The sequence below is a fragment of the Dermacentor variabilis genome, unplaced genomic scaffold (genome assembly GCF_050947875.1).
Source record: "Dermacentor variabilis isolate Ectoservices unplaced genomic scaffold, ASM5094787v1 scaffold_16, whole genome shotgun sequence".
NCBI lineage: Eukaryota > Metazoa > Arthropoda > Arachnida > Ixodida > Ixodidae > Dermacentor > Dermacentor variabilis.
The window spans coordinates 9,287,722-9,359,810 of NW_027460324.1; the positions used below are offsets into that span (position 1 = coordinate 9,287,722).

General features: G+C 50.3%; 1 protein-coding gene, 1 long non-coding RNA gene and 1 other non-coding gene across 3 annotated transcripts; 2 read left to right on the forward strand and 1 right to left on the reverse strand.

The window, feature by feature from the left end:
* The first annotated feature begins 12,045 nt into the window (after positions 1-12,045).
* Positions 12,046-15,770, forward strand: LOC142568077 (uncharacterized). The gene is made up of 3 exons (XR_012825361.1): positions 12,046-12,587; positions 14,974-15,137; positions 15,668-15,770. It is a non-coding gene; the product is annotated as an uncharacterized LOC142568077 (long non-coding RNA).
* An 11,310-nt stretch (positions 15,771-27,080) lies between these two features.
* On the reverse strand, positions 27,081-28,746 carry LOC142568046 (uncharacterized). The gene is made up of 2 exons (XM_075678123.1): positions 28,579-28,746; positions 27,081-27,489 (listed from the first exon to the last, which is right to left on the reverse strand). Exons 1-2 carry the CDS (start codon positions 28,698-28,700, stop codon positions 27,090-27,092), a joined length of 522 nt encoding a protein of 173 aa, XP_075534238.1. The 5' UTR covers positions 28,701-28,746; the 3' UTR covers positions 27,081-27,089.
* Positions 28,747-44,825: 16,079 nt separating this feature from the next.
* On the forward strand, positions 44,826-44,898 carry TRNAS-CGA (transfer RNA serine (anticodon CGA)). The gene has a single exon. It is a non-coding gene; the product is annotated as a tRNA-Ser (tRNA).
* The last annotated feature ends 27,191 nt before the right edge of the window (positions 44,899-72,089 follow it).

Sequence of the window (72,089 nt, forward strand, 5' to 3'; positions counted from 1 at the left end):
CATTGGCGCACGGAAGACAACCGTCCAATTTGTTTTTATTGTGGCCGTGCTGGACACGTGGCACGTCACTGTCGCCTGCTTACACCGAACGTCCCGAACAATATGCGTCCGTATGCGCCACGTTTTCAACAACGCCGCAACTTTTCGGACGCCTTTGAATCTCCTTCTGCCGTCGACACCGCATTCTCCGCCGCTCGCTTTCCCCTATACACCGGCGGCGGAGCCCTTTGCGCCAGGAAAACTAAATATCGCAGTTCAGGAGGCGAGAACTGCGGTGCCAGCGAAATGTATAAGGCCTCACATTTCCCCGAAGAACGTTATTGAAGTCGCAATAGAAGGAACATTGACGCTAGCACTTGTCGACACCGGCGCTGCACTTTCAGCGATGGATGCCCGTATTTGCCGCAATATAGGAAAAATGACGGCGACGCTTTCTGGACTGTCTCTACGAACTGCCAGCGCACAGCACGTCGAGCCATCCGGCGCCTGCACTGCTCGTGTCGTAATTCAGGAGGCCCTCTATATCATAGAATTCGTCGTGTTGCCATCATGTTCACATGACGTCATATTAGCTTGTGACTTTCTCTAACCACATCATGCGATCATTGACTGCGCCCGGGCTGAAATCGAGCTGTTTCAGTTTTCGACCGATATTATCGCTGACCATAAGGACCATTGTCGCAAAATCGCTGTTTCAGAAGATACCGTTATACCTGCCTGGTCTTCCACTCCTGTCAGTATCTGTTGCGAATCTGTAGATGACGGCACAGTACTCTTCGCTCCGTCCCAACTCTTAGTTCACCGCCGTTCACTACCACTGCCGTTCGCCATCCTCGAGTTCAAAGCTGGCGCCTCTCTCATGTTCGTCTCAAACCCATCGGCTGAACCGATTACTTTACGCCGCCGTGAAAGCCTTGGCAGAGCAGAGCCACTGACCTCATCTTCAATATTTGACACGATGGACGACTCCACTTATCTTGCAGCTCTCGAGGCATCGCCTCCTCAGTCACTGCCGCGTTTTATTACGCCAGCTATTGCCAGTGACCTTACGACGATGCAGCGCGACGAACTTCTTCGCTTGCTCCAAGGCTTCTCTTCGTCTTTTGACTGCCAAGCAACATCACTCGGCCGCACAACGACTGTTTCGCACACTATCGACACTGAGAGCCATGCACCAATTCGACAGCGTCCCTACCGAGTTTTGGCGACTGAAAGACGCGTTATCAATGGCCAGGTGAACGATATGCTCAATCGCGGTGTCATCCAGCCTTCTAGTAGTCCTTGGGCATCACCAGTCGTCCTAGTTAAAACGAAAGACGGCACCATACGATTTTGCGTCGATTATCGAAGGCTTAACAAGATTACCCGAAAGGATATATACCCGTTGCCACGTATTGACGACGCACTTGACTGTTTGCAAGGAGCGGAGTTTTTTTCCTTCTTAGATCTCCGCTCTAGCTACTGGCAAGTGCCCATGGCTGACGCTGACTGTTCGAAAACCGCGTTTTTAACACCAGACGGCTTGTATGAATTCCCTCTAATGCCGTTCGGTCTGTGCAATGCGCCCGCCACCTTCGAACGCATGATGGACGGCATCCTACGCGGCCTGATGTGGCATACTTGCCTCTGCTACCTCGACGACGTTGTCGTCTTTTCTCCTGATTTTCCGACCCATCTTCGGCGTTTACATCAAGTTTTATCCTGTCTCCGGAATGCTGGTCTCCAGCTTAACTTAAGACAGTGCCGATTTGCAGCTCGAAAACTGACTATATTAGGCAACGTTGTCTCCAAAGAAGGCATTCTTCCTGATCCTGCTAAACTTCGCGCCGTATCCGAATTTCCGAAGCCCGCTAACTTGAAAGCACTACGCAGCTTCACTGGCCTATGCTCTTATTTTCGACGTTTCGTTCGCAATTTCGCTACTGTGATCGCACCACTAAACCAACTTCTCCAAGGCGACAATGAACTTTCTGCTTGGCCGGAAGCCTCTGATGATGCCTTTACGACTCTTCGTCACCTACTCACGTCTCCGCCAATCTTGCGCAATTTTGATCCAAGCGCACCTACAGAGTTTCACACTGACGCCAGTGGTGTCGGCCTTGGTGCCGTGCTCGCACAACGCAAGAACACCAATGCCGAATACGTAGTCGCCTATGCCAGTCATGCCGTCACGAAACCTGAGGCCAATTACTTAGTAAAGAAAAAGAGTGCCTGGCTATCGTATGGGCTCTTCAAAAATTTCGTCCATATCTCTACCGTCGACGCTTTGACGTGGTGACGGATCATCACGCTCTTTGCTGGTTGTCCAATCTAAAAGACCCGTCGGGCCGCCTCGCCCGGTGGGCCCTCCGAATCCAGGAATATGATATCCGTGTCGTCTATCGCTCTGAACGCAAACACGCTGACGCCGATGGCCTTTCGCGCTCCCCAGTTACTTCAGACAGCAGCACTTCTACCGACAGACATGACATCGCACCACTTGACATCCTGGACATGGCATCGGAGCAACGAAAAGACCCATGGATCGTCATGATATTCGACTTTTTGTCCAATCCTCCGGCAACTTCGGCACCTCGAGCGTTACGCCGAGAGGCGCAGCATTTCACAATCCGGGACGGACTTTTATACCGCCGCAACTACCACAATGACGGCCGCAAATGGCTCTTAGTAGTGCCTCGCCACCTACGACAACAGTTCTGCTCCGCTTTTCATTCGGACCCGCAGTGTGGTCACGGCGGAGTGTCAAGAACTTACATACGGCTTCGCCTACAATATTATTGGCGAGGGATGTACACCTTCGTCCACAAATACGTACGCTCCTGCATTGCCTGCCAGCGACGCAAATGTGGCCCGCATCTCTCCACCGCACCTCTCCAACCGCTTCCCTGCCCAGCTCAGCCATTTGACCGTGTCGGCATTGATATATACGGGCCTCTTCCATCTACTGGCGCTGGCAACCGATGGATTGTTGTCGCCGTAGATCATTTGACACGGTATGCTGAAACTGCCGCCTTGCCTGCCGCATCAGCAAAAGACATCGCCTCGTTCATTCTAAACAACTTCGTTCTCCGCCATGGCGCACCTCGTGAACTGTTGAGCGATCGGGGCCGCGTATTCCTCCCGGATGTCCTGCAGTCACTCCTATCTGAATGCCAAATTATTCACCGCACTACTACTGCTTATCATCCACAGACCAATGGCTTAACAGAACGATTCAACAGAACTCTTGGTGACATGCTATCAATGTATGTTGCATCTGACCACTCCAACTGGGACCTTGTGCTTCCGTTCGTCACTTACGCATATAACACTGCCTCTCAAGCCACTACCGGATTCTCCCCATTATTTCTGCTTTACGGCCGCCATCCCTCCAGCACCATTGATACGGTTCTCCCGTACCGGCCGGACCCTGCTGAATGCTCACCTGTTTCTGCGGTTGCTCAGCACGCCGAGAAATGCCGACAACTGGCCCGTTCTTTGACATCTGCTCAACAGTGCCGCCAAAAAGAACGCCATGACCTCAATCCTCCCCCTCAACCCTTCCCCGTCGACTCACTCGTGTGGCTTTGGGTCCCGCCTGTTGCTGCTCCTGGCCTTTCGTCCAAGCTCCTGCCGAAGTACCACGGGCCCTACCGCGTGGTTGCACGAACATCACCAGTGAACTACGTGATCGAACCCGTATCGCCATCTTCCGATCTGCGTCATCGGGGGCTAGAGACTGTGCACATTGACCGGCTGAAGCAGTATTATAATCCGCCCACCTCTTCCTAGGTCGCCAGGATGGCTACTCTTCAATTCCGGGGTTGATTGTGACGAAGAAGATCGGCAGGATGAAAATCCCCGTTGCCATCGCGTGGCACGTACCCAGTTCGTTCGCTGGCTGCGCCCTACCTCCTCGTGCTGAGTTTGTCTCTGCTGCTCTACGAGCCGGATAAACACCCCTTTACAGGTAAATTGCTTCTCCTTACTAATTGAATTAAACAAATGATAAATTAATGGCAATGAAAGTGGATGAAAAAAACAACTTTCCGCAGGTGGGAAACGATCCCACGTCTTTGCATCGCACGCGTAATGCGAATGCGTGGATCGAAGCCCCTCGGTTGACCCCTTCTCGTTCTTACGGCACATAGAGTAGTTTATGAATCGTAGCCGGAGGTTTCGCAAAGCGTTTCCACTAGAAACTAAATTACAGAATGAACCAGTTTGGATATATGTGCCATCAAGCTCGCCGTAAAAATCCACTGTTGTTACACTTACATTTTTACCAAAACGTATTTTATGAATTGAAGCACGAAACTAAAATAACTGGAATGCGCCTGAATTTCGCTGCCATTTATACTTCGTGGATAAATTGATTGGTCCGTGCGGTGGCCGGTGCCTCCACAGTTGAGGCACGTCGCGTCCGTCTTGGGATATATTTAGCAACGCTTCTCGAGCCATTCGTAGCCGACCATATAGAGAACTCGAGGGCCAGCAAAGAATTTTATGGCTGAGTTAGGCTTACCGAGGCGGTGAGCGCCAGTGATCGTGTAGCCAGGGGCCAAGAGTTCACATTCAATTTCTGAGACTGTTGCAGAAGGCGCCACTCCATGTATTACCCCTCGACTAGCATCCTCTTGCAGGGCCGAGTACGCATTGCCGTACAGTTCGTATTGTCGATGCGCTGGTGTCTGATTTTTAGCAAAGCCGTTGCGTCCCCATAGCTGTTACAGCAGAGAACGATGTTCTGGTCGCCATGCACACGTACGACGGGGCTCTTCCGCAACAGAGGGGCACATTCCGCACTCACGCTGAGGGCCGCCTCTCCCTTCCGCTCTCGGAGGAGCATACACTCGCGATGCTTGAGGATTATACGGTACTCGAAAGCACGTAGACTCGGTAGACGTTTTTTCGGGTGAGCTTGTCTGGCCGTTGGGCGGTGGTGCCTGTGGGGATGTGGCCGCTGTTAGCTGGGCTTGGCGTTTGATGAGCCTCATGTTCCTGTCATCTGCTTCATGCTCGTTCTTACGTTCCAGCGACTCTTGGGATTGTGAATTCACAAGTGGTGTTAGAGCTCCCGTGACTTGTAAGTCCGTGGTCGAGGCGTCGTAACCGCGTAGAACGAATGTGTCCGTCGTCGTCTGTCGTCTGTTGTGCGCGTCAGTGGCCGGCATGGCGGCGAGGCGTTTCACTAGGCCTACGCGTGGGCCCGGCGTCCGGCGCGAAAGCAGGCGTTCGGGTAGTTAGTCCAAATTCATCGGGTGGTAGAAGCGGGGCTCGAGCGAAACTTCTTACCCTATGTCGCCAGAAAGTTCACCGGCCGGTCGTATGAACAGAAAAAAACTGAGGAAAAGAAAACAGAAAACGGAAAGAACCGATTGAAGATCCGCTGAATTTCGCTGTGAAATGTGTGTGTGTGTGCGTGTGTGTGTGTGTGTGTATGTATGTATGTATGTATGTATGTATGTATGTATGTATGTATGTATGTATGTATGTATGTATGTATGTATGTATGTATGTATGTATGTAACTATTGAACCCCTGCTTGGGCCACTGGGTAGTCCGTGGTCGAAAGGGCAGCACATCGGACTGCTGTGCAGAGGGAAGAGTGTTCAAAATCAACCGTCGGGCTGCCGAGCAACCGTCGGCGTCACTGAGCATGTGGCAATGCGTACATGCGTGTCGCTCTTCAACGAACCTCCTTCTCGCCGACTTGGGTCACTGTAGACAGCGGACTGGGTATAGGCACCGCTGTTGGAAGAAACTCTTTTACGCCGAGTTAGAGCACTGGGTATGCGCCACTGGGTACGTGCTGTTCTTCAATGAAGATATTTTTGGTCACTGCGTTGTGTTGAGTTACAGTTGAGTGTCGTTCTTCAACGAACGTTCTTGTTTTTATTCCCTAGTGAAACGGTGCCACCCACTCTGTGGCATCGGTCATGAATCGGGAGGTGTCAGTGGCGAAGGCAGACCATTGGTTGCCGGATATGGATGTAGGGAAAGGTGTGAGCAAGCCAAGCCCGACGCGAAAGAAGGGCTTCGGTGGAATGTCGACAGGTTGAAGCAGGTCGGCCTGTGGAAGAGCAGGACGTTTGCGCCGTTGACAGCGCTCGCAGGCAAGAACGTATCGGCGCAGAGAACGGTACAAGCCAGGTCAAAAGAACCACTGTCGCACGCGGTCGTAGGTTCGTGAGACGCCGAGGTGTCCCGCAGTTGGAGCATCGTGTAGATGTTGGAGAGTGCTGGTACGCAGCTGTCGGGGAATAACTAGCCAAAATTCTGTTTCCTGTACGTATTCCATGACTTACGAGAGACGTTTGAGCCAGAGGGCGGTCACCGAAGTCGAAGATATCTCTCTAAGTCGCTAAGAGGTGATGGAGTGCCGCGGCTTGACAGGTCGGAAGGTCTGGGGCAATTATCTTGGTAATTTCGTCGGGGACTGGACTCGCCGAGCCGCTTGTTGGATGTGCCGTGCTGTCGAATGCATCAAGGGACGCTGACACGTTGGTCACTGAGATGCCTTGCGAGAAAGCTTCGGCCGAGTTGCTGAAGTTGAGGCGCCGAATGTGGACGCGGTTGTCGACAACCTTCACGAGGGCGTGCGGCATAGCAATACTTTGGGTCAACAGCACGTCAACTGGAGGAGATACTACGTTGTCGCCGTCAAAAATGGTGATGCCGTCGTCAAGGCAACACACGTGGCGGCGTGCAGTGACAACCGAACGTAATTGACAGAGCATAAGCGGTGTGACGGTGAAAGTGGAACATCAGCTCGTTGAGGAAGTTCAAGTTGAAGGACACCGGTTTCACAGGAACCGGTTGCACCATTTGCACAGGCTTACAAGAAATGGAGTCCGAGAATAACATCGTTGTGGCGTTCCTCGATGACAGTAAACAAAACAGAAATAAGGTGACCGGCGATGGTGATAGAGCTGTGCACATTGCGATCACCACGGGACTTCGCACATCAGTGACGCGAATAATACCAGTAGCGGCGGTGGTAAGTACCTTCTGGAGGCGGCGACGAAGTTGATTACTCATCACTGAGGTTCGTGCCCCAGTATCGACGAGTGCGGGAACAGTTGTGGTGTCACCGTCAACGTCGATCAAGTTTCGTCGTGTTGGCAATACGAGGAGAGGAATTGAGGTGGAAGTCGAAGATGCAGCGCCACCTCTAAGAGCTGCATCCCTTATTTTCCCTGTCGGAGGTTGAGCAGCGATACGGACGTCGTCGTAGAAGCGAAGGAGTCGACGGACAACCTGCTGATGGGGAACGGGACTAGGGACCTCGGGGCGACGAGGAGCGGCTGTGCGGCGTAGGGGTGACAGCGGCGATAGCTATTAGGGTTGCATGACTGAGTGGCGTGAAAACGGTGGTAGCTGTCAGTGCAGCAGCGTCATCCTGGGCGATCGGTTACAGCCAACGGTTGTTGCAATGACGTGAGACGTGACCGATACGGCGGCAGTTAAAACAAATCGGCCGATCATTCGCCGCCCGCCATTCAGCTGGATTCTGAGAGCGAGGACAGAACTGTTGTTCCTGTGACGGCGATCTTGGGCGAGGCGGCGACCTAGGGCAAAAGTCAGGTGTCCGAGAACGAGTCACAGTGCAGACGGCGAAACCCAAGTTGCTCAGTTCCTCCCGCACAATGGACTGGACCAGGAAAACGGCCGGCACGTGAAAATCGCAGTGGCCGGTGTTGGGAAGAGCAGGAGCAATTGCTTCGATTTCCTGACGGACGATTCGTGTAAGTTCCGACGGTGGTGACGACTGCAGATGAGGGTGCTGTCCGTCTTCGCATAATGACGCTGGAGCGGTGAACGGCAGCCGAGCGAATGTCCTCGCAACACGCCAGCTCTTGGCCTGCTCAAAACTCCGGCATTCTCCAATGATTTCGTCGACGGTGGCACAGTTCTGGCACAGTAATAGGTTGAACGCATCGTCTGCGATTCCCTTCAGCACGGGACGAACCTTGTCCGACTCCGTCACTGTAGATTTTATGGCAAAGAGCCAAGACGTCAGGAATGTAGGATATCTCTAGTTCAGTGGACGTTTGAGCGCGGACGAATAGCTGTTCCATTGCGGCTGCCTTTCGACCCTTGGGCTTCCCAAATAAGGTCCAATGTTTTTTTCTTCGAAAGTGTCCCAACGTCCAATCTCCACCTCGCGGTTCTCGAAACATACCTTTGCCGTTCCTGTGAGATAAAACAGCACGTTCACCAGCATCAGCGTTGGGCCCCAACGATTGATCTCACAGATCCGTTCATAATCAGCAATTCCCTCTTCAACTTCATGCGTAAGCACGATCGTTGACGTTGTCTTCACAGCTAGTGCAGGCGTTGTACTGGCCGGCGCAGGCGTGGTCTCGTCAGTAATTACGACGACCCCGACTCGCCGACCACTGCAGAGCTCCGTTGTAGAGCGCTTCTAGTCCCCCGCACCTCCACCAGATGGTCACGGCGATTCACGAGTACACGGGGAAGAGACGAAATCGTATATTAGAATATTTACAGGCTGCTGCTTCTGAAGAATGGCTGACAGCATCTCTTACGGTATGCGCCGTCGTCTTTCTTTTCACGGACCGAAGCTGTCCTTTAACGGCATGCTCATACGCGATGCCTCGTGAGAATATATATAGCTCTAGGGTTCTTTTTTAAATCTCGGTCAGAGTTAACTGGGACACCCCATATATATATATATATATATATATATACATATATATATTGTCACGTGGTCGTGACGTCAAAGAACAAAGTAGCAATACTGTGAACGACAAAACTAACTTTTATTGGGCGAACCTGTGCCCACAAAACAGGCTACGCTTATAGCACAACGATAGCGGCGAACACGCTCGGCGATCGTCGAAAATCTGATCAGCGGGTCAAGCGCGTCGGCTTTTATACAGTAGTCATCGAATTTTCCAGACTAATCGTCGGGACCCGCATGCCTTTTACAAAGTTCTACACCATTCGCGTCAGGTGATGAAATCAGATAACATAAGGTTCGGTGACAACAGACAGCGAATAGAAGCATCGATAACTTTCCAGAAACTTCGGATACATGCAGGCGCGTCCCGCGCTGTGAGATAACATTTGTTAGGCGGCGATACGTGGTCGCCCGATAAAGATAAGTACACGTGTCAATACCCCCCTCTTAAAAAGCATCGACCCGATGCTACATACAAACGAAAGAAAAACACCCGTGGCAAAGAAAACAACAAAAATAAGGAATTTCGTCAGCGTCCGTAAAAAGGTTTAAGGCGCACCACGTGGACCACTTCAGATCGTGCGCGGCGCCGCTGTGAATGCGAAATGCCGTCTGGCACGACCTCATAGTCCAGAGCGCCAATACGTCGGATGACCTTGTAGGGTCCGAAATAGCGTCGGAGTAGGTTCTCACTGAGTCCTCGTCGGCGTATCGGGGTCCATACCCAAACACGGTCGCCGGGCTGGTACTCGACGAAGCGTCGTCCCAGGTTGTAGTGTCGGCTGTCGGACCTCTGCTGGTTCTTGATCCGCAGGCGGGCGAGCTGTCGGGCTTCTTCGGCGCGCTGGAGATAGGTAGCGACGTCAAGGTTCTCCTCGTCAGTGGCGTGCGGCAGCATGGCGTCGAGCGTCGTCGTCGGGTTCCTGCCGTAAACCAGCTTGAACGGTGGGATCTGTGTTGTTTCTTGCACCGGCGTGTTGTAAGCGAATGTTACGTACGGCAGGACGGCATCCAAGGTCTTGTGTTCGACGTCGACGTACATCGCTAGCATGTCGGCGAGGGTCTTATTCAGCCGCTCCGTAAGCCCATTCGTCTGCGGGTGGTAGGCCGTTGTCCTCCTGTGCCTTGTCTGACTGTAGTTCAGAATGGCTTGAGTGAGCTCCGCTGTAAAGGCCGTTCCTCTGTCGCTGATGAGGACTTCTGGGGCGCCATGTCGCAGCAGAATGTTTTCGACAAAGAATTTCGCCACTTCGGCTGCGCTACCTTTCGGCAGTGCTTTAGTTTCAGCGAAGCGGGTGAGGTAGTCCGTCGCCACGACGATCCACTTATTTCCGGTTGTTGACGTCGGAAAGGGTTCCAATAAGTCCATCCCGATCTGCTGGAATGGTCGGCAAGGAGGCTCGATTGGCTGTAGTAATCCGGCTGGCCTTGTCGGCGGTGTCTTGCGTCGCTGACAGTCTCGGCATGTTCTGACATACCAGGCGACGTCGGCGGTCAGGCGCGGCCAATAATACTTTTCTTGTATCCTCGATAGTGTCCGGGAAAATCCGAGGTGTCCAGTGGTCGGATCGTCATGTAGGGCGTGCAATACTTCTGGACGAAGTCCTGACGGGACAACAAGAAGGTAGTTGGCGCGGACTGGTGAGAAGTTCTTCTTCACGAGTAGATTGTTTTGAAGCGTGAAGGAAGATAACCCGTGCTTAAATGCCCTGGGGACAACGTCGGTGTGCCCTTCCAAATATTCGACGAGGCCTTTTAGCTCCGGGTCTGCCCGTTGCTGTTCAGCGAAGTCTTCCGCGCTTATCATTCCAAGGAAAGCGTCGTCAGTCTCGTCGTCTTGCGGCGGCGGGTCAATGGGTGCGCGTGATAGGCAATCGGCATCGGAGTGTTTTCGTCCGGACTTGTAGGTTACAGTGATGTCGTATTCTTGTAATCTGATGCTCCACCGCACCAGTCGTCCTGAAGGATCCTTTATATTTGCTAGCCAACACAATGCATGATGGTCACTGACGACTTTGAATGGCCTGCCATAAAGATAAGGGCGAAATTTAGCTGTAGCCCAAGCGATGGCGAGGCATTCGTTTTCGGTGGTAGAATAGTTGCCTTCCGCTTTTGACAGCGACCGGCTAGCGTAAGCTATCACCTGTTCGACTCCGTTTCTCCTCTGGACTAGAACGGCACCGAGGCCTAGGCTACTGGCGTCAGTATGGATTTCTGTATCGGCGTACTCGTCGAATTGCGCAAGTACCGGCGGCGACTGCATGCGTCGTTTGAGTTCTTCAAATGCGGCGGCCTGCGGCGTTTCCCAGTTGAACTCAACATCACATTTCGTTAGACGCGTCAACGGCTCAGCGATGCGTGAAAAGTCCTTGACAAAGCGCCTGTAGTAGGCACACATGCCATGGAATCTACGCACTGCCTTCTTGTTGATGGGTTGCGGGAACTGTGCGATTGCAGCTGTCTTTAGCGGGTCTGGACGGACACCATATTTGCTGATTACGTGGCCTAGGAACAGAACCTCATCGTAAGTGAAGCGGCATTTTTCCGGCTTCAGAGTAAGCCCTGACGACTTGATGGCCTCTAGTACTGTCGCAAGTCGCTTGAGGTGATCGTCGAAATTTCCGGTGAAGACGACGACGTCATCCAAGTAAACGAGACAGGTCTGCCACTTCAATCCTGCTAACACCGTGTCCATGACGCGCTGGAACGTTGCAAGCGCCGAGCACAGTCCGAATGGCATAACCTTGAACTCGTAGAGGCCGTCTGGGGTGATGAAGGCCGTCTTTTCGTGATCTCTTTCGTCGACTTCTATTTGCCAATAGCCAGACTTGAGGTCCATCGACGAGAAGTACTTAGCGTTGCAGAGCCGATCCAATGCGTCGTCTATTCGTGGGAGGGGGTATACATCCTTCTTCGTGATCTTGTTCAGACGACGATAATCGACGCAGAAACGTAGGGTTCCGTCCTTTTTCTTTACCAGGACAACAGGGGATGCCCACGGGCTTTTCGACGGCTGGATGATGTCGTTGCGCAGCATTTCGTCGACTTGTTCTCTTATAGCTGCACGTTCTCGCGGCGAAACTCGGTAAGGGGTCTGGCGGAGTGGTCTAGCGCACTCCTCTGTGATTATGCGATGCTTGGCGACTGGTGTTTGTCGAATCCTCGATGACGTCGAAAAGCAGCCTTTGTATCGTCGGAGCAGACTTCTGAGCTGCTGTTGCTTAATCACGGGGAGACTTGGATTAATATCGTAGTCTGTTTCGGAAACCATCGTCGTCGGGGAAGATGCGGCGGAATCCGAGAGGACAAACGCATAAAGGCCGCCCCACATTCAGCGTTTCTACCGGCGTTTTTTGGCGTTGCGTCTCCCGGCGTTGTCGCGTGAACGGCGCCAGAGAGGGCGTCCAGCCACACGAGCGGCACGCGGACCAGCGCCAGCGCAGCGTCGCACAATGTGACCAGATTTATTTTACCAGATACCTCCTAAGCTAATTGTGTAATATCAATGAAAAGAGCTGTCATAAGTATTCTTCAATGCAATACTTATGCCTTTTGCATAGTTTTACGCTAAATAAAATATTCAGGGCTGTGTAGAAAAATTACACAAGGCTAAGCTTCAGAAAACTGGCAGCAATATCGGCGTGAACATCACGAGCGGTCGGCGCGTCGGCGTGCGAAGCTGAGCATCGAGGGTTACTTTATTCTATGATAGAGGTGCGATAGGTGCTTTTTATTGCTAGACGCCATACGCCACATAATGGAAAGAAGGCAGCAGCTTTTGCTGCTAAAAAAGAAGCTCCTGCTTCTCATTATTTTGAGGAGGCAAGAGCGACGACGCCGGCGCTGGTGGGTGCGACCTGTGTTCATGCACCGAAAGGAAGAAGGGCTTTATTACACGGCGGTGAGTCCCATTTGCTGTTTTTCTTCCCGTAATAATTGTCATAAAACGTGCTGCTACCGTGTCTTTCAACAACTCTATGGTTGTGCCAACTCCTGCGCACTTGTAAATACTGTTTGAGGTCTATTCGTCGGGCTCAATTTATCTTGTTTATGGCCCAGCTTTCGACACAAGAGTGTTCGAGTGAAATAGCTATATGAAGTGGCAAATGTATATTGTACAGAAGCGCATTGTTCGCGATGCCAAGTGCGGAAATGGACCGCTTGTTGTAGGTTAAGTAATTCTTTTTCTGGCTTTCTCCAAGATTCGTGCATTCATGTTCGCGACTTTGCGTATTTACTGTCACTGAGTGCCGCTAAAAGCATGTACGTGTTTGTGTACGCGCCTTCTAAAACAAAAAAAAAAAAATTCTGTGCTCGGTTTCTCATTATTTCGCAGGACATATTTGTGGATCTATATCTTCGCACTGAATCTTGTACCAGTGCATGTTGACCTGCAAAGTAGCGCCAGTGAGCAAACCACCGTTGTGTGTAGTAAACACTGTATCACAACATAATGCTTCTGCATTTAATATAGCCTCGAAAGCATCTGTAAAATACAGGCGTCCTATTGGAGCAATGCTTAACGCTGAACAACTTACTTGATTTTGACAATTTGGGTTACTCCATTCTTAAAAACTGTGCAAGTAGTTGCTCTGGTTTTTGTAGCATTGAATAGTGACCAAGGGGATAGTGTTCTGTGTTTTCAAAGACTAAGCAACTAGGCACAGTTGTACATAAAACATGCAAGTATAACGTCGGCTCATAGGTATTTTTAAAGTGCACAGATATCTTATCTCTTTCATTAGAGAGAAATCGATCAACTTGATTGACAGTTTTTCAGAATGCTGTTAAACATTGCCATTAGAAATGTTCCATGAGCAATGTCATGCAACGCATGAAGCGATGACTGCGCTTTAACTATTGATCAGATTTGACAGTGTTAAGTAGATTGAGGAGTCAGAAAAAAACTTCGACAGGGGGCATCGTAAAAACTAGCCTTTTACTGCTCCTAGCACTCCCACAAACAACCAACATCAAATTAGCGCTTTAATCGGCTATGCAACATAATTTTTTAATTACAGCAGCAGGGAACACACACAAGCTTCTGTCAGGCTGTCTAATTTTTCGGAGCAGATGTTTACGCAACTTTTAACAATGTCACAAACAGTACATGCTGAGCAGTACATTGTTTTGATTATTGTGTTAGCCTAATATGAAGTGCTATTTTATTTTTGCCCCTGTGGACTACTTTTAACCATCAACATTTCAACAGCATATGTTAAACTTAGTATGAGCAATCCTTCCCATTGTGTCAAGTATTTCGTCGCACAAGAGCACCGAGTCCATTTCAGATCGACCTTTGGCAGCTTTACTAGCCGTGTAATTTCTTACTTTCAGAAAATTAGCCGTGCAGATGCCCTAATTTATTACTGTACAGTACTGTGCAACCTTGTACATAACTGTACAGTGCAGTACTATTGCTGTACACAGAATGTGAAGGCTCCAGCACTAGTTCTTTGGGCATGATTAGACCAAGTTGTGCACAAAAAAGCTGATTGAACACGATAATCAAATACGAGGAGGCTTGTGCAAGCTCCCAAATCTGCGAACCATTGCTTCGAGAGACTAGGCAAATGCTCCCTGCACCAGAGGTGCTTGCCCCTTTTCATACCTGCAAAGAAACAGCTTTCCTGCAAAACATGCACTTTGTTCACTATGGTTGATATTCGCGCCACCTAATGCGACTTTCTTTCCCCCATGGTTCAACTTGCAAAAGTGGAGAACTAGGAGCAAGGCGCATATTTTGTGCATTTCAGATTTTTCAGATTTTTACTTTTTGTGCATATACTGAAAATATCAATTTATTACTTGCATTCACGTTTATTGAGGTGCTTCTTTGAAGTTTTATATAACAATTGTCAAAAAGTATCTGAGCAAATATTTCTGCTTTACTACGAATCAAAGCCTGAATGATCAGCATAAAATTTAATTTGACACTGTACGTTGCAAGTATATGTTTTGAAATAAAACTTCACAACACAGAAGCACCAGAATTGAGCACATTTCTAGCAAAACAGTTAGTTGCGCATGTTTTACATTGCCTGCTTTGCTTCTTTTATATTTAACCTACCCCATTCCTGTGCGACAGGGTATGTGCTTCACTTTTCGTAACCTCTCCCAACCATTTTTCCCTCAACAAACATCAAGCATTGTCTTTGTCCTCATTACATTTTTGTGTCAACGACTCGCATTGGGCATGTGCATGAACTACTTCTGGCAGTTTTCCATAGCTTGTAAACTTTCATTAATCACCATTGCATTAATCACCATATATTTTTTACTTCCAGATGCGTCGGATGAGAGAGGGGGACCATGAATTTTTTTTTAAGTTCTATAGAATGACCCCAGAAATGTTCGACACATTACTTTCATTTGTGGTCGAAGACCTCAAACGCAAGTATGTTGTGAGGGAGCCCCTTGAACCCGGTGAACGGCTTGCAATAACCTTAAGGTTGGTATAAGTTCAGTTTATTTGTATTTAATTTGGAACACTAGAATAATCAGTTAGAAGGAAGCTGGTGATAGGACGTGTAAGTCAGTTTTACAAGTACATTTTGCTGTACGTAAAGAGCCAAGCTACGTGTGTAGTTTGCACTGCTCTGGTAATTTGAGTGGCTCTTTCACTGCCTATAAATAACCTAGTGGTACAATTTGATTTCCTGTACAACAAGCCAAGGTGTTGCAAAAATCATTACCATCTTTCAGTAAGCTGTCAGATTTGCATTTGTTGATTGGTGGTTAACTGATGTCTGTGTACTATAACTTCCTATTTATGCAACAGCAATTAATGCAATGAAACATGCTTAGTATCTTATTCAAGATTATGAGTAATAAACAGGAACTCCCAAGCTGTCGGAGCATCTGTGTAACGAGTACTTCATCCCTGACATTATCATTACTGTCAAATAATGGTAATAGTATTGCTAATAAACCTGTAGTTAACCATGCATACATTTACTGGCCTTCCATCTTTTGTTTCAGCTACCTTGCATCTGGCCAGGAAATTAAGGATGTGGCACTGGCTTATAGAGTGGGCGTAGAGACGGCTAGGCTATGCATTCATTTATGCTGTCGAAGCATTTGGGCGAGACTAAAGGATCACTTCATGAAGGTAGGGAGCACATAATAACATTAAAGGATTTTCAGTTCATTTGCCAATCATTATTTGGCATTTACACATGCAGGATGGCTTTCAGCTGACCTTATTTGTGTGCCTATGTTATTATTATTACCTTATTTACCTTGATGTATGTACTGCATTAGTCCTTGCAGTTCCCTTTCTGAAAGTATCATTCTGCTGATGATTGTGTTAGTGTGGATGCACTTATTTTAATTCCATGCTGTTCGGCATATTTCACAATATGCTGACATACCTTTTTGCATGTTAAATGCAGGCATGCATTATGTAACTGCCTTTTACCACTGCTGGCACTTTTGTACTTGTTTCATTGAGCAGTGATGGCAGTGCGTAAAGGAGGCATGTGACATGTATTCATCTTGCTTGTTTGAAACAGCTGTTCTTCAGCAAGGGTGGCAGTAATGTGCATGAAATGTTAATTGTGATACATGCACTCATGTACACTTATTTTGAAACCATTAAGTGGTGTCCTGGCCAAACAGCCATTCTTTCATTTAAATCAGTGTGCAATTCTGAGTACAAAATGATTTGCAATATTGTCACCCTAGCTTAAGATTCTTTAGCACAGCCTAGCACACTGAACCCATTCTTTAACAATCTACACCAGTACACTTAGTGGATACTCCTATACTTCACCATAATATTATTAGTCTTGTCAGTGTTGATCATAGTATATACTGCATCAATAAAAACCATCTAGTAGTATTAAGCCCTGCACTGTAATCCTATGCACTGCCTGTGTAATGGCTTCTGAAAAACATTTTAATAAATTCAGGTGCCCTCTGAGACAGACTGGACAGAAATTGCCCAAGGTTTTGCCTCCCAGTGGCAGTTTCCCAACTGTTTGGGAGCTGTGGATGGAAAGCATGTCGCCATCACTGCACCTCCAAATTCCGGCAGCCTATATTTCAACTACAAGGTAAGCTTGCTCACTAGGCACATTTAAGCACACAATTTTTGCCATCTGTCACATATTAAAGAGTACATCAGTAAACCGTACATCTGATCAGTTACACAAGATGTGAAATTATTCCAGCAAATCACTTTCTTGGTTGTGGCATTCTTTTGTTGTATATGCATATTCACTATATTTTATGTTTCACTCAGTTTTATGTGCACATTAATGCTCTCTGTTTGTCAGCTATTGTCTTCTCCACTGCAGAGAATATCTGCTTATGTTGGCAATGTCTGCTTACCTTACCTTACTTTGGCAGTGTTATGTCCCCTTCGTATAATGAGTTGACATTAAGCCAGCAGACATCAAATAAACCTAGTGTTCTCTGCTCAGTGCAAAATTTCAAAATTGTAGACTCCAATATAAACATCGAATACAGCCGCAATGTTCTGCTAGTCGCAATACCAAATTCACCATGTGCACTTCTGATGTCGTCCATGAAATTCGTTGAAGCTGCAGAAATGTATACATTGTACAGAATGGGCAATGGTCTATGATAGAGCGAGAGAGCACTATAACAATGTTAAAGATTGGTATAGTAGCCATCTAGCTGCCAATAGTAAGAAACATGCATGCACTGCACTCTTTGGCAGTACCAGGTTCCTGAAATTTGCAAAGACAAATAGAATAAAAATTGTGAAGGTGTACTGCATAACAATAGCAAAAGTGTCTATCATTCGAAGAGACATTTCTTTGGCTAAATACCTGTATATGTGATGCCGCCCTCCCCCCTCTCCCGTGCGTGCTGTCAATCCGGGTGATTCTTGTTATTCTATAGATAATAAAAGGCTGGTGCTGCTTTGAATGAAGTTCAGGTGACAGTCAGCATCCTATTGCACTGCTTCAGCATACATTGAAGATAAACCAACTTGCCCAAATCAAATTGTTGCTCGCACAAGGTGGTGGATGTGCATGTGGTTTCTAGGTAAATGCAGATGATTGCTGCAAATTGCAATTGATTAATTACTACAGATGCTGGTTTTCACAAGTCGTGAGTGACTTGGAGCAGTCACAACTGTTTCATTTGAAATGTAGGTATTTCATGCTTGAATGTGAGGCATCTCACTACTCTGTAGAATTGATGCATTTGTTCTTAATGTATATTTCCAAGGTCATAAAGAATGTCATTTGAGTGCGGTTTTCATGTGTGCTATTACATCTACAAAGATGGTGTACCAATATGGTGACTGATAACCTATTTCAGAGCACCTTTTCCATTGTGCTGATGGCTGCCGTCGACAGCAATTATCAGTACACCATAATTGACGTTGGTGCTCAAGGTCGGCAGAGTGATGGAGGAATATTGAAAAGCTCGGAATTCGGGAAGGCACTGGCCAGTGGGACTCTCGGTACACCTTCTGCAAGCTGCCTGCCTGGTACAAGAACTGTAGCACCCTATGCCTTTGTTGGGGATGAGGCATTTCAATTACGCAAGGATTTCATGAGACCCTTCCCGGCAAAGCAGCTCACTGATGAAAGGAGGGTCTTCAATTACAGGCTGAGCAGAGCAAGGTAAAGCATGGGAAATACTTTCAGTATTGTGGGTCACTGCGATGATGTTGAAGAAGCCTGTACTGCATGTGTATGCACAGCATGTGGTATGTTACTTTTTCTACGTCCTTCATGTTTTTAGCACTCTGAGCTTTTATAAATTATTCAGAAGTGCAGAAGTATTAATTTATCTGATATTCTTGTTGCATGGATAGCAGATTATCTTTCTGGTTGCATGCAGCTTGTTTCAATTGATGGTAACAACTCTAGCTATCTCCCCATTACATCCGGTATGTGGCCATTGCTGTTTCTATTGTACATTAATGATATTGTACACCTGATGCAAAAATTCAACTCTTTGCAGATGCCTTCATTTTTTGTGAAATATCTTTCAGTGCATGAGCAAACTGAACTTGATTTAAACCTACAATATATAGTGTGATGAGTGGGGCACGGCTTTGAACAAAGGCAGAACGGTCCGTCGTTGCAAAACACATAAGAACCTGCTAAAATAAGAGTACACACTGGCCTCTGTCCCGCTAAAGGAAGTTAAAAACTACAAATACCTAGGTGTAACATTCACTAATACCCCTTCTTGGAAATCACATCTTAACAATATTTTCCCTTGTGTTTTTGAAAAACTTGTTTTAATGACACAAGCTCAGAAATTAACCTGCCAGTGTTAAATTACTTAGCAATGTTACTTTTATTAGACGCAAGCTAGAATATGCTATTATTATATGGGACCCGTACACTAAACATAACAGAAAAATTGAAAAAATGAAGAGAAAGGCTATTCATTTTATCTACTGCAAGTTTAAATGTACCGATGGTTAATGCACCGAGTGCTTTAACAATAATTTTTTATTTGCTGACAGTGTCCTGCATGTTTGCCTTGCAGAAGGTGTGCCGAGAATGCCTTTGGGATAACAGCAGCAAGGTGGAGAGTGCTCCTACGCACAATAAACCTCCACCCGACTAACGTCGATTATGTCGTCAAAGCAGCCTGCATCCTGCACAACTTCATAATGAAGTTAAATGCACAGAGGCACGGGTACGTGGACAGAGAAGATAGCTTTGGAAATGTGATTCCAGGCCACTGGCGGCAAAGTGTGGGAGGAGAAGCCCCGGATGGATCACAACCAAACTATTTTTCGCTTGCTCCTACACATGCTCGAAATTTCCACACACAGGCAGCAGATGCGCGAAACATCTTCACTGCCTACTTCTGCAGCACATTTGGGGAAGTTCCTTGGCAGTGGCAACAGCCGGGCGTGTCAAAAGATGCTGCTTTAAAGCATCTACAGGAGCAACAGCTTTTGCCACTTGCAAGGAAGTAAATTTCATTGAATGTTCATAGTACCTTGCTGGTGAAGCAGCGCACAAACACGGACACAGTGGAGACAAGTAGGAATAGACGACACTCGCTGCACTCGCAACTATTTTATTTCAGAACACATACTTCAAGTTTATATACCTGCGCACCCTCAGGCGTCAACGCAAATCATGGCAAGATTAGAGGCTTTTTTATATATATATATATATATCGTTTGCCCGCTCATACTCGGGCGTCAAAGGCATTGCACTTATCTATCATGGTGTGCAATCCTATCGTAATTTGTTGCAACCCTACCAACGATTTTTATTACACAATTGTGTAATAAAAATCGTTGGTAGGGTTGCAACAAATTACGATAGGATTGCACACCATGATAGATAAGTGCAATGCCTTTGACGCCCGAGTATGAGCGGGCAAACGATATATATATATATATAAAAAAGCCTCTAATTGTGTAATAAAAATCGTTGGTAGGGTTGCAAAAAATTACGATAGGATTGCACACCATGATAAGTGCAATGCCTTTGACGCCCGAGTATGAGCGGGCAAACGATATATATATATATATAAAAAAGCCTCTAATCTTGCCATGATTTGCGTTGACGCCTGAGGGTGCGCAGGTATATAAACTTGAAGTATGTGTTCTGAAATAAAATAGTTGCGAGTGCAGCGAGTGTCGTCTTTTCCTACTTGTCTCCACTGTGTCCGTGTTTGTGCGCTGCTTCACCAGCAAGGTACTATGATCACTCACCAACTAGCCCAACTTTCCACGTTACTGAACTTCATTGAATGTATTTATTCAAATATAGGTCACATGCCTTCCCATGAGTTTTCGATGTTCAAAATCTGTCGGGTAGCAGCAGGATTCCTCACCTTTGAGATGCTCTCTAATGAAGCTGATGTTCTCTATGTAGTATTGGTTGCTTTCATCTCAAACAGACACAACCACTTGTCCACAGAAGCATCATCTTTGGTGTACTTGGTCAGGTCGATCTTCTTAGATGTGCTCATGGTGCTGTTGAGGTAGATCCTATCGACTTATGCGATGAATCAGTCATGGCGTCAGTCAGAACACCAGTTTATTGACAATCGGCACCCATCCTCATCTTCATTCCCTATCCACCCGTGAACCGTCACATGCAAACATAAATCCTGGGGCAATTTCATATTGTAACGCACAGTTGAGTGACTGTACTTTAATCACTTTACCTTGGGCGAACTTGTGCCTGACAAACAGCGAAACGAGAGCCTCACTAGAACGTCCAGTCTTTTCACAAGAGACCCGCACCTCTTCTTCTCTTGTGCCACTATCTTTCGCAGGTAGCAGTAAACAACTGGACGGACGCAGGAGGCGGCTAGCGTGTGTAATTTGAAATCATCTTGTCATTGTCCCCCTTCCAAGAGTGCATCGTCCCGATGCTCATACAGAGGGCGGCGTTTTCTAGACTGTCATGAATTCGCAATGCTTGTAGGCGGAAGCAGTTATTGCCTGTCGTAGTACGGCTTCATTCAGACGACATGGACGATTTCTGTTCGATGCCGCTGTTGTGATGAGGTTACTTGACCTTCTGGAGCAACCTCGTAGTTCAAGGGACTAATTCGGCTAATTATCCTATACAGGCCAAAATAACGATGAAGAAGCTTCTCGGATAGGCCGCGCATCCGTACGGGAGTCCAGGTGCATACTTTACGTCTCTTCGTCGCAAGTTGTATCACTCCGCGTCAGTTTGCTGTTGCTGCTGAATGCGGTGTTGCGCCAGCTGCCATGCTTCTTCAGCTCTTTGTGTGAAGTCACTGACGTCATAGTCAATTTCGGAGGTCATATCTACTGGTAGCATTGCATCTAAGGTCGTGGTGACGGTCCGGCCAAAAACGAGTTGGAAAGGTGTCATTTGAGTCGTCTTTTGCACAGCGGTATTGTACGCGAACGTTGAGTATGGTAGTATCCTGTCCCATGTTCGGTGCTCCGTGTCCATGTATACTGACAACATATCAGTCAGCGCTCTGTTAAGTCGTTCAGTCAGTACATTTGTCTGGGGATGATATGAGGTGGTTTTTCGGTGACTGGTGTGCGTCAATTTCATAATGGACTGTGTCAAGTGGGCAGTAAATATGGTTCCTCGATCCATGATGAGAACTTTAGGAGCGCTATGCCGTAGTACTATGTTAGTGACAAAAAAAAATCGGCTACTTCACTGGCCGCTCCCTTGACAAGAGATCCTGTGTCGGCATATCGAGTTAGGTAGTCAGTTGCAACTACAATTCAACACTTTTCTGATGACGATGTGTGATAGGGGCCAAGTAAGTCCATTCCCTCTTGTGCGAATGGAGTTTTCGGTTGCTGTATCGGTTGTAGGAGACCTGCTGGCTTGAATGGTGGTATTTTACATCTTTGGCAGTCCCGGCAGGTTCTTACGTAGTGTTTCACAGAAGTCAATAACTTTGGCCAGTAATACTTCATGCGGATGTGTGCGAATGTTCTGCGTAAGTCCGGTTCAGATTGCTGATGCTGAGCCATTTGCGATGTTGTCACAGCTCCTAAGAACGGGCAATCCTGTCCATTTTCCCTAAGCGTAGATTCCGTGTATTCAATCGGTGCACGTGACAAGCAATCAGCATCACTGTGCTTGTGACCGGACTTGTATACGACCGTTATATCGTATTCCTGCAGCCATAAATTCCATCTTGCCAGCCGTCCAGATGGGTCTTTGAGATTCGCCAGCCAGCACAACGAATGATGGTCGCTGATGGCTCGGAATGGTCAGCCATATTAGTATGGTCTAAACTTGCTGATGGCCCATATCACCGCGAGGCATTCTTTTTCTGTTGCCGAGTAGTACCCCTCAGCCTTGGAAAGTGTTGGACTAGCATACGCAATGACTCGTTCCTCTTCGTTTTGCCACTGAATGAGGACGGCACCGAGGCCTAAATTGCTTGCGTCTGTGTGAATGTGAGTTTTGCCTTCCTCATGGAAATTAGCAAGCACCGGGTGGTTCTGAAGACTCTTTCGGAGCTCATTGAAAGCATTCATCTGCTCATTGAACCAGCCGAAAGGCATGTCTTCCTTTGTTAGCTGCGTTAGTGGTTCAGCGATCCTTGAAAAATTTTTGACGAAGCATCTGGAGTAGGTGCAAAAGTCCTAAGAATCGCCTGACAGCCTTTTTGTCGGTTGGTTTTGGAAATTTCTCCACTGCTGCAGTCTTCTCAGGGTCTGGGCGAATGCCTTCTGAACTGACGACATGGCCGAGGAAAAGGAGCTCGCGAAAGCTGAAATGATATTTCTGGGGTTTTATCGTCAGACCTGCTAATCTAATAGCTTTCATCACAGCCCGCAGTCGTTCTACATGCTGCTCACAAATAGCACTGAAAGTGAAAAAAATAATGGAAATTGTGCCATGCTGTGCCAAATCAGCTGTGGCTCCTCCAGGCATTGGCAAAAATTCGCCAGCGCAGTGTGGGCCGTAACTTTCATGTTCTGGCCACTAGTGGGTGTGAACAGGTGTACACACTCACTTAGTGTGAACTCCAGATGTTGCAGTGCCTCAATCGTGAGTCTAGTAAGAGGCAAAGCAAAGTCAGTCATGAGCAGAAGCGAGCTTTGAGCTAGTTGAAGTGTAACAGCCCAGAAATTTCATGGCACTAGCTAGACGTGGACAGGGAACACGTACAATATGGCGTCCATTCCTGTGTGTTCTCTGTTAACATCTATTTGCGCTGCAGAGCTTTTTGATTCAGTCATGTGAGTTAATACACCTGTGTGGTTTTATAGCTGTTCAGCTGTCGCATTGTTAGCACCGTCTCCATATAAGATGCATTTGTTGCCCACATAGGGCACCTCTCATGTAATCCTGCTAACAGTTTTGTTTTTCACTGATCATGCATATGGACCATCCTACAGTGACGGAGAACATGACAAAAAAGCTTATTGGTGTTATTCTAATGACGGCTTTAGTGTGCTATAAGTTGATGCAGATTGTACATGTTTGCTTATTGTGCTTTCTGCAAGCTGGACAAAGTGCAGTCAATAATTTTTTGGAGGACTTCTAGTTTGATATTAACTGAGCTGTTACTTTGTGTGCATGTTTTTTCCATGTTTTGTTCTGTTATGTGCATGCTGTTTTAATTGCACAGTGCACCTCATGGCTGTCTGCATGCATGCAGCAGTGACTATTATAGATTGTTTCACGAGGATAAATTTCACAGTTCCAACATCTGAGCTTGCGGGCTACACAGTCTCATTTCACATACACTGGTCGTGCTGGCTGATTTTTGCATATTACAAACAAATAAAGATATGGCCAAGTTCAGAGAGACCACCTACTTCTAGCAAAGGGAAACTTGAGCCTTGAGGTTGCAATTGGAAATGCAACTGCAATTCTTTCGAGACATGAAGAGACTGGTATCTAATCATAATAAAGTATTTGAGGTGCTTCTATGCCATGCTGTTGCATTACTTAAAAATGTCTATGGTGTTCGTTTTCTTTTTCACATCATTTGTTGAGAAGCACCTCTTGTCACTTCACCAGCACCTAATACAAAAATAGTATGAAAAATGTCTTTAGGCTGCTTAACACTTTTTTAACACGTTCACTGCGTAGCCCGTTATCATAGTTTTGATCTCTGTGCGTTGTGGCCCACTGGTGGGCCACCTGATGCTTTCCGCGGGTGCGGCGTGACACACTGGTGGGGCACACTTCTGAGGCTGTTTTTTCCGCCTGCTGAAAGATGGCTCTACTGGCATGTTCGGTTGCAGCTTGCGCAGGCTACTTCAATCATGCATGCTAGCGCAGAAAATCATCACGTGGTTCACTTGGCCCGTGCATTTACAGGAAGTTGCTTCCCCTGGGGCCGCATTTTATAAGAATCCATTGTCCATTTTCCGCTCCATTTCGCGTGACGTAAGCCTGACGGAATCATCAGACGAAAGCAGCAGTCGACCAATCACAGAAATGAAAAGCAGCAGACACCTGCGTTGACGATAGCATTCGCCATTCGTTGCGGGCTGTGGTTCGATATGGGCTGCAAGGTGCATCCAATAGTGAGGTCCGGTCGCCAATGAGCCATTCATTAGTCAGGTCACTTCCCACGGACGTTTGAACGGCATGGCTATGTCATCAAACAATAATGACCTGCCGTCAAGGACCAAACGGACCGTAAAAACAAAATGGACAATGGATTTTTGTAGCATACGGCATCTGGAGAACGGGCCGTTTATCCAACCACTGCAGCACCTTTACGCCGTTGTGGGATTCAAGACCAACGACTTCCCCCTTTTTTACTACTTCTTCGGCATGCCCCATGCCCGCTATGGCATTAGATTTTCCGGCATATATTTGCATTTTCAATGTGTAACCCTCCTTCGTGCAGGCCTTCTATAGATTGGCTCCATATTTGTGGGTTTTACCAGGGATGTATTGCCTAAAGGCGAGGTGCCCACGCCACGGAATCATCGTTTCGTCAATGACAATCTGTTTGCCTGGCTCCAACACTGAGCATAAATTGCGATTCATTTTTTCCATCAAGTGTCGAATACGATAGAGACGACCCTGCTGTGCGCTCGGTTCCTCGTTATCTGCGAAATGCCAGAACCTTAGCAGCAGAAACCGGTCGCGGGCCATGTTCTGGCGAATGCAGTTTACGCCGTACAGATCACTTCTTGCCCAATAGTGCTGCAGATTAGGAAGCCTTACTAGACCCATGCAGATCAGTAGACCAATGAACACTTTCATTATTTGCACGTTTGTCTCAGTCCATTTCATCACGCGCGATTTCTCTTGTAGGACGTTCGAGTCTATGTACTGCTTCCCATACCTATTTGTCTCTTGACGATCATGTCCCAAATGTCATCAGTCAAAAAAAGAGAAAACAAGCTGAGAGCATCGTTGCTAGTCGGGAGGCTGATCAGCACAGGAGGGCTCGAATACGACATCGCTCCAACTCTAGTCGTTATCGCATTCCAGCTTTCGGCAGGTAATGCAGCCTGAACATCACTACTTTCCGAATCCTCAGATACCGCTTCACCGCAAACACTTGACTCACCATCCCACAGTTCAGAATTTTCCAATAACTGCTCAAGGCTGTCATCGTCGCTGTTTGAACACTCAACGTTCGCTGGAGCAGAAGTTGTGTCGCACGAAGTGGATGGCTACGTATTTGGGCTACCGTGTGTCCCGGCAGATCCGCTTCCACCGCAGGGTCTTTTCTTCTGGTTTTCTGTACCTCCGTCGAATTTTTGACAGTCCACGATTTTTGAATGCTCGTAAAAAATGGAAAGCACAAGGATGTGGACCACTAGGCTTGGCACTGAGAGTAAGCCAAGTTATTGCGAAGAGGACGGACTAATTCTTCAGCTGAGCTCTTGAACACATTGTGAGCGCTTTTCAAAAGTACGTTACGCATATGGAAAGCGCCCGAACAAAAGGCTGGAGCGGATAGCTGGAACATTTTCTGCGCCGCTTCCTGATAGCCATCAGCTTTATCATCAGACACATTGCAAGCGCCAATGTCAATAAATATAGGCGCGCTTTATGTCTCTACCGCCATCTGTGATATCATAGTGAAAACGCATTTTCATGCATTTGTGGAAGCATATCATTGCCGCACTGCGATAAACGCCTCGTTGTTTGCGCCAGCATGGCTGGACTGCGTTGCGTGACCCACTGGTGGGCCAAGACGCAGTGAACGTGTTAATGCTGCAGGTGCAGAATGCAAGGTGTAGCAATTGTAACCCCACTTTGCAGACTTGCATAAACAAGACTGCTCCAGAATCATTTTTACCTGCTTGAAAAATCACTGCAGGATCACTTTTGACATTCCCAACCCCTGTATGTGCATCAACTGTACTGTTTCTGTCGAAATGGAGTGACAATAAAAAATTCAGTTGTGGTGAGAGTCTGGTTTGTTTTCGGGTCATCGGTGTAGCACATCTCAGTACAGCAGGTAATTTACATCGTCCACGTTACACACATGAACACTAATTTCATGAAATGTTAACCATGTATATACTGCTTTCTGTCACGATTTTGTTCAGAAGAGGGTGGCTGTATTCATCATTTTTACTAAGCTAACGTCAACAGGTGTTGCGAAACTTGTCATACTCAATGCCAGCAATAGTGGCACTGTGTGCACAGATGCTCTCTCTGCTCGCAGTTTACAAGTACAGCTGGTTATTTTACACATACATACACATAGGGGCTGCAGTATGTGTAAAATAAATAACCAGCTGTACTGGCCTTTGCGATAAAATAGAATTCTGCGACATTATCACATTACATCAGAAGGCCATGCAAGCATTACTGTCCTTGATTTTCATTGGCCTGAGTAAATGCCTTTTTCCACTACCTCCTAGTACAGGGCAGCAAAGTCAATCGATTAGGTGAATGGAAGTGAACCTTTAAAATTCTTTGTTTGTGTAGTCCTACAATGCAAATGATATTTATTCTGGAAGACAAAATCAGTTTCATATGTCCATTTATTTTCACTAGTCTTTGAATTCTTTTACAACCTGCAGCAGCTTCAGCTGCAGGTCAATCTTCTTTTCCGGCCTTACAGTTCGCATGTGTTCCAACAACGCGAGGGAGAAATGTTCGTCCACATCTCTTGGTTTGTAATTATTGAGTTGGTTAGCGACATTCTGCAGCTCCTTTTCATACACGTCCCTATTTCGTTTCTTTTTTGGTTGTGGCTGGATGGGCGTACAGGTTGGCTCGTTCAGTGTGCTCTCGTCCGAGACTGTGTCCTCTGCTGTGCCGGATGCCGGTGTCAGTGGCACATCTTGTGTGCACTCGGATGTCACTGACACAGCATCTATATCGCTGCAGCTGCCTTGGCTGCTGATGTCAAGCAGCAGTTGTTCGGCCGTTTTCATGTTGCCAGATGTTCTGAAAATGTATATATGATCACATTCAACACCAGTAAATAAGACTAACAAGCATCCACATTTCTCCAAGTTGCCAAATGATGTTTGCGACATTTGATAAGTTGGGCTGCCAGCCTTTTTAAGGGAGCTATTTTAAGATGAACGCCCTTTCTCCAGAGTTTACAAGAATTGCTCACCATCTGACCAATCTGTTTATCATAAAGAAAAAGCTGCTGAAAGCACTGTACCTTCTACCATGAACAAGCTATCCTACCTGCCTGAGTAAATGAGTCAAAGGTACTTTTATTTCTCCATGAGAAATATTGTGGTAGTGGGGAAAGAAAGCTGCATATTGCAGCTTGACGAGCCCCCTACAGAATTCAACAGCAAGTGAGCCGTGGTTTAAGTCTAAATTATGTATGTGCAGGAACAAAAACAGTTCTGCACACCCAATAAACATAGAAAAAGGTATCAGTTGAGATGCATTCTTACAAAAAGCTGTGCAAAGCATTAAAAACCAAAACTATGACCGAAATAGAATAACACTTGGCTTATTAAACCCCAGGGTGTGCACTGAAGACAGGTTAGAATGCTAGCCATCCCGAATCTGCTATCTACTTGCACCACTCATTCTTGCACGAGAGCCTGTGACTGGTAATAACAATTGGCAATGAATTTTTAAATGTTTATCGCAACAACCAGTTGCACCATTCCACACCATGTATAAATGAAGGCCCCCAGTGATGCAAAGCCGAGATAAAACTCTGAAAATACTTTAGAAGTGCAATGAACTGCAGTCCGACTATACACAGCATGAAGGAAGCAAGATTGATCTACCGATAATTAGTTCGTTAAAAGTGAACTTACAACTAATGTGTGCAGCAGCAATGTGTCGCTATTTTTTCTTTAGCTGAGCTGTAATGCTAAAGTTTATTTTAGGCCTGCACTAAATCTGGAAATTTAAGTTTTTTTTTTCTTGCTTTCAACACAGTTTATGGGTGTTCTTTCTGCAATACAGGTTTTACAAAGTAGGCACTGCTGCCTAAACAGGTTCACCGATGAAAACATGACTGGTTCTAGAAGGTCACAAAATTTACCCCAAAAAACTTACGGCCTTCCTTCAACACTGTCTTTTAAGAACATTAGCAGTTCGAAATATGGCCAAGCCACGTGCTCTGTTGTATCCGTCTCCTCCGCACCGGCTCCACTCTTTTGTTCTTTCTTCATTGCCATAAGCAAGCGGCGGAACTTATCCCGCAGGGATTTCCATCGGGTCTGCAGAATATTCTCTGCAAAAATTATAACACCTGTTAGCTTCGCAACTCCACACCTGGCAACCATGAACCTCAACTGCCCCGGACACTACACCTGCGTGTTCGGGAGGGGGGGGGGGGCAAAATGGCATGCATCTTTTTCTAGCCATGAACACTATTTGACGCATATATTTACCTTTTATTTAAGATCATTCACCTTCGGATGCAGCACACGCGGGGAAATAAAATTGGCACGGCACCCACTGACAAGAAACAGTCTTTAGTTTGCAGTTACTGTTTCAGTAGCTTCAACATTGTCAACTTTGCCTGCTTAAAGAACTTGTCTTGAAGTGTGTAAAAATTGGAGGCTTTCCAATAACGAGAAGAATATGGTCCTACTGCAATCAATCATCGAATCAAATAGTCATATTTTGAAATAAAATGCTGCGAATACTTTGTTGCGAGTACTCTGTTGCCGACAGTACATGATGAAACAATGCAGTTAAGCTAAAATGCGATATTAATCCAACCCACAATGGCCATAACACACTGGAGCACGAAGCACTGCTCAGTTGGCCACACTTTCTCGGCTAAACATTATCACATGCAATAAATTGTTTAATCGCGGAATTCAGCAATGGGTAAAGTTTGACACCATTTACAGATTCAGCACCTGTGTCCACTCATCGCAGCATACTTTATACCATAGTAGTAGCATCACCTGTGACAATTCAAAGAGAAAAAACAGCTTTCTGTTACAGCGAAGCTGTACATGACACCCGGGATCATCTCCGTCGACACATCAATCTGCGAATTGAAGCGAAAAATGCACACCCCAGTGTTCGTTCAAATAAAAAACACGCAAGAGGTGTCAAAACTACATGCGCGTTCGAACAATGCAAAGCACATGGGGTCATTGCATGAGTTTCCCGGGAAGCAGCACTGTAGCCGTCACAGTGTGGATTGGTGCTGATTTTTTTTTCACTAACCCTAATTTTTTTTTTCACTCTGCCATCGCCGCAGACTAGCATATCTGGTCGCGATGGTATACTGCGATATTAGGTTGATACGACATTCGTAAAATATTGTTAAACGATCCTGCATTCGTAAACGTTAAGACACATTTCAGAGAGTTGGAAGGCATGCAATTCAAACGCAGAAATCTTACCAGCATTTGGTACACCCGGCAGGACGATGGCGGCGACTTCAATCCACAAAACGTTTTTTTTAACACGATTCTTGTGTTCCTTGTGTTTGGTCTGCCACAATATCGGCCTTGCTTCTACAATGGCTATAAGAAGCTCGTTATCGATGTTCGCCGGTAGCATGATTGAAGCAACCAAACAAACAGCAATGGCGGCGCGAACTGCGAATCTGCGGAAGTTTCTTGCAAGAGTTGCCAGCAGCGCGGCCACGCCCTGCCACGCGCTGATTGGTCGGCGCTGTCGAGCCGCTTCCGACGGCGGCGGCGAGATCTGGTGTCCCTTGAGCACGACGTTTTTGCTTGGCGCCAGCCTCAGCGTCGACGCCGAGCGACGCCGGGTGACAAAACGCCAGAAAACGCCGGGAAAACGCTGAATGTGGGGCGGCCTTAACTGGTTTCCGGAATTTCCTTGATGTACGCGATCGTCGCGCCCTTGTTGATGTGCTTGAACTCCTGGCTGAAGTTGGTCAGCAACACTTCAGTTTTCCCTCCATGCAGTCGAGCGATCCCTCTTGCTACGCAAATTTCACGGTCTAGCAGTAGACGTTGGTCACCTTCGATGACGCCTTCTACGTCAGCGGGTGTGTCGGTGCCGACCGAAATAACAATGCTGGAGCGAGGCGGGATGCTCACTTGATCTTCGAGCACGCTCAAGGCATGGTGACTACGAGGGCTCTCCGGCAGTATCACTTTATCTTCCGACAGCGTTATTGACTTCGACTTCAGGTCGGTGATTGCGCCGTGTTGGTTCAGGAAGTCCATACCGAGAATGACGTCTCGTGAACACTGTTGGAGGATAACGAAGGTGGCAGGGTAAGTCCTGTCATGAATGGTTATTCTTGCTGTGCAGATTCCAGTCGGCGTGATGAGGTGTCCTCCAGCCGTTCGAATTTGAGGGCCTTCCCATGCAGTTTTAACTTTCTTCAACTGGGCGGCGATGTGTCCACTCATTACGGAGTGATTGGCCCCTGTGTCCACTAAGGCGGTATCTGCGTGACCGTCGAGAAGCACGTCGAGGTCGGTGGTTCTTTGTCTGGCGTTGCAGTTAGGTCTGGGCGGCGGATCACGGCTGCGTCGTGTTGAACTGAAGCTGGAACGTCGCGTCGTCAGGTCGTGTTTCGTCGTCGTAGTCTTTGCTTCCAGACTTCGCCGGGACGGCGGCGTGTCGTTATGTCGTCGAGGTAGTTTCTTCGGTGTCTTCGTCGGCGGCGGAGGATCTTCGTGAACAGCAACCGCACCTCCATCGGTCGCTGCTTTTAGTTTTCCGGATACGGGCTCGCTGAGCCCCGGGCTGGGCCAGTGTATGGTCGGCGCTGCGGCGACAGGTAGCGGCCTGATGATGGCGAACGCGACGGTCGTCGAGAGCTCCACTGAGTAGCGGCGAGGTAGTCGGCGATATAGCGAGGGCGTTCACCTTGCTGCGGGCGCGGAGCATTCACGGTGAAACCTTGCAGTCCCATCTCCTGGTATGGGCATCGTCGGTAGACGTGACCCGCTTCTCCGCAGTGGTAGCAGAGCGGGCGGTGGTCAGGAGCGCGCCAAACGTCTGTCTTCCTCGGGTAGCTGCGCTGGGCGACGAGTGGGCGTGCCGGCGGCGGCGGTGGTGGTCGACGGAATTGCGGCGTTACGGGGCCCTGGCGCGGTCGTGGAGGGGGACCCTGACGGCGGGCGACGGCGGCGTAGGTCATCGCTTGCGGCTGAGGCTGCGGCGATGCAGGGGCTACTACGAGTTGTTGTTGGAGCTGCTCACGTACGGCGTCGGCAATCGAAGCCACTTGAGGCTGTGATGATGGGAACAGCTTCTGTAGCTCCTCCCGCACGACAGCTCGGGTCGTCTCGCGTAGATTGTCGTGGCCATTGATTGAACTCCGGCGTAATTTGTAGAGTTCGTGCGGCGGTCGAATTGCCGGTTTCGCATCTCGAGTGTTTCTCGATGCTGGTGGCCTCGCGAAGAAACTCGTCGATGGTCTTCAGAGGGCTTCGTACCATTCCGGCAAAAAGTTCCTCCTTCACACCACGCATGATAGGCGGACTTTCTTCTCCTCGAGCATTTCAGGGTCGGCGTGGCGGAAGAGACGGCTCATTTCCTCTGTGAAGATCGTAGTTGTCTCATTTGGTAGCTGCACCCGGGTTTCTAATAGCGCTTGGGCTCGTTCTCGGCGCACGACGCTTGCGAATGTCTGCAGGAAGCTGCTACGCAAAAGTTCCCAGGTCGTTAAGGTGGCTTCTCGGTTCTCGAACCACGTCCTGGCCGCGTCTTCTAATGCGAAGAAGACATGTCGCAGTTTGTCGTCTCTGTTCCAGTTGTTAAACGCAGCGACTCTCTCATACGTCTCAAGCCAGCTTTCCGGGTCCTCGAAAGTTGAACCGCGGAACGTCGGAGGCTCACTGGGCTGCTGCAGCACGACGGGGGACGCTGGGGCTGCCATTCGGGTGGACTTGGTGGCGATCTTCCTAGTGGTCTCAGGCAAAAGTCCGCGCTCCGGGGGCAGTCCTTGCAGCCAGCGGCCACCTCGCTGGTTCTTGGCGACGTTGGTGTCTTCCGCGTGAGGGCTTGGGTCACGGCTTTGTGGGGGCGTCCGGTACATGAACGCAAAGCACCTCCACCAAATGTCACGTGGTCGTGACGTCAAAGAACACAGTAGCAATACTGTGAACGACAAAACTAACTTTTATTGGGCGAACCTGTGCCCACAAAACAGGCTACACTTATAGCACAACGATAGCGGCGAACACGCTCGGCGATCGTCGAAAATCTGATCAGCGGGTCAAGCGCGTCGGCTTTTATACAGTAGTCATCGAATTTTCCAGACTAATCGTCGGGACCCGCATGCCTTCTACAAAGTTCTACACCATTCGCGGCAGGTGATGAAATCAGATAACATAAGGTTCGGCGACAACAGACAGCGAATAGAAGCATCGATAACTTTCCGGAAACTTCGTATACATGCACGCGCGTCCCGCGCTGTGCGATTACATTTGTTAGGCGGCGAAACGTGGTCGCCCGATAAAGATAAGTACACGTGTCAATATATATACACACACAGGGTGTTCAGAATTGATTTTATGGTTTTCTTAGCATTAGGTACTGGGAGGCACGCGAAGACCACCTGTGCAAATAAGGTACGTGGTCAGGGGGACGCAAAGTGAGATGATAATTATCGCAGTCATCATCCCAATTGACTAAAATTGAATAAATTACATTTTCTTGACTGCAGCAAGTGGGTATGTTTGTAAATAAAGCTAGAGGCCGTCGTGTTTCTACACAATTAGTTGGAAGAATTCTTCTAGCGTGTTTGTGCTGCGAGATATCCGTGATGATAGTTATCGCAGTCATCATCCGAATTGACTAAAATTAAATAAATTACTTTTTCTTGACTGCAGCAAGTGGGTATGTTTGTAAATAAAGTTAGAGGCCGTCGTGTTTCTACTCGATTATTTGGAAGAATTCTTCTAGCGTGTTTATGCTCCGAGATATCCGACTGCAAATTTTCATTCTCCTTCGCATGATTACGCATGATTACACATGCAAGAGAGTTAGGATCGGCGCAAAGCTCCTCCCTGATGCGACGCGGCCGTTGCGTGCAGCGTTTAGTCTGACAACGGGGTGGAAGCAGCACTGTAGTTGCCCTGAGTTGCCCTTGTTATAGAATAGGGCAGTTCATGTACCCACTTTGTAAATATTTGAATTAACATTTTAACAAGATAATTTTAAATATGCATTTGAAAGAAAGAAATTATGGGGATTTACGTGCCAAAACTACGATCTGATTATGAGGCACGCCGTAGTGCGGAACTCCGGAAATTTAGACCATCTGGGGCTCTTTAACATGCACCTGCATCTGAACGCCCGGGTGTTTTCGCATTTCGACCTTGTTTTGTCTCTGGTCCTCAGGTGTCATAAAATAAAATAAATGTGGGGAAACCCGTTTCTACAGGTATGGAGTAACGGGTGTAAAGCCAATTGACACTAAATAAGTAAGGGGTCTGTAAAAGTAACCCAAAACGCTGATTTTGAATGTAGAACCAACTGGAAAAATAATATGTGGGCACGGTAACTCCTAGTGTCCTAAGGTCACTAGGAGGACACTAGGGCACTAGGGCACAAGGTGTCCGCGTAGAGCGTTTAATGAGATGAGAATCCAGAGATGCGCTTGAAAAGTGGGCACGGCAGCATCGCAAAGATGCAGCCTTCTAATCCGTTCCTGTTTATTCTACAGATAGGCGTCCTGCTGTTCCCCATGGGCCTTACACCGGCGTGCTACGAGCTAAAACCATCGTCTCGAGCTGCTTCTACCGGCGACAAGGATCTGCTGATGCACCCAGCCTCAGTCGACGAAAGCTACCGGCCCTTCCATGATTTGCTTGGATCACCAATGACGACAGCATGGAGCGACCCTATAATGCAGGACGCATACGGCACAGCTGGCAGTGGGCACGGCAGCATCGCAAAGATGCAGCCTTCAAATCCGTCCCTGTTTATTCTACAGGTGAGCAGACGATATGACAAGTCATTTCGTAGTGATGATGTCTGCCTAATTCTGCTGCCGTGCCCACAGTCGCTTCGCGAACCCTTTTGCAAATTGTTTGTTTTCTTGCGCATGTTGTTACTTCTGGGTGGAGATATTGAGTTGAACCCAGGCCCTACACTAGATGGCATAGCAAAACAGTTAAAACTTATTGCATGGGTATATTCAAGAAATTAAAAAAGAAAAATCTATAACAAACACTAGACTTAATGCAATTGACAAGAAACTTGAAAAGATAGCTGGCATTTAAAAACAGATTACAGAGAACAATAAACGAATATCTAACTTAGAAAAAAACCTAATGGCTATGGAAAAGAAAGTCGGGGACCTGGAAAACCGGAGCCGTCGGTCCAACCTTGTCATGTACGGTGTTGAAGAAGAACAAAAGGAAACAACAGAGATGCTTCTTGAAGTGGTCGAAAAGAAGATTTCAGACGGTATACTTTAGATAAAAACCAAGGGAATCAAAAGAATTCACCGCCTAGGTAAAAAGAAGCAAACTGACACCTTCTCGACCAAGACCCATAATCCTTAAACTACTCGACTGCCGAAACAAAGTTTCAATCCTCAGGCACTGCACGATGCTCAAGGGTTTCTTTATCACGGAAGATTTTTCTCGTAGTATGCGAGAAATTAGAAAGAAGCTGGGGGATCGAACGAAAGAATACCGGGATAGGCAGCAAAGGGTGTCGCTAGTCTACGATAAAGTGCGTATAAACGGTCAACTTTTTGCTTGGGATAGTGACCACGAAGATATAGTTGCAGTCCAAAGAAACGAAGAAAAGGACGCCTTACAGAAGAGAGTCACTCGAATTCGACAGAAATAACCCTATTGAATGTGAACGCACGAAGTCTTGCAAATAAAATAGACCAATTTGAAGCTCTTGTTTTAGAAATTAAACCTGACATTATTCCTGTCACAGAAACTTGGCTCCACTCGGATATCTTAGACCATGAAGTCTTGCCACCGGGATTTGTGATTGTGCGCAGAGATAGGGGCACTAGAGGTGGGAGTGTCGCCCTTTTCTTTACGAAAGATCTACGATGCACCGTTTTACCAGATAAGCCAGAAATTGAGGCGGTGTGCTGCAAAGTACAGCTGCAGAAAGGCTGCATATTTGTAGGAGCGATCTACAGACCGCCTAACGCTGAGACAAACTATCTAGAACTTCTTCTGGATCATATGCAGGATCACATGACGAATGGAAAAATTATCATGGCTGGTGATCTTAACCTGCTTGAAGTGGAATGGTCGTCAAAAAAAGTGCGAGGTGCTGCGAATGACGTCATATTGGATATATTGTTCAACTTTAACCTCAAGCAACTCGTACGCGTCCCCACACGTATCCAGGGCAAATCCAGTTCTATTCTAGACGTTTTTCTTGTTAGTGACCATTTCCTGAACGACCAGACATGTACCTAAATCTTAGACGGCATATCCAATCATACATTAGTCCTATGCACACTGCCTCTACCTGGTCTTGTACGACACCATGGCCCCTTAAAACACGTTCTTGCAATCAACAGAGCAGACAACGATGCAATAATCACATATCTCACGAATTCCTCGATTTTTCAGATCTTTGCTCGGATAAAAACTCGTCGATAGATCATATATGGTTGCAATTCAAAGCACACGTCATGCATTGTATTGAAAATTTTGTCCCACTAGAGCGTAAGCTTACAAGAACGTATAATCCATGGATTAACCGCGAAATAATTCACGTTAAACGTAAAATTAGTAGGCTGAGGAAAGCTAAGCGGTCTGGTTTAGCCGCTAATTTCACCACTCAGATTTCCGCGTTATCTAAAACATTGAAAAGCAAAATACGCGTTTCCAAAATGCACTACTATGGTACTACTCTATCCAAGTTCATGAAAACGTCACCAGCAAAATTTTGGCGTTACGTAAATGGTAAACATAGCGTAGAAAGGCATCTCCTTCAATAGAAACAAAAGATAAGGCGGGTCAATGCAATCGCTACTTCCAGTCCATTTTTACAATCGATAATGGACTAGTGCACCATTCCACGATTATCCCATCTACCAAAAATAAATTACTAGAAACTCCAGAAATAACCGAGAGTGGTATACTGTGTCTGCTATTATACCTTGATGAAAAAAAGAGCTGTGGCCCAGACGGAATACCGGACGCTTTTCTCAAACGGTATGCAGAACCATTTAGTAAGTATCTACGCTTAATATTCACAAAATCTATCCAGGATTCACAGATTCCTTCTGAATTGAAAGTCGCAAAAATAATCCCAGTGCACAAATCCGATGACAAGACGATCCCATCAAACTACAGGCCCATTTCCTTGACGTGTACTAGCTGTAAAATACTCGAGCATATTGTCCTCAAATTCATCACAAAGTTTGTCGAAGACAATGATCTGCTACACCCCAACCAGCACGGATTTCGGAGAGGCCTCTCGACCGTAACCCAAGTGCTCGAGATAATACACGACTTGGCACAAGGCATTAATGAACACTCCCAAATTGACATAATTTTTATGGATTTCTCGAAGGCGTTTGATCGGGTTTCCCATGAAAAGCTTGTTATTCAGCTGGTCCGCAAACTTGGTGATGGGCCGATGACTCGATGGATATCAAGCTATTTGTCCGGCCGTCAACAATTTGTGCAATGCAATGAGCACGTTTCTGACACATTAAACGTCACATTCGGTGTGCGCCAGGGATCCGTATTTGCACCGATATTATTTTTGTTGTTTATAAATGACTTGGCAGTCAACATTAACGCAAATGTTAGGCTATTTGCAGACGACTGCATACTGTATAGAGAGGTCAAAAGCTACAGTGACCAAATTGAGCTAAACATTGCCCTGAATGAAGTAGTAAGTTGGTGCTCTAACTGGCAAATGGTGATTAATTCAGACAAAACAGTTGCAATGTCAATAACAAAATTCAAACAAGCTTAGCATTTCCTTGTGGCTTTAATAACGTCACGCTCCGAAATGTAAGCCAGTACAAATATCTCGGTCTAATAATAACTTCTGATCTCAGTTGGGCAGTTCACCCGGAAGCTATAACAGCGAAAGCAATGAAAAAATTGTTTTTCCTTAAGCGGACGCTGCGGCATGCTGACCGTGACACTAAGCTTTTAGCGTACACCACACTTGTCCGACCGATTCTAGAATACGCCAGTATAATCTGGTTCCCCTTCACAAGTAGCGGTATCAGCATGCTTGAAAACGTGCAGCACAAAGCGATTAGATTTATTTTTAACCGCTATCGACGCCTTGATTCCCCGACAGAATTGCTACGCCGTGCAGGTTTGCCTTCACTCGAAAGTCGGGCTAAAATTCACCGCCTGAAGTTGTTATACATGCCACTGCACAACTATTTTAAGACAGACCACACAAGATACGTCGAAACTAAACAAACAAGGCAACTACGTCATACAGATGATCTTACACTCCAAGAATATGCGTGCAACAACAATAAATTCTATTATTCTTTTCTCCCCAGATGCATTCGGGAATGGAATACCCTTGACCGACTTGTAGTCGAACAGCAAAGAATTGCTGATTTCCTTGAGATGTTGCATAACTCACTTAATACGTACTCATTGCCCTGATGTCATTTATTTGTATTCTCCATATGATTATTTGTTTTTTCTATTGGCATGCTTGTCAATATTCGTATTCATACCTACTGTTGTACGTATGTTTTTCCTTCTTATTTGTACTTCTTTAGCATATCTACCCTGACAATTACTATTATTACTGTTTCTTTCGGTACCCCACTCCTGTAATAACCCTGTCAAAGGGCTGACAGTATGTTGAAATAAATAATAAATAAAAGTGCCGTGAAGAAACATGATCCAACTGCCCCAATGACGATGGTGGTAGTAGGTTTGTCCGATGATCCATGTAGTCCCACCTGCCTGAAGATCCTTTGACAGGGAGGACATCTGCAACAGTCTTCAGGCATGTAATTATTAACACACGTCAATGGCCGCCAGATTGGAAATTCCTTTCCAATCGGAGAGCCACTGAAGAAGGAAAGGAAGTACCTACCTATCGCGAAATAGGGCAGGGGACATTTCCTAACTAATGATAAAGGGAGTGAGGGGAACAAACAGAAGAAGATGGAGCGGGAGTGCTATTTGCTGTAGTAACTAAAGGGAAAACGTATGGCTAGTGCAATATATTGAGAGCACCCACGAACAGCAGCGACGCCAGCCGTCCCTCAGAATGATGGAAAAGTTGAATGGTGGCCGTGATAAGTTGCATTACTAAGCACCCGCTCTATTAGTCGTAGTCGTAGCGACCACATTGGTATTTATGAAATAAACAAAAATTTTTACCTGCTCCCTTCTGTGAGCAATTATGCAAGGTTGTCTCTGTGTGTGACCCGTCGTGGTTGCTCAGTGGCTATGGTGTTGGGCTGCTGAGCACGAGGTCGCGGGATCGAATCCCGGCCACGGCGGCCGCATTTCGATGGGGGCGAAGTGCGAAAACACCCGTGTGCTTAGATTTAGGTCCACGTTAAAGAACCCCAGGTGGTCAAAATTTCCGGAGTCCTCCACTACGGCGTGCCTCATAATCAGAAAGTGGTTTTGGCACGTAAAACCCGAAATATTAATTGTCTCTGTGTAGAGACAGGAAACAGCCTTTCTGCATCATATTTTCTCTTTAACAAAATGCACTCTCCAAACACTTGCCGTCAGATCTGCTAGCTTTGGTACTAGATGCAACCGTTTGGAGCGCAGTTTACCTGAGGTGATTCTCATGTTTATTGGCTATATTCGGTCGTGGAAATTGTATATGTTGTTTTTGCATATGGATCCATTCAATTTCATACCAGTGCAAGTCTACTGCATATCAGTAGCATATGCAGTGGAACCTACTCATGACCTGTGGAACCAGAGAAATGGAATCGTACATATGTCGCACTATTTCTGAGACATGCTTATTAAGTGCGCTGCTATAGTTTGCATGCATGGCATAGTATGCTAATACTCATACACTTGTATCACATAACAACGGTCCTTCCTGGCTCTGAAAATGTGGATTTACAGGCATAGTGCTCGAACGTTCAGAATCACTGAACAATATAAAATGACTCTCATGCAATATGTACATACAGTGTGTGCTTAGACAGAACTACTACACTTCTGAAAGCTATATCTTATCTTTTTAAATAAAGAGGCATAATATAAAGTCACTTGTTCTGCTGCACATGCGTAGATGCTGATGTCATGCTTTGTATGAAAACCTCCCGTAATATATCGCTTCCAACTTTGGTAAATATTAAAGTTGGTTAGTGCTGATGCCATTTCATCACTAGAAACGCATATAAGTGCACGAGCTCCGATGAAAACCGTTGTCTTTCCGTTTACAAGGAGTGGGAGACCAATACATATAGCACAAATACATTTCTTTGTGAACATTGGTATAATTATTTCGGTACTGGTGCTATGTACTGATAAAACTGTTTTTGCACTGTATTTACTACTTTTTTAAATGATTATCAATTGATATTTGGAGAATATTACAGTGGCACGATTAAGGGCTTGACAACTACTCATCTGTTTGGGAATTGGCACAAAAAAAAGACACTGACAACAGTCAAACTGAAAATTTTACCGAGGTAGTTGGCTTTGTTGCGCTTTTGTAGTGCCATGTAAAATAATAATTCAACCTTCCAGGATCGTAAACATGGTAAGTAGAGATAACTATAGCACCTGTGAAGCTGAAACATGCCTGTACATCGAATGTTTTACACCGTAGATACAGCAGCGCTTCCAAATATGGCTACTAGCCATAAGAGTAGGGAGATCAAGCTGTAAGCTAGATTTCTACTAGCTAGCGTGCTTCCTGGGCTGTTCATTCCAAAAATTTTCGAAGAGCACTCGAGTACTCGAGAAAGCGTTTTATTCAGTCGAAACCTCAGCAGTCATGCAGGCGTTACGGTATCAGGGTGTAGACAAGCCGTACGTAAAAATACTGATAGATATCTATAACGGCTCCACAGCCACCGTAGTCCTCCATAAAGAAAGCAACGAAATCCCAATAAAGAAGGACGTCAGGCAGGGAGATACGATCTCTCCAATGCTTTTCACAGCGTGTTTACAAGACGTATTCAGAGACTTGGATTGGGAAGAATAGGAGTTAAGAGTTAATGGAGAATACCTTAGTAACTTGCGATTCGCTGATGATATTGCCTTGCTTAGTAACTCAGGGGACCAATTCAACGCATGCTCACTGACCTGGAGAGGCAAAGCAGAAGGGACCCGCCGTGGTTGCTCAGTGGCTATGGTGTTGGGCTGCTGAGCACGAGGTCGCGGGATCGAATCCCGGCCACGGCGGCCGCATTTCGATGGGGGCGAAATGCGAAAACACCCGTGTGCTTAGATTTAGGCGCACGTTAAAGAACCCCAGGTGGTCAAAATTTCCGGAGTCCTCCACTACGGCGTGCCTCATAATCAGAAAGTGGTTTTGGCACGTAAAACCCCAAATATTATTATTAAAGCAGAAGGGTGGGTCTAAAAATTAATCTGCAGAAAACTAAAGTAAGGTTTAACAGTCTCGGAAGCGAACAGCAGTTCACGATAGGTAGCGAGGCACTGGAAGTGGTAAGGGAATACATCTACTTAGGACAGGTAGTGACTGCTGATCCGGATCATGAGACGGAAATAATCAGAAGAATAAGAATGGGCTGGGGTGCGTTTGGCAGGCATTCTCAGATCACGATCAGCAAGTCGCCATTATCCCTCAAAAGGAAAGTGTATAAGAGTCAAAGAGTCAAAGAGTTTATTCAGCTGTGTTTATAAGAGTTTATAACAGAGTTTATAAAACAGAGTTATAAAAGAGTTTATAACAGCAGTGTTTTACCAGTACTCACCTGCGGGGCAAAAACCTGGAGGCTTACGAAAGAGGTTCTACTTAAATTGAGGACGAGCTATGGAAAGAAGAATGATGGGTGTAACGTTAAGGGATAATAGCAGATTGGGTGAGGGAACAAACGCGAGTTAATGACATCTTAATTGAAATCAAGAGAAAGAAATGGGCATGGGCAGGACATGTAATGAGGAGGGAAGACCCATGGTCATTAAGGGTTACGGACTGGATACAAAGAAAAGCGTAGCAGGGGGCGGCAGAAAGTCAGGTGGCCGGATTAGATTAAGAAGTTTGCAGGGGCAACATGGCCACAATTAGCACATGACCGGGGTATTTGGAGAAGTATGGGAGAGGCCTTTGCCCTGCAGTGGGCGTAGCCAGGCTGCTGATGATGATGACTTGATATTCGATTCATGTTCGACTGAAAAATTAATAATCGCACTCCCTTAGCAAGAGTAAGTCGCGTCCACGAACGTGTACTCCGTGACTGAAAAGGTTAATAACAGTTGCACTTGAAGGAACTTCGTGTAACGCCGAAGAATTCTTCACTGAAGTGGGCAGTGCGGACGTGCGCCTCATGGGCTCCGTAGGTTCCGACCCCCACGGACTATCCCGGCCCACCGGGCCGCCAACTTTTGGTTGGATCTGAGAGAACTCACAAGCTGGATCACCCGGACACCGGTTTCAAGACGGTAGGACCATTTTTTGGCAATTTACCGCACTTTAAACCTCCACGTGGCTCAGGCGACTTTGGCGGGAAACGCTCGCCGCTAAGAGGGCAGCCAGGCCCGCTCAGCGACAGCGATGCAGCCTGGGACCGGCTACCGCTCCACGAAATATCCGAATTTTGAGCCATCGACGAGCAGACTAGCACGGAATTTACTAGAAGCGCAAGAGATGGACGATGACTACCTCGGCGCCTCCGACTCCGAAAATTTGGCGGACGGGGAGATCGAGGACTCCGCCATGCAGGAGCAGCAAGACACCCAAAAAGAAGACGAAGCAAATTGGGAATCGGCCATGACCAAATGCCGAAAGAAGCGACAGAGGAAGAACGCACGAAACGCCGCCAGCAGCGGGAATTCCCCAGCCGCTCAAGGTGACGTCGGAGGGGAATCCCCGGCCCCAGCTGGCGCGCCAGCTGCCGGCGCGCTGAAACAAGACGGGATAGGAGCGCAGCGACAGCCTAGGCAGAGGCCGCTCCCCAGGGACGATTTCAAGATTATTTTACAACCGACGGGACTCGTAGTCAAGTCGCTCCAGCAATTTCAAGTGACCCGGGCCGTAGCCGCGGCATGCAGCAACAAGTTCGAGGGAAGAGACCTGATCACCAGGCTCCGTACAGGATCCAACATAATAATCGTGAGCACGCCGAACGAAGAGGCCGCCCAGCTCGCGAGGCGCATCATTAGCCTCACGATCGAGGGACGCTCATACGACGTGAACGCTTACGTGGCCGCACCGGAAGACACCCGGCGTGGCGTGATACACGGAGTGGACCTCGGTGGAGGTGGTGGGGATAAACTTTATTTCTGCTATTTACAGGAGAGGCGTGAGCTGAGCCCCGAGGGCTCAGCCCTTACAAAATCTAGGGGGGGGGGGGGGCGGTTTCCTAGTCTGGGACTACCGTGGCTTCTGCAGTGGCTTTGGCTCGGGCCACCAGGGCACGTTGGTCCTGGAGGGTTGAGCAACCGAGCAGGGCGGCCTCCCAGTCCTCTCGGGTAGGGTGGGGGTTCGGGGGGAATGCAGGATTGGAGGGGCATGCCCACACCATGTGGTGTGTATCCGCAAACATCTCCCCACAGGAATGTGTTTGCGGACACTCAACCGAAAATGCCGGGTTGAAGTGTTTCAGCACCGCCGGGCACAGCACTGTATTCGTGTAGAGACGGAGAAGCCAGCACTCCTCCGTCTTTTTGACACCTTTGCAAGGAGAGAAGTATCAGCCGTGATTAAGCTGATACAGCTGTGTGATTTCTTTAAAGGTGATTGCCGGTTTGAATTCAGGAACCTCGTCGACTGGTGATAGAGGCGACGCCCGGAAATGAAGCGCGTGGGCTGTAGTGTCGGCTACTTCGTTCCCCTCTATTCCCTGATGAGCTGGGGCCCAAATGATGGAGCGCGGGGGTTGTAATCCCTGGTTCTCACATTTCTTAAGGACGTGGAAGGCACGATATGGGATTTTGCCTTGTTCTGTATTGCGGCAAGCACCCCTCGAATGAGTAATGATGACTCGAGACGCTGGATCTGCGGCAGCAAGCGCGGTAGATACCTCCTCCGCGTGAGTAATATTGGGGGCCCGGAAGGTGAGGCCATTGATGGACGACAGCCGCCGTAAACCAACCACCGTGGTGAGGGCCGGCAGCCTCCGTATAGAATACTCCTGGGCGATCTCCATATGTTCTGGTGAACCTTGTAGCGCGCGCTTGGCGGCGGCCCTCGTGAGTATCTCGTGTCACGTTATTAGGGAGAGGGTTTACCTTTAAGGCGATACGCCAAGCGTCTGGCAGGGAGACTCTGGGTTCCGTGTGGGTTATATATCGGATGGGCAAGCGGTACAATTAAGAGGCGGCTTCCGCTGGTGTTTTGCTCAACCGCAAGAATTGATTGTTAAGATGAGCCTCGCGTACTTCCCCAAAACTATTAGTCATCCCCAATTCGAGGAGACGTTTGTTGGACGTAGTAATGGGAAGATCGAGGGCTCTCTTCTATATTTTGCGTAAAATCACCTCAAAGGCGTTTTCATCGCATTTGCGTATGTGGAGGTAGGGCACCGAGCAGAGTATGCGGCTGGTTACGAATGCAAGCGTCCTTGCATCGCAAGCGCCCCTTTTTATTGGATACACTGCGGATCATACGACCCACTTGGTCCCCCACCTTACGGAGCTCTTGAAGAGTGGTGTCAATTTTGCGGTTCCTGAGTATCCTAAGGCCCAAAACTCCGATCTCGTCGCGCTCCGGGATGGGGGCCTGTACATAGGTATAGGTTGAGTTTAGTGGTGCACTTCGTGTTAGGTCGTAAGTGCACAAATTCCGATTTGGTCGGGGAGCATTCCATGCCGCATCGACGGGCATATTCGTCCACAATAGCCGCCGCATGCTGCAGGTTGACCTCGATTGCTCCAACCGATCCGTGAGAAGCCCGCAATGTGATGTCATCGGCGTAGAGAGCATGCTGCACGCCTGGGACCTCACCCAGTAGGGAAGGGAGCTTCATCATAGCCAGATTGAAAAGGAGCGGTGAGAGTACCGCTCCCTGCGGGGTACCTCGCGTACCGAGCTGGTACGGGCCATGTTCCGTGTCTTGTATCCGGATAAAGGTTTGGCGGTCTGTGAAGAATTGTTTAATGTAGTTGAAAGTGTTGAATCCACAGTCTACCTGGGATAAGTGGGAGAAAAGAACGTTCCACGTCCGCCGCCAAGGTCTGTGAGTGGTGGCGCTGGCGAACATTTCCAGGGTTCTACTAGGACACATAAATACCCAGGAAAGGGGATGGGGAAACGGCGCCGCGGTAGCTCAATTGGTAGAGCATCGCACGCGAAATGCGAAGGTTGTGGGTTCGGTTCCCACCTGCGGCAAGTTGTTTTTTTCATCCACTTTCATTTCCATTAATTTATAGTTTCTTTATTTCATTTATAAAAAGCACAAGTAATGTCCCCTGTGTTGTCCTTGGTGTCAGTGTTTGTTGGCTTCTTATGATATGACTATATATATATATATATATATATATATATATATATATATATATATATATTCTGGGAACGGTGTGGTCCCTCAGTTCGCGCCAGCAGGCCCCAGTCCAGGCCCGCCGCGACCAAGAGCGCCTAGCCTCGAACCATCGCTTGCACTCACGAGTCACTTCGTCCTCCACTTCTTCGATTGTTGTCTACGATGCCGGAGTTCCACCTTGGCCCTTCCTCTGCGAAGGCGATGATGGCACTGGCCCACAGAGGCTCGCAGCGACGGCACCGCACCTCCGGCGGCGTGCAAACCTTGCAGGCTGGTGCACCGAACGAGGATCGGCGGCGCAGGCAACGTTCGAGTCACCAAAGTCTTCCAGGAACCCAAAGGCATTAAACCTGGTTGTCTTCCCGGACGTACGCTTCGTGAAGATGCGGCAGACCAGGTGGTGGAGGGTCCGAGTTGTCGGTCTTGCAGGAACCAGAAGGCCCTAAACCATTCCCAGAGGCACACCTGGTCCGGTGTTCCTCCTCGACCTCGGTCTGACGAATGCTTGCAGCAGGTAGCCGGAAACAGTAGCCGCCCACTCGCTGACATTCCACTGCACAGAGACCACACGGCACCACTCGACGCAGTTAACAGGAGGGGAAAATCGCAGATGACGATAATCGTCGCTCGAACGGTTTGCTTCCACTACCCTTCGCAACTGACCTCAAGCGCTCATGAGGTTCTCGTCGTAGCCGTCGTTGGACTCCTCTTCGGAATAGTCAGCGTACTCGTCTTCGCTGCCGCTTCTGCCGGCCGGCGTTGAGGAACCACCACTAGAATCCAAGACTTCGTCCTCCTCGTGCTCGGACGAGGACGGTGCCCTGCTCTTGTGCTCGGCTTCGCAATCCGACAAGCGGTTCTTCCGAGCCGTTAATTCGACAGCTTGCCTTTGCCTGCCTTGGCGGCTTCCTTACCGTCAACGGTCCAATCGTCCTCGCTCTTCGGCGTCTCCGAGTCACTGGGCGCCGCCTCGCCGCCAGGTTCGGAGCCACGCGTGGTCTCCGTGCTTCGAAAACTTGTCGCATTGACCCAGTACTGCATCGCGTTGATGCAGTAACCGCGCCGGCAGGTCGCTTCTCCAACGGTGGCGCCGGGAGCTTCAGCAGCGGTAAGGTAACCACTTCGCCCTCGTGTCCCATGCCAGACCCGATGACGGTGACAAAGTAGGAGCCGGCGGAAAAGCTCCTCAGCGAACGCCAGAGCTGCAGCTCGCACCGCGGAGATGGCCACGCACCAGGCCAGGCAGGCGTCGCTACTGGCCGTGGAAAGGGCGCCGCCCGCCTTCTCCACGATAATGGTCAGTCTCGGAACAGAGCCGAAACCTCACGTTGGGCGCCAATGTGAGAACGGCGCGGTCCCTCAATTCACGCCAGCCGGCCCCAGTGCAGGCCGCCCGCGACCAAGAGCGCCCAGCCGGGCCTCGAACCACCGCTTGCGCTCTGCAGTCATTTTTCTCTGCACTTCTTCGACTGCTGGCTGCGATGCTGGTGTTCCCACAATATATTGTCACGTGTCTCCAAAAGGACTGACGACGTTTAATGGGGAGAGCTGGCTTCTGAAAAACCACGGCGACGAGATCAAGCTATCGAGCGGGCCCGGGGTAGCACGCGCACTTCTTCCTTCTTGGCTTTCCTGCATCTTCTTTTGCACTGTCCTCAGTACTGCAGGGGGCATTTCACCCCTTCCTGGAAAAGAGATTTCGCCGGATGGTTAAGAAACGGTGTAAAGGAAACAAAAACGTTGTCAAGGCAGATGCTGGCGCAACGAACACAGTGACCGCCACAGGAAAGACACAAGTACAGCAGAGGTGAAGCGTGACGTGCAGAGTCTAAAGAAACGGAGGCAACCGCATTAGCTGCACATATGAGCGCAAATATAAAAAAAGATGAATAAATGAAAAAATAATCAGGAACGCGCAACATATGGCTTCATGCGGACGACATCAATGATGTCAGTACTTGGTTCTTGTCTACGCCGTGTGCGAGTCGCACTGTGCAGAACGACATTGTAGTTCACGTGACTGTATATATAATGCGGCGCAGGACTTTGTGTGGCCCAAAATACCGGTTGAGCAACTTTTCACTAAGGCCACGGCGTCCAACGGGAGTCCATACCCACACTTAGTCGCCAGGGTTATAGCATACTTGTCTGTGGCGGATAACACCGTGCATCTGCGTGCTGCTGCTGACCGATGTGAAGCCGCGCAAGCTGGCGAGCTTCCTCAGCGCGCTGGGCAAATTTTTCGGCGTCAGTTGTTAGGCGCTCGTCGTCTTGACACGGTAGCATAGCGTCCAGCATCGTCTGAACTTCGCGGCCGTAAAGAAGCCAAATTGCTACAAAGCGCGTCGTTTCTTGTACGGCGGTATTATATGCGAAGGTCACGCAAGGCAAGATATGATCCCATGTTTTGTGCTGGACGTCGATGTGCATAGAAATCATGTCCGTGCTGGTCTTATTTACGCGCTCCGTAAGTCCGTTGGAGTGCGGATGGTAAGCAGTAGTCTTTCGGTGCCTTGTGATGCTCAACTGAAAATTTTCGTCCTTGAGCTGAGCTGTGAACGCCGTCCCTCGGTCTTTAATCACAGTGGACAGGGCGCCAGGACGCCAGACCATGTGGCACATGAAGAACTGCGCTCCCTCGGAAGCCGTGGCTCGTGGTAGCGCTTCTGTCTCGGTATAGCGGGTTAACTAGTCGCGACAGTCACCCACTTGTTGCCGTCGGTTGACAAAGGAAAAGGCACTAGAATGTCCAAGCCGACTTGGTCGAATGAGATTGTTCGATGGGTTCCAATAACCCGGCGGGCTTCATAGGCGGTGACTTTCGCCGCAGGCATTCGCGGCAGCCTTTAACGTACTGTTTGACGCTTGCCGAAAGCCCGGGCCAGTAATACATCTCGCGTACTCTGACAAGCGTCCGTGAGGAGCCTAAGTGGCCAGATGTGGGCTCGTCATGGCAAGCGAAAAGAATGTCGTCCCGCAAGTCTTTTGGAACCACCAGGAGGTAGGCTCGGTCATTTGAACGGGCGTTTTTCTTCTAAAGCACGTTGTCTCGCAGACAGAAGGACGCCAATACGCGAGATAGATGGCGTGGAATGGCTGTTGGCCGGTCCTCTAAGTGGTCGATGATAGGCCGAATTTCAGCGTCGTCACGCTGTCGTCTTATCAAGTCCGATGCAGTAATGGCGCCCAGGAAGCCGTCATCGTCCTCCGATTCTCCAGTGACAGATTCGGCGGGTGCACGCGACAGTGTTTCAGCGTCTTCGTACTTGCGGCCAGACTTGTAAACGATAGTGGCGTCAAATTCCTTGTAGCCGCAAGATCCACCTTTCTAGTCATTCTGAAGGATCGCGTACGTTTGCCAACCAACACAGGGCATGGTGGTCAGTCAACACTTTGAACGGACGGCCTAGAGATAAGGGCGAAACTACGTGATCCCCCACACAACCGCTAGACACTCTTTTTCTGTGGTAGAGTAGTTCGCCTCGGCACGGGACAGCGAGCGGCTAGCATAAGCTATTACTCTTTCATTGCCGTCTTGACGTTGGACGAGTGCTGCGCCAAGACCGATGTTACTGGCGTCGGTATGTACCTCGGTGTCAGCGTCGTCGTCAAAATGTGCCAGGACGGGTGCTGACTGCATGTGTTGTCGTATAGTTCAGCGAAGGCCGGCTGCTGCTCATTTGTCCAGGCAAATAACGTGTCATCCCTTGTAAGGCGAGTCAGGGGTTCCGCTATCTGCGAGAAATTGTCAATGAAACGACGATAATACGCACACAAACCTAAAAAACGCCACACGGCCTTCTTGTCGGCCGGGGGAGGAAAAGCGGTTACCGCGGCAACCTTGTCGGGATCGGGTCGGACTCCTCTAGCGCTTGCGACGCGTCCGAGAAACTTCAGCTCTTCATAGCCAAGGTGGCACTTTGCTGGTTTAAGCGTGAGATGGAGCCGATCGGATCGTCTCTAGCACATTCCGCAGGCGATGAAGATGTTGCTCAAATGTTTCAGAAAAGACTACTACGTCGTCGAGATACACGAGACAAGTCTGCCACTTCAGTCCAGCGAGAACAGTATCCATCATTCGTTGGAACGTAGCTGGGGCAGAACATAAGCCGAAAGGGAGCACTCGAAATTCATAAAGACCGTCAGGAGTCACAAAGGAAGTTTTCTCGCGGTCTCTTTCGTCTACCTCAGTCTGCCAGTATCCGCTTTTCAAATCAAGTGACGAAAAATACTGGGCGTGCCGCAGTCTGTCTAACGGATCGTCGATACGTGGCAGTGGCTACACGTCCTTTTTAGTTACGTTGTTGAGCTTCTGGTAGTCGACGCAGAAGCGTAGTGTTCCGTCTTTCTTTCTGACAAGAACGACCGGAGACGACCATCAGCTCTTGGAAGGTTCGATAACGCCGTCTTCAAGCATCTCTTTTACTTGCGTACGAATCGCTTCGCGTGCTTTCGCCGACACGCAGTAGGGCTGCTGGCATATCGGGCGTGCGTCGTCGCATGTGATGATCCTGTGCCTTGTTATTAAGTCTGGTGAACCTTAGACGAACTTGCGAAACACGCCCTGAATTCAAGCAAGAGCTCGCGCAGTGCTGCATGGTCGTCTTGCGATAGCTCCGAATTAATGTCGATGTTACCCAGTGACTTGTCAACCTCCCCACTGCTTCAGACGCAAAACATTCAGCCACGTTCTCGATTTAATCGGGAAGCGCAATCGAAGTACCGCGGAAAAGGTGTCGATGGTCGTTACTGAAGTTGGTGACAAGCAACTGAGAAGGGCCTTCACGAAGCTGGAGCCCACTCCTAGCCGCACAAACACCTTGCGTCAGCTGATGCGATAAGCTGCTTTCTGCTATCACTTCACCTTCGCGCACTCCACCGCACATAACTTCGACGAGGGCACTATAGCTCGTGCAGGAAGCGTAACACTTTCGGCAGAAACACGAAGGGCTTGACCCCGTTGGTTGTCGTCGTGCCCGTCGATTGCTCGATTGGCTGAGGAAGTGACTACACCTCCCCGTAGGTCAATAACAGCGCCGTATTCTTGCAGAAAGTCAACGCCGAGAATGACGTCACGGGAGCATTCGCGTAGGACAACGCAGCTGGCCACGAATGTCGATCCTCGAATCCGAACTGTAGTCGTGCAGGTTCCCAGCGGAGTAACGACGTGACTGCCAGCCGTCCGAACCTGCGAGCCATGCCAAGGAGTAATTACTTTCTTTAGACACATCGCCATCTTCCCACTTAGAATTGAAAAGTCCGCACCGGTATTTACTAAAGCGCTAACCGTGTAACCGTCGATCACCACCGGTATGTCGAGCGAACGCCGCTCATTCCGTTCAGCTACAGTTGACGTCGGATCGGTGCCCGTCCTTGTTCGCGCCACTCGGAGGTCTTCAGCGCGTCGACTGCCAGCGGGCTCGCCCCCAGAGGTCATTGTAATTAGTTTTCCCGGCTTCTCTGGGTGGATGTCGCGGACGCTCCTGTGCTCGAGGCTTCAGCAAATTCGTTTGTTGCAAAGTACTCTTTTCTTTTTATTAGCTGGTGTTTTTGAAGTGTTTTCTTTTGCATGGAGTAGGGGCGCAAATTTTGAATTCGTGGTAAGAGTAGTAAACGTACCAGCTTTGTCTAGGTCTGGCGGTTTCCCCCGTTAGGCCTAGATTATAGGTGGGACCTATTTGATAGGCTTATTTAATTATCTCAGCTAGCTCTTCGAAATAATTTGGTGGACTTGCTCGTTAAGCCTAAGGACGTAGGCCTAGCGATGAAACCAAAGAAAGGGAAGGCCGCGGGGGACGCGGAGCAAATGCAGTGCGACGAGTGCCTGCGCTGGTGCTTCCTCGACGGGACCAGTTTCCAGAGCTTAGCAGACGCGGAGGGGTCCAGCTTTACGTGCAGGCTGTGCGCGGGGGTCAGGGAAGCAGTTCAAAAACTGGAAGGAAATTGGGCAGCCAAGTACGAAGTTCTGAAAGCAGAGCTGAGGGAGGAGAGGGAGAAGCGGGTAGCACTGCAAGCGAAAGTCGCCGAGTTGGTCAAGGTGGAAGCGGTCCAGGCCGCGCAATTAGTAAGAACCGTGGCCGAGCTTGGAGAAGAGAGGGAAAGGAGAGCAGAACTGGAAAGGCGGCTCGATGCGCTTGAGACGCGGGCAGCGGAGAATGAGGGGTCGGGACACCAAGCCGGTGGCAAAAGCCCAGAAAGTAGGGTAGACCCTACAGGCGAAATGGGAGGCAAGGAGGCAGTGCAAGCGGTCGTCGGCTCGCCGCGGTGGAATCGGCTTAGTTATAGTGAAGCAGCGCAACACGCCCTGTCTGAGGCGACGCTGCAGCCACAGGGGCGCCAGCGGGCGCGAAGAGAGGAGGGGAACAAGCTAACCCCAAGGAATGAGGTCATAGCCAATGATAAGAGGCAGCTTAATCTGGAATTAGGAGGGAGGGAGGGTATGGCCTAGTAAAGTGCATTGCAACTTGCAAAGAACGTGTCTGGGTATCAGGTACAAATGCCGGTAAAAAGACATGGCTAGGAGTAGCTTATTTAGGGACAGGGGACAAATGCAGGCAAGAGAACAAGGATCTAATGAAGTGTCTCGATGACGATATGAAGCAGTTTGGCGAAGGTGCCGATATTTGTCTGCTGGGTGACATGAATGGCCACATCGAGGATCTGGATGGATACACAGATTGTAACGGGAAGTTCATGCTAGAGTTCTGTGAGCGACACAACCTAGTTATAGTTAATAGAGAAACTAAGTGTGAGGGACAAATCACGTGGGAGTCCCGTAACAGAGAAACGACCATTGACTGCTGCTTAATGTCGCAGGGGTTGTATAGCAAGCTCGCAATAATGGAAATAGACGAAGAGGGGAAGTACAGCCTTGAACTACATTGGTTCAGTTATAGCTGAGTTATTTAGGAAAGACGATAGGGTAAGCGCCCCAAATGAGGGAGCAACACAGGATAGCACAATAGAAAACAGCTTAGAACTGACCAATCTTAACTGGAAAAAGGCGGAAGCAAATCTTCGTGTGAAGTGATTTTAGAAAAGGAGAGGAAGTGATGAGTGCAGCGCCGAAACTGTCTCTCACAGGAGGGCACCTCAACAGCACTGCACGGGGACGGGGGAATGGGGAGAAAAATGTGATGGAGAGAAAGACAGGAGGAACATGGCAAGGGCAAAAAAAGAAGGAAAATGCGAGTGCGGGGCTCAGAGCCGCACTCTCAAGTGCGTCGCGTTGCAGTAGTCTAGCAGTGCCGAAAGAGCGTGCTTCACGATGGACGAGTGGGCTGCAGGGAATAGCAGCGCGGTCTCCGTATCGCAAGTTAGTCCCAGTCGTCGATAGACTGTACACAAGTCCGTGCGCTCCACACCGAAGGCAGGGCAGTGAAGTAGCAAGTGGTCGAGCGTCTCCAAATCGGCGCAGTTGCTGCACGCGGGGCGGCCAGTTCCCTGCAGCCTGTGCGTTCTAGCAGCCGTCTTGTAGCAGCCGTCGCGCAGGCGAAGTAGGAAATAGCGGTCCGCCCGGGAGAAGCCCACGCGGGGGAGGAGTCGAAGTCACGTACCTGCGGCGACGCGCGGGTCCGGATACTGCGCGCGGGGCGTGCGCAGAATGGTTGTTTTGGCCACATCGAAGCCGCTGACCGAGGTGGCGAGGGGGAGAGAAAGATTCTTGGTTTGGGAAGGAAAAACATGGGGTAAAGTACAGCGCAGTAACTGTCTCTCAGATGAGGACACCTCAACCGCGCTGCACAAGGGGGAGAGGGAATTGAAAGAAGGGTGAAAGAGACGCGGCGGCGGCGGCCAAAACGGCGTGCGCGGGCAAGTTCGTGACCTTCGCTTATGTGGCGCGGTGACGCGCCTAGTAATGATGAAGCAGTGCTTCCTGCGCGGCGAGAGCCGCGTCGCCAGTGGCGTAGCAACAGGGGGGGCCGGGGGGCCGTGGGCCCCGGGTGCAAGGGGACAGTGGGGGGGGGGGGGTGTCATATACGTCTGAAGACACCCCTCTTTCCGCCGGCTTGACTGCGCGCAAATGGCAGAGAATACTCCGGTATCCAGTAGCGCGAGCTCATGTACCCGATGCGTTGCGCCGCAGAATTGCCGGCTGCAGCTCTATCAACACCCCACGAAATAATTGCACGAATGCGTGGGCTACAAAATTTAATTTGCAGAATGGTCGCTAAACTACTTGCCTTAGCGGAACGTTTCACGTGTGGTGCGCTCGTGCCGTGCGTTCATGCTAGGAGCAAGCGTCGCTAAACCTAGTCAGGCGTTGTAAGGCGTTGAGGCTCTTGCGTCCCTCTTCCGTTCAGAACGCGCAGCGAAGACGAACAAAGACAGCAGCAAAAGACCGTTCAATGAGCGCGCACGGCGCTCGCGTTTACGGCGAAGCGTTCGTTGAGAGCGACGTTGCATAAGTGCGGCCGTGAAAAGTAGCGAATGGGATTCTCTGGATCGTCTTCAGACTCGGTAAGGCCGAAGAGTTTGGCGGCGTATGACTCGACAGGCTGTAGTCGCGGGCACCACCGCGATGTTCTTCGCTTTTACTTCCCCTCCCGCTCGCTCCGAGAAGCCGCTGCGAAACCTGCCGTTATGTTTCACGCTTTCCTTCCTACCCAATAAAAACAAGACTTTATTGATCAGAATGAAGAGAACTCGTAATTGTCATAGCATTGGCGCCCGCGCAGCAGGGAGGCAGGTGGCGTTTTCCGTTTTTCTAATAGGTTGGGGAGATCAGCGCCACTGACACGCAATTTAATTTTCGTTTTCGTTCATGAAAACGAATGTCGGGCTTCAATATTGCAAATGCAATATTGCCGCTAAAATTGGTAATTAAAACTCTGTGAAGATATTTCTTGTTACTTGTGACGTGAACCATATTTTCAACAATGCCGCATTTGCATTGGTCGCCAAGCCTTACAGTCTGACAGAAGATGTGCACATGCGCTTATCACAAGTTATCAGCGCAGCACCCTGCGTTATTTGGCGCAGAGAAAACAGTATGTATACCTGCTGCATTGGCGATCTCTTGGAAAGAAAGCGAAGGAGAGGGCGACCCTGGAGGCGGGCGCGGTATCCAAGGCGGCTGTACTGCTGCTGAAAGCCAGAAATTGGCCATATTCTCGCTTCTCTCGACTACATTCGGGGGAGTGGGGGGGGGGGGGGGGGTGACAGAAGGCCTATGGGCCCCGGGTGCCAAACGACCTAGCTACGCCACTGCGCGTCGCACATTTGACGTACGTTGCCGTCGATCGCTGGGCACTGGACAAGGATGGCACGGAGTGCAGCCGCGAGAGCGGCTATCAAAGCGTCCCTGGAGTCGCTGCTCGGCGCGGTTGAAGGACCGAGTGATGGCTCAGCCGCAGCTGTCTGGACGTTGCGGCCGCGCAGGGCGTCACTGTAAGATCGGCGCTGCAGGATGCGAGATGCGGACGGAGTTGCCGTATGCGCGGCCGATGCGGCGCCGGCCAGCTCTAACGCTTTCTTGCGCGAAAGGGGCCGCCTTTCTCTCGCGCTGCCACTCAGGGCAGCTCGGCTCAGTTGTCGAGTGACGGCCACCGCAATTAATGCACCGTGGCTTCTCTGCGGGGCAGTCTCCAGTGGTATGCCAGGGGGAGGACACTCCCCGGTTTCGGTGGCACTAGAGTTACTGTATATGCTACCGTAGGTAGCACATACAGTAACTCTAGGTGGCACTAGTGTTCCTGTATATGCTCCCGCAGGGAGCAGAGTTGCGCATACCTTTTCCGGCGCCGCTCGCACAGCTATTGGCCGAGCGCGAAAAATGACGTCAAATGATCCGCGCCGCTGCGAAGGCAACTTTACGGGCGCATCGCCAACTCATGCGAATTTCTCGTTTCCGTCAGTGCCATCGCCATTGCAATCAGCGGACCGTCGATCGTGCATTGAGAGGAGCAGCTGCGGGTTTCAGGTACGGTATTCGACGATGTGAAGTCAAGGACCTTGGTGAAGTGATACGAAACACATCGTACTGGCACTTGTATTGTGCCATTACGATGCCAAAAATGTGTTGTCAGATTACAGTCTGCACTGTGTGAATAATTACTCTGCAAGTTTGCCATCTTGATGTGATTAGTGCAATAAAAATAACCTGTTGTTACTCTTAATAGCTTGTTGCCTTCCCATTTTCTTTGAATTCTGCCCCCAAGGTTCCAAGAACCCGCACACTTGGCCTGCTGCCAGCAGCCGTTCATGCATTCCCTTGTATGAAATAAATTTGATCTAGAAGCTCTTGCATCTTGAATCTTTTTCCACTTGCAGATTTGCTGATACTATATAGCTGATTAGTCTGCGGTGTGAATGAATCGTAAAAGTAAGCTTTGCTTAAAATGTGCGCATGTGAACATTTGAAATGCGCTTAAATCTGTGTCTGCACCGCATGTATCGAAAACGTGCGGCTGTTTTGAACGATGGTTAGTGATAAATGACGCTCTGTTAACGGTCACTGACATAACTGCAGGCCCGATAGCTCTCTTGGCGACGGTCATTAATCGGCTGGTTTCGGCAGCCAATATGCGCTAAGTGTCCAGCTTACGTGTGTGAAGTTTTAAACACTCTCTAAACCATTTCTTGCTTTCTGACAATGATAAGACAACTTCATATGCATGAAAATCATTGCACCGCCTTTTGTGGCAACGTACTGCGCGTTTGCGAGCAAACTTTGGAGCTGTTCGAGCCACGGGAGTATTTTATTTTGGGGAACTGAAGGCGGTCCTACCCCCTATTTGTACGTTCATGTGTGTGTTTGTATATGCGTGTTTACATAGGTACATACAAAGTTTCGGTTGGTTGGAAGCCCACCCCCTCCGACTGCACGAATGACTCATTCGAGTGTAGCCTGTATTAAGAATTGCCCTTTGCTAAGCGCCTGCGAACAATTGGCGCTTGTAGCTCGCGACCACTAGAGAAAAAAAAATTACCGACGATTACGTTACTTCCTAATGCGAAATTTGAGCGCAGCAAATAAGCTGTTTCACCTTTTCGATAGATTGAGGCAAAGAAATCGAGCAACACATGTATGCGCTATCACAGAATTTTTTTTTATTTTTCACACGTATTCCTTTAACAAAGACTCCACTAACAGTTCTTGACAGTCATGAAGGAAGCTTTGTGGTCGGAGAAATAGACTGATATATGTTCGACTTGGTACACCAATGCTTGATTCTCAAAGACGAGATCTATACAAGTGCCTCGCGAGGTTGTCACAGCCGTGGGACGCGTTACGAGCGAGAGGAACGGGATGTTCTCCCGCATAAGTGTTAGGAAATTGCTGTTTGTCTTTATGTCAAGCCGCCACCGATCTGGCTCTCTGATTGCCACCGCACAGGGCGAACGGCAGCGGCAATTTCGGCTCGGGCGGTGCACATATACAGATCCGCCGCCACCGATCTGGCTCTGATTGCCACCGCACAGGGGTTGCATTGGAGGAGGAGCGAAGAAAGGAATTAAGTTCGAGCCGGCGCTTTGACAACCGGAGACTCGCAGGAAGAGGGGGGAGGGGGGCGGCGTGTACACCCAGCGGCAAACGATGGGGGCAGAAGCGCGCGCAGCAAGCGGACAACACGATAAAGGGAGGAGGGAAGAGATAGCAGCGACTGACTGATGCCGCTGACGCCGATAGTGAGTCAACCCCAGCTGCGGAGTTGGTTTCAGGGACAACGCCGCCGATGCCGACACAAACAATATGATACCCTCGCTTCCGCAGCGCTAAGAACCAGGTCTAGCCGTGGGAAGGTGGTCACGTATTCGTCGACGTGCCGGGGCCTACGTGAAATAACCGGCGCGTCGGCAACTGAAGAGCACCCTATCCGCCACACAAGAACAGGGGGGGGGGGGACCCTTTCCTCCTCTTTCTGCATGGCGGCGACGGTGTTCTATGCAGTCACGTTATCTTGACTCTCTAGCGGCGTCAGCGGCATCCAGCGGTATCAGTCGGTCGCTGCTAGCGCTGGGGGGATAAAAGGGGGGCGGAGCTGGTTACGAGGCCGACGACAACGCCGACGACGACGCGAAACCCAGGAACGGACGCCAAAGAGCTGCGCTCTAAAAGGCGGAACACCGCGTGGCATTTGGCTCCTGCGCGCGCGAGGAGGGGCTTCGCTGCAGAGCTGGATCACGACGGCGGACCTATGCGCAACTCTGCTCCCTGCGGGAGCATATACAGGAACACTAGGTGGCACAGAAATTGGCGCCATCTCTGTAATAGGCGAACGCAAAAATCCGTTTCCCTTGCACGGCCTCGTAGATCGTCGCGCGCACGCGCGCCGATCTAGGTGGCCAAGCCCTTCCCCCCACTCAACTTCTCTCCCCACGCCCTCTCTCTTAACACTATCGCAACTCCCTCACCTTCGACTGTCTACGCGCCCGCGCCGCCGTGCCGTCCCCGCCGGCACGGCGTATGCTTAGTCCGCTACGTAACGCTTTATTTTTATCTACTGTCATCGAGATGCGTGCGCTGCTGTGCCTTTACCGACGTGGTTAGTTTCGTCAGTTCTGTGGTCCTCGGTAGCTGTGTGCTTGTGCTCCGCGATGTTTCACCCGTTTCACGACTCGTACCGCTCGTGCATCAAGCAGTGGTGCACAAATACTTCGAAAACAAGTCTAAAGCCTAAAGACAGCAGGTGAGCGCTCAGACCCAAGGTCATCAGAAGGCCAATGTACGTACTATCGGCCAAAAAAGTAAACGGACCACGGCACCGCTGGCCGGAGCGGCTGCGGGGCCGCACCGGGGCGCTGCTATCTCGCTCCGCGCGCTGTCGGCGAGAGTGTCCCGAGTGACGCCAGACTTCGCCCTCTCTCTCTTACGGATCCTTGTCACGCTTGATAAATTTCTAGTGCGCCGTTCGGTTGCTCTGCTGCTGACGGTCGCGACGAAGGGGACTGTGCATCGCCGGTAGTTTAGCGCATGGCGCTGTCGAACAGTAGTGGACGGCCGCGGGGCGTCAAACCGCGCCACTGAGAAGGAACGAAGACTCGTTCTTAATGTTGTTTTGCTTATATTCACCATACCTCTCATATGAGTGCATTTCGCTGGCGTCCACCGCTGTTTGATTTTAGACAACACAACGAAAGCAGCCGCAGCGGCGGCTACGGTGACGCGCGCTTGCAGGTGCCAAGCTCTACTGCCGGCGCGGGTTCTCTGTCGATATTACTTTTCCGGCATTGTCTCCAGCAGTGGGTTTATTAACTATAGCAGTGCGCCTCTTAACACTGCTTTAGTTCGCTACTACAATACACAGTCCGTTATGAAACTTTCTTTACAAAAGTACCGTCAGAAAGTGATGATTGGAAAGACTAATCGGAAAGACAAGTCGCTCGTGAAAGTTTATTCACGGAAGAAAATAAAAATTGGGGTTCCATGCGTTGAAGAGGTCCTCAATGGGATGAAAATTCGCCGTCGTCAGCGATTACTTGGCCTACTCGCCTTGGCATCGAGTCATAGAGCGCGGCCACTAGCTCCGGACGTCCGCGTAGTGCTTCCCACTCTTCCTTCACGGCATGCCAAAGCTGATCCGCTGTGCCACCACACATGCACCGTGAGGCAAGAGTCTTCTTCAACATTGCCCAAATGTTCTCGATGGGGTTAAGATCAGCCCCGTTAGGCGGCCACGGAAGCTGACGCACGGCGTAGCTCTCCAGAAGTGCACTCACAGCGCGGGCTTTGTGCACAGGGCTGCGGTCGTGCTGGAACATGTAGCACCCGTCCCGGAATGGCCCGTCCAGAACGTATGGAATCAAGTGCTTGACGAGGAGTTCGCAGTACTTCGACCCAGTGAACGAGCCCTCAATCCGCACGAGTGGGCCAAGGCCGTCCTTACTGATGGCGCCCCAAACACTAACCGAGCAGCGGCCGCTGCTGAGCACGCTGTGGATGTGGCCGGGGTCATATCTGGGCATATGAGAGAGCAGTCATTAACATATGTCGGGTACAAAACTTAACGCGCAGCCACCTCACTCTGCTGTAGAAAAGAAAATAATGAAGGCTTAAATCATACCCTGTCTAACATTCAGCTCGCTGATATGCAATGACGCAAAAGAAACACTTCGTAGTCAATACTGCTCCTACGTGTAGTCATGCAGTAAGACGAGAAATGAGGCTGTACAGCATTCTTAAGGCTAGTATGCGTTGCAAACAATCCCTATTTTTTAGCACTGACTAGCTATGCAAACTTTACCCGCAACTTCCCTCAGCTGCAAGGATGACAGGTCGTACCTGCTGTTCAACGGACGCCACAGACGCTGCTGTTGGTCCCAGCGTGTGCTGAACGTGGACTCATCCGTGAAGATGACCTCCCGCCACTCCTCTGCAGTCCATTGCTCGAACGCTCGGGCAAAATTCAGTCGCTCTTCCCTCTGCTTCGTCGTCAGGTGCGGCTTCTGAGCGGCAACGCAGTTCATGAGACCTGCCTCTCGCAGTCTGCTCCTGATAGTCTCGCTGCAGCAACTGAGGTCCAGTGCGTCGCGAATTTCCCTGGCGTTCAGAAAGGGGTCAACAACAGCGGCAGCAACTATCTGTTGGTCCTCTTCCAACGTTGTAAGCCTTGGCCGCCCACTGCGCTGAGCATCAGCAATTCTGCCGTATTCATCCCTATAGGCTTGAATAATGCGGTTCACCGATGTTCTGCTCCTCCTGGTGCGGCGGCAGATTTCACGCTGAGGGACACGTTCTATGCTAAGCCGCACGATGCGCCTTCTCTCCTCGATCGGCACCCGGGATGGCATTTTTGCGACGAAACGAATGCGACCGTTCTCGTTTTTAAACATTTCCTAGTCTTCAGTGTCCAATGGCTGGACACAACCATATCTGGATAGCAGCGCGCACTACAAAGCGCGTCGCCGACACCGTTCCAGAGAATAAAAAGGAAATATTGAACGCCGGTGTCCTATTGGCCCCTTTGCTGTGGCACCGCGGATCAGCTGCATCATACCGCGAAAGAAGGGTGGGAAGCACTACGCGGACGTCCGGAGCTAGTGGCCGCGCTCTATGACTCGATGCCAAGGCGAGTAGGCCAAGTAATCGCGGACGACGGCGAATTTTCATCCCATTGAGGACCTCTTCAACGCATGGAACCCCAATTTTTATTTTCTTCCGTGAATAAACTTTCACGAGCGACTTGTCTTTCCGATTAGTCTTTCCAATCATCACTTTCTGACGGTACTTTTGTAAAGAAAGTTTCATAACGGACTGTGTATTGTAGTAGCGAACTAAAGCAGTGTTAAGAGGCGCACTGCTATAGTTAATAAACCCACTGCTGGAGACAATGCCGGAAAAGTAATATCGACAGAGAACCCGCGCCGGCAGTAGAGCTTGGCACCTGCAAGCGCGCGTCACCGTAGCCGCCGCTGCGGCTGCTTTCGTTGTGTTGTCTAAAATCAAACAGCGGTGGACGCCAGCGAAATGCACTCATATGAGAGGTATGGTGAATATAAGCAAAACAACATTAAGAACGAGTCTTCGTTCCTTCTCAGTGGCGCGGTTTGACGCCCCGCGGCCGTCCACTACTGTTCGACAGCGCCATGCGCTAAACTACCGGCGATGCACAGTCCCCTTCGTCGCGACCGTCAGCAGCAGAGCAACCGAACGGCGCACTAGAAATTTATCAAGCGTGACAAGGATCCGTAAGAGAGAGAGGGCGAAGTCTGGCGTCACTCGGGGCACTCGCGCCGTCAGCGCGCGGAGCGAGATAGCAGCGCCCCGGTGCGGCCCCGCAGCCGCTCCGGCCAGCGGTGCCGTGGTCCGTTTACTTTTTTGGCCGATAGTACGTACACGAACACAGCCCTGGCCATTTGTGTGCTTCATGAGTCTCCGGACGTCGTTGCGCCTTGATTGTGCTACACTTGCCTCTTCCCGGTAGAGAAAGCTGACAAATAGATGTTCCTCCTCATTGTCACCTGGTCTGTGACTTGTGTTTTTCTGTGCCAAGTCTCATTCTGCAACTTCAGTAACTTGCCCAGCTTTCCATACCGCCTTCAGTGCTTTTTCTGTGTATCACGTTCTACAAACCTACTAACAGCTGAAAAATTACTGTTAGTGTTTGTGTACTATCTCAGCAACCGCCGTGGAAAAACCGCGCGAACAACCTTCATATGTAGGCATGATACGCTTTTTTTTTTCTTCTGGAAAGCATGAGCATTGCAAGTGTCCTACATGCAGATTTTTGCAGTTCGTGTTTATTATACAAAGGAGAGCCCAGTAGGTACGACTTAGTGCCTTAAGTGACCTAATTTTATTGCTAAGCATTGCATTCGGGTAGAAAGAAAAGTCGTGTTGGCTTGTTTTACCTGGTCTTTGATTGAGGAATAAGCCTTTCTGCGAATGTTTTCTATGTGCTGCTGCAAAAGCCGACTACCTTCTGTTCCCCTTGCCAACGTTACTCAAGTTGTGGCCAAGTGCAAAATAATGTGATAATGCGTGTTTCAGTTTTTAGTACAATGTTATTTTTTCTGCCATGTTTTTTTCAATTTGTTCAGCAGTAATGAACATGTCACGCATTTCATATACTTTCGTGCAGATTTATAAGTAAGCTTTCTTTTGGTATGGGTCTCAATCAAACAATGTTAGCATTTTATTCTATCTTTCAGGTATTTTGTGTGTCATTGTTTTTGCCATTACCAGTGAGTTTTCCCTTTTTATAGTTGTCATGACTATGTCATACACGTCGTCCAATTTTGTGCAATATCTTAGTGCACATATCAGGAGCTCGTCTACATTTAGGTCTTGAGGACGTTATATAAATTTTTTTTTATGTGTGTACATGAAACGGCCTTCGCGTTTTCTAGCGCTTTCTTTTGTTATTTCACCATCTGGTGAACTTTTGTCGTTAGTACTCTTGTATATGTCATGCACCTTTCACTATTGCTCATTTTTTGAGCGTGTATCACACGACGTTGTAAGAAAAATCTGTTTTCGGAAACGAAGTCAATAAAGCGAGACTAAACATCTGTTGTGTTGAAAGTGGAATTTTTTAAGTCCGGGCACATGCTGGTATAATATAAGTATGGGCAAGACTGCGTTCGTGCCAACGCATAGCCTACGGCGCACCACGCGCCGTAACAAGCGCGCTATGAAAAAAAAAACGCAACGCTTACGGGTAAAAACAAAAAAAAAGTGGCGCGCGCGGCATGGGGGAAAGGGAGTGGAGAGGGACGGCATAATAAAAACAAAAAGGCAAGAAAAACGTTTGGGAGAGGAGGTGCCGCGCGGCTGCTGTTGCTGTTGCCATGACAACGTAAACAATCATGTGCGCCGCCATTTTGCTTCTACGTCGCCCATTGGTTAGGGCCGTAACTGAAGTGGACCTTGGCGCTAGCGTCGAAAGAGCGTCTGCTCGAAAACGGCCAATGGGAGCCATACGGAGTGTCCCCCCCCCCCCCTGGGTATGCGACTCACCGCAGCGGAGGCAGCGGGCGTCGCGGAAACAGGTGGCGCCGAAATGGCCGAAAACGCTGCAGCGGTCGCATTGGAGTGGTCGGGGCAGACGAGCACGAACGGCGCGCAGCTGTTTGAATAGCCGCACGTTAGTCGGCACGACGCTCCCGGCGAAGGTTACGGTGACGCTTGTGCCACTCCGTGAGCAAGAAAGCACCGCGACGGGTGCTTCAAGGTTGTCTCGGACTGTGCGGGCGTCGAAACAAGGGTCGACCCCATGAATGATGCCCACACAGGAGTTGTTGTGTAGCGCCTTGGGGCGCACCACGACGTCACCGATATCGCACACTTCGAGGAGGGGCGCCAAGTCGGCACCGCGCGTCACGTCAGCAGCCACCACATTTCGGCGGAAATTGACGCGGACGCGTCTCACGCCGGGTACGGCGGACAGCTGGGCGGCGATACGGTCCCGTGAGAGGGCCAGAAAAGTGGCCCTGCGCTCGATGGGTCGGTAGAGAACCGTCACGTTCGTATCCGGAGCGACACGGCCGTCGAAGGGTGGGGTATGCGGCTCGAAGTCGACGAACCGTCGGTAACGGCGTCTCCTTCGTGCGGCTTGTTTTTGCTGCACCGCTGCCGGCTGGCAGGCTTGGGCATCCTCGGCGGCCGCGAGCAGCAGCGGAGGATTTTTCTGGTTGAGCTCCCTTGATCCCCAGCAGCTGGGGCAGGGGTGGGCGCTCTCGGCCGGCTCTCGTTGGGCGAGGGGCCGTCAGCTGGGTCGTCGTCGTCGACGGTAGCAGCCACCGCCGCCGAGCGCGAGCCCTCCCCCGCCGCAGGAGCGGTGGGCTCGATGTTGGTGAGCGGGGGCGACGAGCAGGCAGCAGGCGACGACAGTGATGGGGAATCCAGCCGGACAGGACTTGCCACGGGCGAGGTGGTCGCGTCCGTACGGGAGGACGTAGTGTCGGCACCAATCATGCTTGCGGTTGGCAAGAAGAAGGTGCCGGCACTCTCGTCAGTGTCGCCGGTCGACGGGCAGCTAGCACCGTCGTCGGTAGATGCAGCCGAAGTGGGGGCCTCTGCGGTGGTGTCCATTGAAGCGGACGGTGCGGCGTCGTGGCCGCCAGGGGGCCAGCGAGTGCGAACGAGCTTCGCATCGGCTCTGTACAAACACGGCGATTTCGTTCGGATTTCCACCCACGCAGTGCCCATCTCTTCACTACACCGTTCGTCAAGGTGAGCGCTACCATCTGTTCAAATTTGGTGGCCGTCGGTCCCCCCTAAGCGGGCCCACGGGCCGAAAACCGCCCTTTGCCGATCAGCCAGCGCACTTTGCCGATCAGCTGCCGCGCCACCGTGCGCTAAGCCTAAGCCGCTTCGACCTCCCCTACGTCGACAGTATGGAGGCCCAAGTGATCGGAGAGACCATCTACCCAAAGGACTATGATCCTAGGGACTGGAATCATATCCTGAGCCTACCCACCCGTCAGAAAGGAACACCGAAAATCCAGGACCAGGCGAACGCCGCCACCGGCTCGCGACCTGCGGATTCCGTACACCAAGCGTCCCAGCTGCGCGCGACGCGTCTCGCGGCGCAAAGGTCGTAGCGCCAGCCGCGTTTGCCTGAGGATGCCTACAAGATAGTGTTTCGTTCAACCGGGGGACTTGCCTTAACCGACCTGCAACCGCGCCAGCTTCGCCTGGCCCTGCTAACTACAGCCAAGGACCTCCAAGCACCAGATGCCACCAGCTTGATTATCCACCCCCTCAACAATACCTGCACGATGAGTACCCCGCATAAAGCCGACGCGCTATGCCTGGTCGCCATCCAACAACTCTCCATCCGAACCCAAGTCTACGCCGTCACCGCCTACATCGCCCCCCCCCGGATGGTGCAGTAAGAGGAGTAATCACTAACGCCTACTGGGAAGAAACCCCAGCACAGATTCTGGACGACCTCATCACGGGCAACCCTAGCGTCCCCATCATTGATGCACGCCGCATGGGACAGACCCGTTCGATCCTTATCACCTTCCGGACGGGTCCGGTGCCCCGAATCATCTCCTACGGAGGCGGGCTCCACAGCTGCAGTTTATACAGAGGACACCTGGACGCTTGCACGAACTGTAGAAAACCAGGGCATCGCACGCATGTGTGTACCCTTCAGCGTACGCACAACTGTTCAAGATGCGGTATCCCGCACCCCCGAGAGGACACCCCGACATGCACCCCAGCCTGCATACTCTGTGGAGGCGCCCACATGACCGGTACTAAAGGCTGCAAAGCGAGGGGACGCCGGTCACCGCCCGCGTCACGACAACAGCACATCTCCGGCACACCGGAACGAGACGCGGACCGCTCCAGCGTCCGTCGCTCCAGCACGTCTCGCTCATCGTCTCGTCGCCACCAGGACCAACAGTCTCCACAGCTTTCCTGGGCGGACAGAGTAGCAGGCAAAAGACTGAACGTTCCCAGCAAGCCGTCAATCCCCCCGCCCACACAGGAAGACCCCCGTGACCGGGAGCTCCAGGCCCTGCGAGAGGAGCTTAGTCGTCTTAGCTCTCTCATCAAGACTCCCACCTGTACCCCTCTACCGCTTCCGCCAATCGTCCCTCCCACCCAACCCACGCCGCTACCCCAAACACCCACTGAAAACATGGAACAATCCGACTCCCAAACCGCCACCTCACCCCCACCCAAGAAAAAACGCACAACGGAGCACCCACCCGTCACCCAGACCGACCTTCAATCTCTGAGGCCCGCATGGACGCTAGACTCGCCGAAACGGACGCGCGTCTAGAGGCAAAATTCACTCAGCTCATCGACCACCTATCTCAACGCTTTTAACAACAAATTGAAGCTGCATTTACGCGCATGGTACACGCCCTTGAGATAAGCCTTGCATGGTACGACACCCTCCTCCAAACAATCGAGCAGGCCCTTCCCTCGCTGCAGCTACCCAATCGCCCCTATCAATCCCGCCCACCTACCCCGCAGAACTCCCTACCCAACCCACCTATACTCACCCCACCCAAACTACGGTATGGCGGGGCTACCACCTAATTCCTTATCAATTCTGCAATGGAATTGCCGCCGCTTCCGGGGCAAGCGCGTACCCCTCGAACTCCTCCTCCCCACACTTCCCACGCCCCACATCCTCCTCCTTCAGGACACACATGCCCCTGCCACACTTCCCAGTTACACATCCGCTCACTCGGACGCAGCGAATACACCCAGGGTTTTCACACTCATACATCGCTCCATTACACACCAAACGCATCAGATCACCTCCGAGACGCCCTGCGTGATCACAGAAATCATACAACATACACACTCCATACCATCTATTTTTATTGCAAACATACCACCCACCGTCTCATCCGATGGTTTCGTTGGAAACGCTACTGCGAGATCTCAATCGTATTGCAGACAAGCATCCATTGATAATCGGAGGGGACTTCAACAGTCAGCATATTGACTGGGGCTACCGCACCACCACGGCACGAGGACGACGACTCTGGTCCTTGGTACAAGAGCTCCGCCTCACAATACACAACAACTTTAACACCCCCACGAGAATTGGCAACAGTGTCAGCGCAGACACCAGCCCGGACTTGACACTGAGCCGCAACCTTGCGAGTATTACGTGGAACACAACACATCACACATTAGGGAGCGATCATTACATCCTCTACGTCACAGTACCCTACAAACAAAGAACGACCCCTCACCTAACACACAAACTCACCAACTGGGATGCAGTCCGCGCCGCACGGGCGGCCCTTCCTGACGCTCCCATTACAGACATCGACCAGTGGGTGGCATCACTCATGAACGATGTCTCCGCACACACTCGAACCCTTGACACCACACCAGATACGCCCACCCTCGACACTCACCTGGCGCACCTATTGGAGGCCCATCATAGCATCCTAGAGCGCTGGAAAGGACTAAAGCTCAACCGGACCCTTAAAAAGCGGCTCGCCGCACTGCAAACAGAAATTACTGAGCACTCTGAGGACCTCTGCCGATCCAACTGGGGACAGATCTGCGATAGTATGGCTGGCAATCTGTCCTCCAAGCGCAGTTGGCAACTCCTCCGTCACTTAATTGACCCCACGCAATCTAAAACAGCCACACAACAACACGTCACACGCCTTATACACAAGACCAACCTTTCTCTCGACGCACTCATCGACACACTTAGGAACACATACACAACTCCCGGTACCTCAAACCCCCTGCCCCCCTATGCAGGCACCCCGAATGCCAATCTCGACGCGGAGATTACGGAAGCAGAAGTCAGAGCGGCCCTCCTGACTCTCCGCTCTAATTCCACTCCAGGAGTTGACCGTATCTCCAATAGCATGCTCCGCAATTTGGACGATCAGTCGATTGCCCAGCTCACGGAGTACTTCAACACATGCTGGGAGGAGGGCACCCTTCCGCAATCCTGGCGTCACGCCAAAATCTTATTCATACCCAAGCCCCACAAACCTCTTACACCTGCAGATCTTCGCCCCATCTCCCTAACCTCATGCCTGGGTAAGCTTTGGGAGCATGTCGCACTAGCCCGACTCACACAACACATGGCGGAGCAAGACCTCTACCCGCACAGCATGGTGGGCTTCCGTCCCCACCTGTCGGCACAGGACGCCATGCTCCAGCTCACACAGGATATTTTCGACCCCCTCATACCGGGCCACACAAAAGCCGTCCTCGCCTTGGATCTCTCCAAGGCCGTTGATCGCCCAGACCATCGAGCGATAATGGCGGCGCTCTCCCCCTTGAACATAGGTGAACGTATGTACACCTATATTCAAGCATTCCTTACTAACCGCACAGCCGAAATTCACTTCGGTCCCCACACATCCCGCCCATACACCCTTAGTGGGATTGGCACCCCCCAGGGATCTGTCCTCTCACCTTTTCTCTTCAATGTCCCTCTCATTCCCCTTGCCCGCAAACTACAAACCATCCCCCACCTTCGGCACACCACTCTATGCTGATGATATCACTCTATGGACCACCCATGGCAGTGATGGAGACATAGAGAATACTCTGCAGTCGGCAGCTACCCTCACTGAAACACATGCGCGGAGTATCGGACTCTCATGCTCTCCAGAGAAGTCGGAGCTCCTCATACTCCGCCCCACAACCCGAAACTGCCCCACCACCCCTATAACTGTGACACTGGAAAACCGGTACATTCCTGAGGTACACACACTCCGGGTACTGGGCCTCCACATCCAAAATAACGGGAAAAACACTCTCACCATCCACAAACTCAAGCGGACGGCGGTGTCGATATCCCACCTAATCCGCCGAGTTTCTGCACACCACCGGGGTATGAAGGAGCATGACTTATGTCGTCTCATTCATGCCTTCGTCCTCAGCCGCTTTCTCTTCACGCTCCCCTACCTTAAACTCCAAGGCAGAGAAATCTCCACCCTGGATGCCATGATCCGAGCAGCATTTAAGACAGCACTACACCTACCCCTAAATACCTCCACCGAAAAACTCCTCCAGCTAGGCCTACATAACACGATAGGTGAGCTTATTGAGGCCCACAGACAGACACAATACATACGTCTCGCGAGAACCACCACCGGCAGACACATCCTACACACCCTCGGTATCAGGATACCAGCCACGGATCCCACACAGCTCCAGGTCCCCCACCACATTCACCGCGAACTTCTTATTAAACCTCTCCCTAAAAACATGCACCCCACCTACCATGAACCCCGCCGCAGAGCTCGCGCACAGGCGCTCCACAAACACTATGGCACGGAACCGGATGCTGTGTGGGTCTATGCTGCATGCACAGGTGAGGTCGCGGTTGTTGCCATCACGAACCCCTCCCTACAACCGATTACCACCCTTCACATATCCCCAACTGCCACTTCGGAGGAGGCTGAAGAGGCTGCCATTGCCCTAGCTATTACGCGCACGGAAGCCCGGTATATATTATCGGACTCTAAAACTGCGATATTAAATTTTGCTCGCGGGAGAGTTCACGTCCCCGCATTTCGCATACTGAACTCTCTCGCTGCACACCCGCCCCGCCACATGGAGCTCATATGGGTGCCTGCCCACTCTGGGAATCCTGGAAACGAGGCTGCCAACGCTTTAGCCCGAGGTTTGCTCAACCGGGCACCGGCGGCCTCCGATCCAGGGTTCTCACGGGAGCGCATGCATTCATTCACTGAACTGACGCAAGCCTGCAAAACGGAGCGTCGGCTCTACCCCCCACCCCATCCCTCCCTCGACAATTATCACCAGACACTTTGGAGGCGGCTCCAAACACGCACCTTACCCTCCCCTTCTATACGCTCGCGCTATCACCACGTCCACACCGACCCCTCCTGTACCCTCTGCCACCACCCCAAAGCCACTCTCGATCGCATTCTTTTCCTCTGCCCGGCGGATCCTCCCCCGCGGGGCCTGGAGCACCTTACTACTTGGGAGGCTTGGGAGACTCTACTGCGCTCCGAGGACCCGGCCAAGCAAGCCATCGCCACAGGCCGGGCTGCCAGCGTCATGAGCCTCCGGGACATGAACGTTTGAGTGCAGTGGGGCCGTGCGGGGGCCCAAGGACCTGCGTGTCCGCAACTCCCCTGTGTGCAATAAAGTTATCACACTCGTCGCACTCCCTTGCGAAGGCGGGCATGACGCCGTGGAGCCCGTCGAATCAGCCGACAGCGCACGCAGCGTACGTGCCTTCAGCCCGCGCTTCCATCGTAACGCAGGAGGCGATCTGCCGGTGCGTGGTTGCTGTCCACGTGGCTGGCGCTGCCGGGCCCGTCGGTGCTCCGAGTCGTCGTTGAAGCCAGGAACTGACTTCTTCGGCTTCTTCCGATGCTGCTTCTTCGGAGGGTCGCCCATGAAATGGGGCCTCCGTGTAGTAGCGTGGCTCAGGAAATCGTGCCAGCTGCCGTGCGAGCCCTGAGAAGGGCCGCGCTCATAAGCGCGGTCGAAGGCTGAGACGTGCGCGCGCGAGAGGTGGCGGGCGAGCCGTAGTCGTCGGAGCCAGGGGTGATGCGACCGCTCGCTTCGAGTGTCCGGGAACGTCTGGAGGGGGAAGCGCAGGGAATGAGCCTGCTTTGCGAGAGCGTCGACGGCTTCGTTCCCTTGCAGGCCAATGTGCGCTGGAACCCATTGCAACGCCAAATCGCAGCCCTGGGTGACGAGATGACGGAGCTTTGAGCCGTTGCGCTGCACCAACGGAGGTCCAAGGTAATCCTTCACCAGCATACACAGTGCTGCGCGCGAGTCCGAGAGGATCGCGGCAGAAACAACACCGCACTGTTGAAGCAGGAGATCAGCTGCTAGGTCGATCGCAGCAAGCTCGGCCACCGTCGACGACGACACAACACTAAAATGCCAGAATACATGGAGCGAATATGCGACGAATAGTCGGCGTTCGACTCCCGGCGGCGTACGCGCGACGCGCGGCGGCGAAGAAAACGTCGTACGCCGCCGATCCAGCTGGCGCAGAAAAGTTCGTCGGGCGGCGACGATACCGGAAGCGGCAAACGAGCGGCGCCCCAAAGCGAGCCAATCAGGTCTCACTATCCGCCCCGACTTCCGGCTAGGCTTGCCCGCTTGTCCGTGTATCCCGATCCCGCTCTATCGTTCACGCCGGTCTCTCGCTTTTCGTATTCATGGCATCCAAAGCGGTTAATAAGTTAATGACAGCCATGGTTAGACAAGCTCACGTGCGCTACTATCGGGTCTGCTTGCTTCGGCCGCGCGCGCGTTGAGCCACAGGACAGAGCCGCGGAGTTAGAAAGGCGAAAGTTGTTTACCCGCCCAGTGTTGCCACAACGCATAGCATCGCCACTTTCTTTAAACTACATCGGCACATGAATGTCTCAAACACATAAAAAACATTAGAAATCATTTCTAAACAAAATTTTACGCGTTTTTAGAGTGTTCCGCAATTCAAAAGCGATAATAGTTGTCCTTAAAGTTCTTTTTTTTTTTGTTTCATGTGTTTCACTACAGCGCATTTGCCTCATCTATATTTGAAGTAGTGGCTTAGCGCGAATTAAACTGCCTAGCCACACCGATAACAACGCAGCGACTCGCCGGCGGCGGCCGCCGTGCCTTCGCTCCATGTAGTGCAGCCCGACAAACATACGGCGTCGCGGCGTGGCAGATTTTCTGCCGCCCGAACTTCGTCGTGAAAGTTCGCTCAGCGCAAATATCCGGCGCCGTGCACGCTGCAGCACCGGAACCATCACTCGCCACGGAGCCGTCGGTGTAAACGAGCAGCCGGCCCCCTAGGCGCTCGTGCAGAAGTGCGCCCGTTTCCTGCTGCATAGCACAAACAGCTGTTTGACGCTTGGACTTGACGCCTGGCACCGTGGTGTTGACATCGAGTAGCACGGAGGCGTGCGGCGAGACCGGCAGGGTTAGGAGTTGCGGCGTCAACGCCACGAGTGCGCTGAACTCGGTGGCACGCTGGCCCATGCCCGAGCCCTCGAGGGCGTGGAGGCGACACACGAGGCGTTGTCCCTGTGGCGAACGTTGAAGGCACTCGATGTGGTTCATCGCTTGCTTCCGCGCGCGAAGTGAGGGCGGCCAGTCTCCCGCTTCGGCGAGAGTTGCTCCTACTTGCGAGTTGCGAGGAAGCCCGTAAAGTTGGCGGATTACGGTGCGGTGCTCCATATCGATCGCCCTCCAGTTGGCGGCTCTGACGTTGGTAATGGGCAGTGCATAGAGCGCACGCGACGCTGCTACCGAGTTGTAGACTCGGAGCGCAAGTTGCGGTGTACATCCACGACCACGGGCGAGCAGGGAGCGTGCGGCGCCGGCCACCTTCTTCGAATCCTTCCATAGCTGGGAGACGGCGGCGTCGAAGTTGAGCCGGCAGTCGATGTTGAGGCCGAGATAACGCACTTTTCTCTGCCACGGGCGGGGGCTTCCACGCAGCGTGAGTGGCGGTACTTCGAAGCGCGCACGAGAGCGGGGATGCACCAACAGCGCCTCAGTTTTTGATGCCGAGAGCTGTAGCCCAATGCTGGCGAGGCGTTCATCCACGGCGTTGATCGCCGACTGCAGTGATTCCCGCACTGGATAGCCGGGGTCCGTGGGCCCGCACGCAAACAGCGCAATGTCGTCGGCGTAAATCGCCACACGGACTTCGTGGGCTGTGATCTTCGGAATAAAATCAGGGAGCCTTGCCAGTGCGAGGTTGAATAGAAACGGGCTGATGACGCTGCCCTGTGGAACGCCGGAAGTCACGCTTCGGGTGGAGCTGAGCGCGTTGCCAACTCGGACTCTGAGCGTGCGGTCACTGAGGAACGCCGCAACGTAGTCGAAGAGGCGGCCGGTGACATGCAGCTCACGTAGTGCTTGAGTGATGGTGGTATGGGGCAGACCATCGAATGCGCCTAGCACGTCAAGCAGCGCGAGATATCCAGCCTCACGGCGACTTGCCGCGTCCTCGAGCGTAGCCACGACTAAAGCCCCTTCGCTTCCTTCCATTCAGCAGGGGTGATGCCGCTGCGCCAGACACCGTTGAATGCCTCGAGCAGTGAGGGGAGCTGCGCTGCATCGACGTTCCACATGGAGCGAATATGCGACGAATAGTCGGCGTTGGACGCCCGGCGGCGTACGCGCGACGCGCGGCAGCGGAGAAAACGTCGTTCG

What these genes read in the sequence shown, in the direction of transcription:
- LOC142568046 (XM_075678123.1), bottom strand. Translation starts at nt 28,700, where the DNA reads ATGGCAATGAAGAAAGAACAAAAGAGTGGAGCCGGTGCGGAGGAGACG. An exon ending in GACAGTGTTGAAGGAAGGCC is followed by an intron (nt 27,490 to 28,578) that starts GTAAGTTTTTTG and finishes ATACATTTTCAG; the next exon opens with AACATCTGGCAACATGAAAA.